Source organism: Hyperoodon ampullatus (genome assembly GCF_949752795.1).
Source record: "Hyperoodon ampullatus genome assembly, chromosome: 1".
Lineage (NCBI taxonomy): Eukaryota > Metazoa > Chordata > Mammalia > Artiodactyla > Ziphiidae > Hyperoodon > Hyperoodon ampullatus.
Window position 1 is genome coordinate 192,069,062 of NC_136914.1, and position 72,089 is coordinate 192,141,150.

At 40.6% G+C, this 72,089-nt stretch overlaps 2 protein-coding genes across 2 annotated transcripts; one reads left to right on the forward strand and one right to left on the reverse strand.

Moving 5' to 3' along the window:
* Window positions 1-202: 202 nt before the first annotated feature.
* On the forward strand, window positions 203-42,557 carry STAMBPL1 (STAM binding protein like 1; the record flags this gene model as incomplete). Its single annotated transcript, XM_079700121.1, has 11 exons — window positions 203-325; window positions 21,392-21,474; window positions 24,059-24,276; window positions 26,578-26,653; window positions 28,383-28,478; window positions 30,610-30,967; window positions 32,016-32,140; window positions 34,340-34,477; window positions 39,575-39,687; window positions 41,161-41,260; window positions 42,501-42,557. The coding sequence occupies exons 2-11, from the start codon at window positions 21,445-21,447 to the stop codon at window positions 42,555-42,557; spliced, it is 1,311 nt and encodes a 436-aa protein (XP_079556247.1). The 5' UTR covers window positions 203-325; window positions 21,392-21,444.
* An 8,081-nt stretch (window positions 42,558-50,638) lies between these two features.
* ACTA2 (actin alpha 2, smooth muscle) lies at window positions 50,639-68,467 on the reverse strand. The gene is made up of 9 exons (XM_079728576.1): window positions 68,437-68,467; window positions 64,115-64,269; window positions 62,593-62,721; window positions 59,447-59,557; window positions 57,320-57,404; window positions 56,781-56,942; window positions 54,902-55,093; window positions 53,553-53,734; window positions 50,639-50,927 (listed from the first exon to the last, which is right to left on the reverse strand). Exons 2-9 carry the CDS (start codon window positions 64,241-64,243, stop codon window positions 50,784-50,786), a joined length of 1,134 nt encoding a protein of 377 aa, XP_079584702.1. The 5' UTR covers window positions 64,244-64,269; window positions 68,437-68,467; the 3' UTR covers window positions 50,639-50,783.
* Between the last annotated feature and the right edge of the window lie 3,622 nt (window positions 68,468-72,089).

Below are 72,089 nucleotides of genomic sequence, written 5' to 3' on the forward strand. Positions count from 1 at the left end.
GTTTTCGAGGGAGCTCTCTGCGCTGGGCGCTGGGGAGCTACGGCAGCGAAGGGGAGGAGGAGGAGAGGAACGCACAGAAGCCAAACGAGTGAAGGTAGCAAAGCTCCATCAGTCCGCAGAGGAGCGGACGAGGGTCGGCAGAGTGAAGGGAGCGGGCGCCTGCTCCCTGGGTGCCCTATCGCCCTACTGCAGTGCCTTCTAGCAAAAGCCACCGCGGCCCGGTGGCTTTTGCAGCGGCCAGACGGATGCCAAGGCCACACGGCAGGCGCGGCGACAGCCGCTGCAGTCGCCATCCCACGCGGGCTCCGGACATCAGGGGCTGCTGGTGAGTAGGCGCGCTCGCGTGTGTGTGTGTGTGAGTGTGCGTGTGTGTGTGTGTCTGTGTGTGTGTGAGAGCGCGCACCGGCACAGGCGATTGTGCACGCCGGGCGCGTGTGCCCGGTGGCCTGGCGCGCGCTGGCCCCTCTTCCGCTGGCGACGTCCTGTCCCGGGCTTGCTCCGTTGGAGGAAAATGCGCTTTGCGGCCGCTCACTTCCTTCCTGCCAGTCCTGCGGTCGGCTGCCTCCGCCTACGTTGCCTCTGTGTGCCCCGCAGCGGGCTCCGAGGGGTTAGTTTCACCTTGATGGGGAAAGCAGGAAGCCGTGGCTCCTGGGGGCAGGGTGGGACGCCGGCAGTGATCTACCTCCACGCGGGTGTTTCTGGTTTAGGCTTGGGGCGCGGCCTCGGAGACGGTGTCAGCGTTGAGAGAGACCCCCGCATTGTCTTTGCGGGTGCGTGGTGTGGGGAGAGAAGGGGCGGCGGTTGGAAAAACAGGCGTCCTTGCAGGACCGTGTGTCATGCCTTTCTAGATGATGCTTACTGTTACGCCGTTTATGAGCCACTCATAAGGCATTTTCCCTCACCTGAATAATTTATAAGCCTTAACGGAGAGCCTTTAATGAAATGCACAAAGAAGTGGAATGTCACTAAAACATAATTTTCCAGAACTCTCTGAAACAACCCATACCGCTGTTAGCCAAGAGCCTAAGGTGCTGTAATTACTGAAATTTAAAAATAAATAAATAAACAATAAGTAATTCAGGAAACAGAACCTGACCGAGAGGATTGAAGAAAATCTTAAGTGTCTAGGTGGCTTGGGGGTGGCCTTCTGGAAATCGGTGTTTGAATCTTTGAATCTTTAAAAGTAAGCTCCAGAGAGCACAGTGCTTTCCAAACATCCTGCTAATCGCTGAGAATAAAATGAAGTCTTAGGTTTTAAGGCATTTCTAAGTTTATAATGGATATCACCAGGATGCTCATTTATGATCTCATGATTCAAGGCCCTGTCAAGGTCAATATGGCAGATTTGTTCCAGCAGTTCAGTTACACGTGAATGTTTGATTTTCTGTTTCAAGTTTTGGGGAGTAGTTTTCTATGGTTGTTTTACACAGAGTTTAAGCCACTATCTTCTATGCTTTTCCAGACCTTGTTTCAGTTGGCAGTCTTATGTTTGTGGGATGGATGCTAAATTGAACTTCAAAAAGGTACTCTGTTTTAAAAATATATATGTATAAAAAATGTACTCTGTTACTCTATTATTGTAGACATTTTATAGCTACACTGTAAATATCTATGTTTCTTTTTAATACTGAGTCAATGCCTTTGGGAAGGCACTGGGAAGTAGGTACCTCTTGTTTACCGTTTGCTCCATTACATCTTCATTCAAAGGCATGAAATGTTATTAGAATCTCCCTGGAAAATGAACAGGCTGCTTGTTTTCTGTTCAAGCATATATACAGCAAATTGCTTGCCTCTTGGGAATCTGCTCTTGAATATACTACTTCACCTGTAATTTATGTATTAGCTGGTTCTTGGGAATTTTAAGAAGAAACTTGTTTTCTTACACTCTTTTGTAACATAAGCACCATTTAAATCAGCAGGCAGAGAATCCAAGTCCTTTACCCATATTGTGGTCTTCAGGGCCAGTTTCTTGCATACTTTTGCTCTGTTTTATAGGACTCTTTCCCATTGAAAGGCTTGGAGGGAGAAATGGGAGCATCATGGTCCCAAGGGTGTCCTCAGCAGAGAGATTATTTCCTGGAGAGGAGATTGTTTTGGGGATTAGCTTCTGAGAAGGACTGATAAAAAATAAAGAATTGTTAGTAATAGTTACCTCTGTTTACTTTTGGCACAAAGGTCTTAACACAGTTCCATCACATTCCTCCTTCAAGGACTCTTCCCAAGACTACTTACAGCTACAATCCAGAGAGCGAGGTTGCCTTTTATAGAGAAGCAAAACCTGGTAATTCTTGCTCAGGATCGGAGGGGTAGAAGAAATAGTAGATGCTGCCCAGAAAATGCCAGGTGCCTTCAGGGAGGATACATTTACCAATTAGACACACTTATAAACCACTGGATTTGTGATTCTGTCTAATCCTAGCATTTTTTTCTCCCCCCTGTGAAAGATTTAGGAGTAGCTTCAATTGAAACTATGAGAAATGACTCATGGTCATCCTTGAAAATATGAGAGTCAGTTCTCTACCCCTGAGGGCTAATGGATCTCAGCTGCCCATTAAATATTTGTTAAATGAATACCACTTCTAGAATCTTCCCAACCTTACTACATCACCTCTTCTAGTATTACTTATTTTTAGCCATAACTTTATATGAATCATCAAACGTTTCATTAAATTGGAGCCAATTGATATAGTCAACTAAGACCAACTTCCTCAACTGAAGGAACAATAACGATCCCGCTAAAACAAAACAAAACCAAACAAAGAAAAAAACACTGTATTGGTTCTTACTGACTTGCTTATTTCAGCTATCTGAACATGTGAATTGTCCAGTTGGATGTGTTGAGTGTACATTCAGAAATCCTGAGTTGACATCGTAATGTTCAACTCAGGAATGATCTAGATGTAGCTACATCTGGATATGCCTTTTGTCAGAAATTAGTTGCATTTCTAAGCAAATTAGATGAACTTCTAGTACAATCCTTCATCTCCTCATGTTGAGTAGAAAAGCCAGTTAAACTTTTGGCAAATTGCTAAGTCTTCAAAGTTCATATTTGATTTTCTTTCTAAATTTTAAATTAAATCCATGTTATGTTTGTCCATTGATGTGGTTGGCTTACAGACATTAATTCAGACCACTGGCTACTTAGTAACTTGTATTTATTAAAAGCAGCCCCTTGATATAAGCACCAGTAATTCGTATGTTTTGATTAGCTCTAGCTAGCCTTTCAAAATACTCTTGGAAATGAGTGCGCTGTATGATCTTGAATATGAAGTGTTATGCCTTCCTTTTTTTTTTTTTTTAAATAGTTCTGACTTTCTGTCCCCAGTCATTGGAGGTTTACCCTATGATTCATGATCTAATTTCAGGATGAACGATTAGAAAGCTGACTGAAATTTGTCTGGATATTAACATTATGGTGCATATAATAATGCAGATTTTTCTCTGATATTCTTCCCTTTTTGTCCTCCAATCAAGCTTGTTTCATCCTGAATAAAAATCAGACGAGATCCTTAAACATTTAAAAATGTTTCCTGTTGGGCTGTGTCCAAAATAAATAAATAAAATTTAAAAATTGCTTATTACTGTTGTGAAGTAACACAAACACTACTGCTATTCTCTGCATAATGAAACATGGCCATTCTTATCAAGTATTCATTTGATAAGTAGGCACCTGAGCACTTGAACTAGAGTTAAAGGCATGTTCCTTCCATGTCTTATTAAGGCCCTTGAGAGCAAGGGGGTGGAATTTTGATTTAGATAAAGTAGCCAATTCAAGGTAGGTTCCTTGAAAGGAGTATGTATGAAAGCATCTTTTCAGAAGAGCACTTTGGCAGTTGGATGGGGAGTGAGCGGGTTAACAGGAGAGAGTGGAGGTGAACTCTGATGTCAGATAATGACAGCCTGACATAAGATCCCAGAGACACTGAGATGAAGAAGGGAAAACTTCAGACAGCCAGACATCAGGATTCTTTGTTTTATGTGGAAGAGGAATCGTAAACCTGGGGCATAGTGTGATCACACACGTATTCCACATCCACGGAACACCTCACCAGTTGATCACAGCATTCTCTCCTGCCGAGCCCTGGTGTAACCTCAGAATCTTGCAAACGTCTGACAAATACTTATTCATAAATACTAGTTATTAAACATGTGCTATATGCCAGGCACCGTACTCAGCCTTTACATTTGTTATCTCAAGGATGATGGAGTGGTTGGGAACATGAATTCTTTTTGCCACTTACGAGTTGTGGGTCCTTGGGTAAGTTACTAACTTCTCTGAGCTACAGTTTCTTCATATTTCAATTGGGATATTAGTTTCTGTCTCATAAGGTTTGGGGAAGGATTAAATGAATAAATAAGTATAAATGAAAAGTACTGAGAAGTGTCTGGCACAAGGTTAACTGCTACATGTATTAGTTGTTACTATTGTTATTAATTCATAAAACAACCTTATGGAATAGGTGCCATTTTGCAGATTAAAAAATTGAGGCACAAAAAGGCTAGGTAAATCACTCAGGGTCATAGGCTGGGATAGAGTGATAGAACTGGGCATCAAACCCAGACAATCCGACTCCGGTGTTTGCTTTCCTAACTTGTGTGTATTCCTGATCACATGTCAGGTGCTGGGGACACTGACTGGGGAGAGAAAAGTGGGGGCTTGTCCTAATGAGATCTAGGGCTCCAGTCATTTCCACTGCAGAGTTTGTCATCTCCTGTATAGAATTAGTACCCAGATTATTGTACAAAACTTTTGCTCTTTTTCCTTGATGTTTGGGTATTTTGTAAATGTGTTTCATTAAATACTTTAAGAAGGGGTCCAATTTGTGTTTTCACATATGCTTTAAAAATAGGTTATTTTTTGTTTTTGCCTAACAGTTGACATATGCAATACATATTATATTCATTTGTAATATCTTTCCTTGTACCTAGTGATCCTTCGCTGGAGGCAGCAGGATATGTCTCCCTAATATAATGTATAATATATACATTATATGTTTTATATATATTGTGTGATATAATATTATTTAACTATATAATATATATTAGATGCATTTTATACAGTGTATGTCGTGTATACATAATATAATGTATACATTATATATAAGATATGTATTATAAAATATATACATTATACTACATATTATATGTAATATAATATATACTGTATAACACATTATATTAGGGAGACATTCACGTTAGATGTAAAGAGAAGAGAGATGTTGCGAATGAGTATGTGTACATTATATTATTGGAAAGGTATCAGTATTCTGAAAAACTTCTATGCCATCCACCTTTGTCCGCACTCTCAGAGTCTTATATATCTCCCATTCAGAAGCCATGGTGAAGTTATGATGACATTTCATAACCATTTTTATTCAGAATATTTTATAGAGTAGAAGCAGAGTAAATTTTAGCTGTTCTTTGACTTGACATAATTACGTCTAATTATAAAAGGCCAGACATTTTTATTATTGGACCTGCCATTAACATTATATTATACTTCGACTATACCTCAATTTAAAAAAAAAAAAAAAAGAGAGGCCAGATTTTAATTATAGGTGGGAAGACTGCTGTAGCAACAAAGAATCAAAAATTCTGAATTCCTCCAGAACTTCTTTAGCAAGGAGTATGTCATCACTGATTTCAATATTTTAACATTAGTCCTTATAATTCTTTATTCTCATAAATAAATTTCAGAAATCTGTAACTAGTATTGTTTTTTTCTAAGGAGGCAAAAACTTTTCTTGGTCTTGTGTAAAGTCCACAGATACTATTTAGTTGAGGAAAATTTTTTAAATCTCATTTTTAAAAATTCAGTCTGTATTGTTTGATTTTACCCTTTTGTGCAAATTACATAATTATTTAACTAAAGTCTTCTTTTAAAGGATCTATTTTAAAATTTTGTGAGTTTAAACTTGATTAAGTTTGAGTTTTGGTGAATTTGGTCTTTTGTTTTGTTTTTAAACTTTTGCTATACTTAGGTTCCAGTGCTTTCACAGTAAATGAACCAAAGATTCAGCCCAGGCTCATACAAGAGATAGCTGTTCAGGGACTCATCACAGATTATTCATTTTGATTGCTTGACTTGATTTGACTCTGGTTTATTGGAAACAGGAGGCCAGTGATGACTCATTTTTAACCCTTCCAGTCCCCAGTTAACGCTGCCTGCCTGTTTTGCCTTTGCAGGTACTCAGGGGGAAACTCCACTGTGGGTCTTTTTTGGGAGTGTTACTTCAAACTTGAGTGGCTAGGACAGTAATCGACTGTGCACCTTTTCATTAAAGGCATAAAGAAAACTGCAGTCAGTAATGGTGATCAAGTTTAAATTCAGCTCATCTAAGGACCCTATAATTTTATTTAACCTGTTGCTGGAGCCCTGTCTTTTAACACCGGAAGTATGCATTTCAACCACTGAGAAGAAATATGGAGAGGTCTTTATGCCTGTGGGTTCATGCTTCAATCTTCTGATAGATTGACTTCAGTTCTTTTTCCAATCTGTTTTGTCCTTGAGAGGTTGGTTTATAAACTGTTTCACAGGATAAATTTTCTTTAACAAGAGGAACAATTGGAAGTGGTAGATGGAATGAGATTAGAAAAGAGAAGCCTGGAATAAATCCTTCATACGTTCCTGTTTTTGTAAAAATGGGGCAGAGAAACTGCTTACTGAATCAATATAGTACTTTAAGGAAAAAAAGATGAAAATCACTTGCAATCATTGGTGTGTGGAACTTTTTGTGTCCAAGTATTGAAAAGTTCAAGAAATTCAAATGTGGCTTTTGAAAGAAATGTAAATGACCATCACATTCTTATGGCATCAAGGTTCTTTGTCTTTTGTCAAGTGTAATATTATTGACTTAGAAAGGTAACTAGGGCAGTGCATCTCAAACTAGTCTCAAAAAACCAGTATGACTTCCGTGCCACCCCCGTAGGTTATTATTCAGTAAGTTTGGGCGGGGCCTGGGAGCCTTCTTTTAACAACCTTTTCAGAGGATTCTGATGCAGGTGGTCAATAAACCATACTTAGAGAAAAACCTATTTAGGAGCTAAATCTAATTTTCTATGCAAATTTGTGCTTCTGTTTTTAAGCTTTATGCATTTATTCCTCTGATTTTCATATACATTTTTATGGAATAACATATCCATCAAGGCTGCCTTGGAGTTTTTATAATGGCACCCAACACTGTGTTTAACTTTCTTATTAATACCTGTTTTCAGGTGGAAGAAATCAGAAAACCACAGAGTTGGCAGGAAAGAATGTTGCACCTCCTTCTGAATGGCAGATGTTGGGATAGGGCAGAGAGGGTTTGATCAAAAAGAAAAGTAAGGGAAGACTTATATATTGGGAAGCAGTGGAAAGCAAAGTCTAATAATGCACATCACTGAGGGCCAGCAAGGGTGTTTAGACCTCTTCTGGTAGACACTAGGTTATCAGTTGCTTTTTTGAGCAGGGGACTAACCTGATGCAAACAAGCCTTACTCTTGTGCTAGGGACACATGGTACGTGGTCCAAAAGAGAGGATTAAGAGAAGGGAGCAGGGTGAGCGCTTGGGGCCTTGAATTTGGCAGGACTGACTGAGGGTTCATGCAGCAGGGTTCTCCCGCACTGTTTTCCTGTAGGTCTACAGCCAATAAACTGCTCTCTCCAGCAGCTGCATGTTATGGTGTGTAACACCAAGGCTGACCAGTCATCAGGCCAGATAGCCTCTCTGGGTTTAGAAAGCCCTTGAATAACTGTTTCAACTACCACTACCTTCATAACATTGTGAGGCAAGGCTCTCACGTTAGACAAGGGAAACAGACTCAGGGAGTCATTGATCAAAATCCACACATCTAGAAACTGGCAGGGCTAGGCTTCAAATCTGGAGCTACCTACTGAGAATTTATAGGCTTTAAAAAAAGTATAATTTGTCTGATAATGAAGTGATACATACTTGTAACACATTGTACTGAAATGAATAAGTTAAATATGAAATCCTTCATGATTTCATCCTTGAGAGAACAGCTCAGAAAAATCCAGTGCATGTTGTTCAGATAACTTTCTTGCAAATGCCAACATACATTAAATACATATGTATCAGAACTACAAGGTGGGAGTCATACGTTCTATGCTATTTTACAACTTGCTTTTTTTTTTCACTTAATGCTGTAACGCGGACAACTTCCTGGTTCAGCACATATAGATGTAAGTCTTTTCTAATGGCTTCATTTCCTGTAGAGATTCTTTATTTCAAATAACCTCCTTTTGATGGCTATGTATTTTAATTTCCAAAATTGTAATATTTTTAAGCCATGCTACAGTGGGAGCAAGTATGTGAGTGTGTGTGTGTGTGTGTGTGTCTGTGTGTGTATTAGTGTATTATTTGGGCAGGACAGTCTATGGGGGAAACTTAGAATCGCTTGGTCAACAGGAATGCGTATTATTTTTTTTAATTGCCAATTTCTCTTCCAGTCTTCATCAATATTAAGTATGACCAATCATGTAAATTTTGTCAATCAAATAAATGGAAATACCATTTCAAATCCATAGTTTCTTAATTAGTAGTGAAATTAATATTTTTCATGTGCTGCTTAGCCATTTATATTTCTCTCATGACGTGTTCATTCCATTTGATGATTTTTATTCAACTTTGTATCTCTTTCTTACTGTCCTGCAAATATGCTCTATAGTTTAGACATAATCAATATTATATATGTTGCATATGATACAAACTTTTTTCCTTTTGTTGTCATTTTACTTGTTGAAGGGATTGTTAAGGTACTAATTGAACATTTTAAAAATATTTAATTTTAAAATAATTTCAGAATTCCAGAAAATTGCAAACATAGTACACAGAATTTCTGTATACCCTTTTTACCCATTTCTCCAAATATTAACAGCTAATATAATCACGGTAGTTATCAAAATCAGGATACTAACATTGTTACAATACTATATTGTCTAATCTACAGATCTTATTCACATTTCACCAGTGTCCTTCTTCTGGTCCAGGATCCCATACAGGATCACACATGGCATTTTTTGTCATGTCTCCTGAGTCCCTTTTGATCTGAAACATTCCTTCAGTCTTTCAGTTTTTCATCGTCTTGACACTTTTTAAGCACACTGGCCAATTTTTTTTTTGTAGAAAATCCCTCAGTTTGGGTTTGTATGGTATTTCTTCATGAGTATATGACCAAGAGTGTGACTTAGTTTGGAAGTGATCAAAAATATCTGCCTGAGGAAGAGGTGCTTAAACTAACACTGGAAAGATACAGAGGAAGTAGAAGTGTGAAATGAGGGTGAATAGAAGGCTGGTGGGTTGGCAGCTGGATCAGACCCAGCTTTGTGGGACCTATTAAAGATGCATGATATTGACAGTGATGGAAAGCTATTAAAAGGTTTTAAGTGAAGAAATGACAATATCTGAATAGCATACCTGTTGTATATAGAATTAAACAAAGGGGAGCATCATGGAAACAAATAGACCAATTAGAAGGCTGTTCTAACGATGCAGACAGAGTAAAGGGTGACACAGATTGGGTACTGTAAGGAAAGATGGTGAGAAAATGCAGATTTGAGAGATATCTTGGAGGGTGACTCAGCAACTATAAGTGGTAGAATGGATGTGGAGTTGAGGGAGGGAGGAGATGCATGGTGAATGTTTCCAAGTTTTGCCAGGTTGTGTGTAATTGGGTGTTGATGCCATTCACTGAGATACAGGAGAAGTTTTCTCTGTTGAAGTCAGAAGCATCACCACCTCCACTTCCCTTAGATGCCAACATTTACAGTATCTTTGCCTACTTACTCTCCTATATCCCTGTCTGTCCACTTAATTTCCAGGTTCTATGTTTTTTTTCCCCTCAGAATCTCTCCCAATAGCTATTTATCCTTCTACATTCTTTTTACCACTCTCAGCCCAGTCCTGGGGTATCTCAAACACAGTTGCATACTTGCCTCCTCTCTGAATTGCCGATATCTCTTCTCTATGTAAGTTTATCCATCACTCCCAGACTTTTATTTTTCAGCTTCATTGAGGTATAATTAACAGAGACTACTTCAATTTAATAAATATGTACTTAGTTCCTAGTTTGGGCAGATCACCTTATTGAGCAGAGTTGAGAATAAAATAAATAAGAAGCTAAGCAAAATTGAAGAGATTCAGGGTCATTTTGCCTAATGATAAAAAGAATCTGTATCCTTGTCATACTCCTTACATAAAAATAAATTCCACACAGATCAACGGTATTTATTCAAAAATAACTAACCATAAAATTACTAGGAGATAAGATTGGTAGACTTTTTTTTTTTTTTGGCGGTACGCGGGCCTCTCACTGTTGTGGCCTCTCCCGTTGCGGAGCACAGGCTCCGGACGCGCAGGCTCAGCGGCCATGGCTCACGGGCCCAGCCGCTCTGCGGCATGTGGGATCTTCCCGGACCGGGGCACGAGCCCGTGTCCCCTGCATCGGCAGGCGGACTCTCAACCACTGCGCCACCAGGGAAGCCTGGTAGACATATTTAAAACATTTTTTTTTATCATCAGTCAGTTTGAAGACCTTTTAAAGAATGATGAAAAGCCAGATATGATAAAAGAAAAAAAATAGATCCATTTGACAGCCTAAAATTTTAAAATTTTGTACAAAAAATTAAACAACTTTCAACAAAAACTCCAACTAAACTAATAAATATAGAAAGAAGGAAAAAAATAGAAAATTCACCATTTTCAAACACCACAGTAATAATCACTTCAGAAAAGAATAATCTTTGGATGCTAAAATGAATGGGCAAAAGTATACTTGCATATTGGCAAAATAATTCCCTATAAGACAGTTTGTAATTACAAAAGGAAAAATAGTATCTTTACGGGGGAGAAACATGGCAGACGTAACTTAGGTGATCAAGGTAAACATTGCTGATACCAGGGCAAATCAGTGTCTCCTGATGTACTGAGAAGGACACACCACCACTTCTGAGATATTTTTGCCAAAAAATGCATAACCACCTCTGTTGTATTTTGTATTTGTAGGACTTACCGCAGTTTTAATGATATATTTGTGCAGTTAGTTGTTTAGTATCTTAGTACCTCTGTACTCAACCTCCTGCCTCTAGCAGAATGTAAATTTCATAAGATCAATGTCCTCTGTGTCTTTGCTCACTAGTTCCTAGCAGGAAGTAGGAGCTTCATAAATAATGTTGAATAAATGAATGAATGAATGAATTTACTTGGAGCTGATACTTGTGGGAAAGATATACAGTAGTTATTAGCCTTGCAACTAGTGAGTGAGAAATCACAGTCGGATACCCTGGTGAAAGTGGATGTAGTGAAGACACAGTGCTCAGATTAAGCCTTAAATGAAGCCTTGAAAGAAATGTGTCCCATGGAATAAAAGTATGTTAAAAGACAGAAAATTCATAGGTAAGATGCAAGGTGAAGGAAGTGGGAGGAAAAAGGAAATGCCTCTACTTCATTTAGAGCAAAGCAGGAGTTTGTTCTAAAGTGGGTACTGTTCAGCTGATCAAGGCAGGTATTTAGGGGGTTATTTGTAACTGTCTTAGAGCAGTTTTATCTGATGCAGTGAGTCTCAAGTTTCAATGTGCATAAAGATCTCCTAGGCTGCTTGATAAAAATAGAGCTCTGTGGGGCACCCTTTGCAGAAATTATGACTTGATGGGGCATAGAAATCTGTTTCTTATTAACAACCACCCTCCTCCTCCACTGAGTAATTATGGTGCAGGTGGCCCAGGAACCACACTCAGAGGAAACTTTACATCAGAGTAGAGGGGTATAAGCTGCAGTGAAGGAAAGTAAGAAGGAAGTGAGTGGGGTGAACAAAGAGAAACAGTGGATGGCCACTTGCTAATGACTTTGGCAGTGTAGGGAGGGGGCTCTTTAAACATTTAAAAGTAACCTGCCAGGGAAAGTTATGAAGGGACACAGCCTGTTTTGATTTTGTCCACCTCGTTGAAGAGATTGTCTAGTTCAAAACCAAAAATGTGACTGCAGCTGTCTATTGAAATATGTTGAACAGTTAGAATATTTCCTTTGGTTGAGGAACACTGAAGAAGCAGTGTATGAGAGGTATTCTGGGACAGCTTTTCCTTTTGAAAGTAGTGCTGCCCTTAGGAAATTTATGAAAATTAAATAAAATTGATTAATAATGCCCAAGGACTGACGTCATCTCTGGGCTTCAGGCATCTGGCAGGCAAGAAGATGATGTTATTTAAAAAATGTATTTCTGACTCATTATGCTTCATTGAATTAGATAACCTGTGTATAGTGTTTTCTTTTCTTTTTTAACATCTTTATTGGAGTATAATTGCTTTACAATGGTGTGTTAGTTTCTGCTTTATAACAAAGTGAATCAGCTATACATATACATATATCCCCACATCCCCTCCCTCTTGAGTCTCCCTCCCACCCTCCCTATCCCACCCCTCTAGGTAGTCACAAAGCACCCAGCAAGCTGATCTCCCTGTGCTATGTGGCTGCTTCCCACTAGCTATTTTACATTTGGTAGTGTATATATGTCCATGCCACTCTCTCACTTCGTCCCATCTTACCCTTCCCCCTCCGCATGTTCTAAAGTCCATTCTCTACATCTGCATCTTTATTCCTGTCCTGCCCCTAGGTTCTTCAGAACCTTTTTTTTTTTTTAGATGCCATATATATGTGTTAGCATACGGTATTTGTTTTTCTCTTTCTGACTTACTTCACTCTGTATGACAGACTCTAGGTCCATCCACCTCACTACAAATAACTCAATTTCATTTCTCTTTATGGCTGAGTAATATTCCATTGTATATATGTACCACATCTTCTTTATCTATTCATCTGTTGATGGACACTTAGGTTGCTTCCATGTCCTGGCTATTGTAAATAGTGCTGCAATGAACATTGTGATACATGACTCTTTTTGAATTATGGTTTTCTCAGGGTATATGCCCAGTAGTGGGATCGCTGGGTCATATGGTAGTTCTATTTTTAGTTTTTTAAGGAACCTCCATACTGTCCTCCATAGTGGCTGTATCAATTTACATTCCCACAAACAGTGCAAGAGTGTTCTCTTGGATAGTATTTTCTTAAAAGCAAATTGCAATAAAAAGGAAAGTATGTTCAAGTGGATATTTGAGTTTAGTGGCTTATATTTAGAATGCATAATTTCCAGGAAATTTTAGTATTTCAACAGCAAGATAACACAATTAAGCTCATATGAATCTATCTTGGCAAATTAACTGAATTTCTCCCCAACACTTCAAATTCATTTTCCAAATGTTTTATGAATTTTTAATTGTTTTATGAAGATATTAATTGAATCACCTCATTTAAAAAGTACAACAGAATCATAAATTAGTATATTTATGAGCTTATGAAATGCCTTTTGAATACCAGAATTTTATTTTTTTATTGAAGTATAGTTGATTTACAATATTGTGTTAGTTTCAGGTGTACAGCAAACTGATTCAGTTATACATATATATATATTTTTTCCAATTCTTTTCCATTATAGGTTATTACAAGACATTGACTATAGTTCCCTGTGCTATACAGTAAATACATGTTGTTTAGCTATTTTATATATAGTAGCGTATATCTGTTAAACCCGTACTCCTAATTTATCCCTCTCCCCCCTTCCCCCTTCAGTAACCATAACTTTGTTTTCTATGTCTGTGAGTCTGTTTCTGTTTGTTTGCTTGTTTTGCGGTACGCGGGCCTCTCACCGCTGTGGCCTCTCCCGTTGCAGAGCACAGGCTCAGTGGCCATGGGCCCAGCCGCTCCGTGGTATGTGGGATCTTCCCAGACCGGGGCACGAACCCGTGTCCCCTGCATTGGCAGGTGGACTCTCAACCACTGCGCCACCAGGGAAGCCCTGTTTCTGTTTTATAAATAAGTTCATTTGTATTATTTTTTAGATTCCACATAAGTGATATATATTATTTGTCTTTGTCTGGCTTACTTCACTCAGTATGATAATCTCTAGGTCCATCCATGTTGCTACAGAGGCAATTATTTCAGTCTTTTTTATGGCCAAGTAATTTGAGTACCACAATTTAGAATTTACATTAAAAACTGGCACATATTTTGAATTAAACTGTGTCTTGGTCGAATAATTATGCATTTGAATTTCTTAACTATATATTCCAGGTGGTCAGTCCACAGACATCGAATCACTCTGCCTAAGAAACAAGTGGAGGGAATGGATGCCCTTTTATTTCTTTGGAAGGAAGAAGGCTATGAAACAGATTTAATGCTGAACTGAAGTCTCATTTCTGCAATAAATCCTATCACTCTTGTCCAAAGCCCAAGAATTTGACCTTCCCCTGATTTCACCATCAGCTATTAAATATTAATTGCCAGTATCGCTGTGTGACTACGAGTATGAACTCTGGGATCTTACACACCTAATTTTGAGTCCTTGCTCCACCACTTACTTAAGTTGCTTGCCTAGTCTAGGCTCAAGTTTCCTCCCCTGTAAAATGGAGATAATGGTCATTATCATTTGCTGAGTGCTTCCTGACACCAAGCATCTTGCTGTTGGTTTCACAAGCATTTTCTCACTTCACCTTCTCAACAGGTCTTTCCTTAGTTGCTATTATCAACCCCACTTTGCAGTCTGGGTAGCTGTGATTCTGCAGTTATTGCTTGGAGTCAGACTTTGAACCCATGTGGTCTGACCCTGGAGGCTACATGTCTAATCTCTAGACTCAACTGCTTCCTATTTGATAAGGCACTTGTGGGGGCTGAGAATGAAGGTCAATGCATTACTTCAGATAACCAGGGAAGGAAAGCTTTTGGTTAGTATATAATTAGTAACCAATTACTATAATATAATTATGATATTATATTATCATAATAATATAATTATTATTGCGATAGCTCTTTTGCTGAATTAAAGGTGATATACATAGTCCTACCTCACCTGCCCAGAACTCAACTTGCTCTTATGTAGAAGACAGTAGAGGGAAAAAAAGGTAAGAAAAATGATTTTTGAGCAGCCAAATTAGAAATCATGTAGCAGGCACTGTAATCAGCATATAGTTTATTCACAGGAGATCCTTTCAGACCCATGTCCAGTTAAACTTTAATTTTACAAGTAAATTTAAATTATTTTATCAGTAATCAAGATAGACTAAAAGGAGAGAAAGACTGAAGTCAGAGAAGTTCAGTAGAGAAGTTGTTTTTTAAGTGATTTTCTAGATGAAAGCAAATTAGAAATGGAGGGAAGCATTGCTGTTGGCAGGTACATTGAAATAAAACTGAAGCATGAAGAAAGAGTTAAATAATATTTATATTTTAATCAAAGAAGAATGTAATATTATCATAGAAGTATTTCCTTCGAAAATTGTTAAATCTCACAAAATTCTTCCCCTTCTTCTTCTTCTTCTTCTTCTTAATATTAGTATTAGTATTAGTATTCAGAATTACCACTTTCACCATTGGAGTCACATAGGTAAACATTTCCTTATGTTGCCAGAGGAATCCTGAATCAATTAGGCAGCAGATTACAGAATCCTAAGAGTGCCTTAAACAATGGTACTTATGTCTTACACAATAACAGTTCAGAGGAGAATGGTTTCAAGATAAGCTCAGCAGCTCAACAGTGTCTGCAAGGAGCCAGGCTCCCTCTACCCACACCGCCGCCCCCCCACCTCTGCCATCCAGCTGGGTCTTAGGCTTGACCCGTCTGAGTTGCAAGATGGCTGCTGCATTTCAAGTCTTACATGAAGACACATGTCCAGCTGATGGAAAGGCACATATTCTCCAGACTATCTCTTTGTGTTAGAGATGAAAGTATCTCAGAGTCCTCCCAATAGATTTCTCCCTTCTGGTCCCATTGTCCAAGATTTGGTCACTTGCCAACTAGTCAAGTCCTGAGTGCCAGGGAGTCTGGAAAAGTGAATATCTCTAGTGAGGCTGGGCCCTGCTGGCAGGAAGAAGCGGGGGTGGGGGGAGTGGGCGGCTGTTGGATAGACAACTGACAGCGACTGTCAAAGACTAATTGCAATGAAGCAAGTAGTTAAACATTAGTCATCTCTGCTATGTGTAATAGAAGCCTACGTCATCTTACTTTTCTAACCATTTGATGTGAAAAGGGACTGATTTCCTTTGAGTTTTCTACTGCACGCCAGGAACTGTAATAGAATGTGTGTGTGTGTGTTTTAATGATCTTTATTTAATTTGGCCATGCTGCGTGGCATGCGGGATCTTAGTTCCCCAACTGGGGATGGAAGTGGACGCCCCCTGCAGTGGAAGCGTGGAGTCCTAACCACTGGACAGCCAAGAAATTCTCTTTTTTGTGGTTCTTTTTTTTAAACTCATGTAAGCTTCCACTGAGTTCTTCTGGAAGGGTGTTATTTCCCCCCATTTAATAGATGAAGATAAAGTACACAGAAGGGTTAAATAAGACACCATAGCACTCCCACCTCACAAGTGGTAAAAGCTGGTTTCTCCTACATGTATACAGCCCCAAACCCTGAGCTGCTGGGTTAAGGGCGCCCAACCATCTCATCCTGGTGTCAGAATAAAAATTGTACTGCACTATGAGAAAGAATTCTTTTATGGCCCAAAGTGCGACTTGATTGCCCTCAGGGTAGCCTAGACTTAACTCAGAGTAATTTAAAACATATATTGGGCATGGTGATTTATTTAATAATCTTTCCTGTAGCAACTGCATTCTTGCTAATTGATCTAATCTTAACTACACTGCTGAGGTATGTTTAACTTGGGATATCCTTCTAGGGATAAGAGACAAATACCTGACACCTAGCCGGTACTCACATGTAGTACTTACAAGTATATAAAAAAGACAATAAAAGCTATTTCTAATATTTGGATCAAGTTTCATATTTATCAATATTTTAGTACAAATAATGTTATCATCTGGGTCACAGCAGATGATAATTTCTGATTTACAAATATTATGTAAAAATAATCTCTTGAGTATAAACAAATAATCTTTGGTTTTCACGTCTGAATCCTTCCAAATGAACAGCAAGGATGGGCTTAGGTCATTTTTTTTTTCCTGAAGCAGGTCCCAATGTGTAAGCCTCCTGTTACCCAGGAGATGCTCCTTTCTGCCTCTGTCATTTAAGGCTTGGGAGTGACCCTTTAACCTCCTTTTATCTAAATCAGATTAGGTCACTGCAGCCCACAGTCTAGGTTATGATCATTTCCTTGATCTCCAACTAAGTAAATTGCACCATGTTCTTCCAGGAAAACCTGAACTCTAACCCAGTGGGGAGAAGAAAGGCTGCTTTTGGCCAATTAGAAATGAGACTACAGCATGTGGCATGAGGTGTTCTGGCCTCTCTCATCTGCCGCCCCTGCTTATCCAGTTCCCTACAGCACTCAGCCTGAAAGGAGTACCAGTGAGAAAATGACACATTTGGGCAATGGTCTCACTGGCTGTCCTGTGTGCCCGGTCTCTCAGGAGACTCTCTCCTGCCTGGTTAGTCTTTGTATTCTGGAAAATCTGGCTCTGTGTATGCAAGTAAGTCAGGATTCAGAGCTTAGCCCCCCCGCCCCCCAAAAAAAACTATTTAAGAAAAAAAAAAAAAGAAAGAGAAGGAAAATTAAGGGAATTAATAATTAAGGCTAAAAAGGTCACAAAAGAAACACTGTGTTAACAGGTTAGGTATTGTCCACTTTTGTTCTTGGCATTACTTGCTGCTGGTTTTAAAGGGCAGAATCATAGAGCTGCTTCCACATTTCCTTGGGGGAAGTTGAGACATAGAGACATCCAGGCTATGTATCAACTAACAAATTATATTTTTATATTAGAAAAAGAGATGGGTATTGCAGATTATATAGCAGTCTGCCACATTTTCTCTTGTGGGTCTTGGGTTCTGTGAGGTAAGATATCTCTTATTGTGCCCTCAGTTTTCTAATTATTTTAGTGAGACCTTAGTAGTACAAATGGAAGGTGATACTTGACCATTATTTTTTCATCTTTTAGATTCTCATGGTCCACTATATTTCTGGTTAGATTGAAGTAGCATGGTGAGGTTTTGTTTTGTTTGCGTAGTTGATCTAGAGCAGCGGGTTTTCAAATTTTTTGGTCATGAGACTACTTTACACTCTTAAAAATTACTAAGGGCGGGCTTCCCTGGTGGCGCAGTGGTTGAGGGTCCGCCTGCCGATGCAGGGCACACGGGTTCATGCCCCGGTCCGGGAAGATCCCACATGCCGCGGAGTGGCTGGGCCCGTGAACCATGGCCGCTGAGCCTGCGCGTCCGGAGCCTGTGCTCCGCAACGGAAGAGGCCACAGCAGTGAGAGGCCCGGGTACCGAAAAAAAAAAAAAAAATTACTAAGGGCACTAAAAAGCTTTGTTTCTGTGGGTTATATCTATTTATATTTACCATATTAAAAATTGTAGCAGACATTTACAAGAAGGTACAAGTGAGCATAGCCATTAACTTGTACCCTATGGAACTCTCCACTATACAGATGGATGGTAAAAAAAGCAAATAATGTTTTAGTAACATTACGAAAATAATATTGACCTTGCAGACCCCTTAGGGAATCTGTATCACTTTGACGTCTACTGGTCTTGAGAACATAACCTGTTTATGCTGACATTGGTAATTGTTTATATTGCAGGGGATAAGTGCTAGGACTGCAGATTGAAAAATAAAGGAATTAAGGCAGGACCACTGCCACTGAGTAGTTAGTGGTCCAAAAAGAAGCAGTTGACTGACCAATGTATAAACTTCTTTCTTATTAGATTTGAGGGGAGTTGGTTTCTGTTTCTGAATTATAAATAAATTTGTGTGTGGGAGTTAATAGAGTTAAAGAGAGATTTAACTATTGGTTTTCATCTATAGGAATTTAATAAATTCTAGTGTTCAAGATATATTGAATTAAGCATTTTATACATCTAGAAGCTTACTGCGGAAAAGTTGGATTTTTCTGCTCACTTACCATTGTTTTTGGCCGCCCAGCCCTGAATCTACCTTTTCTCACCTGGCACATCCCACTTTGCCTCCTATGGAAGTGTGAAGTGCTAGATATTTGCATTTTTAACCACCTTTGCAGCCTGGCTGCAGGCATGTGACCTAGGTTCTGCCAGTCAGGCACCTCCATATCATATTCTGAAGTAGAAACTAGTGACATGAAAAAAAATGTGGCACCTCCACAGGTGGTTTCCCAGACAGCAGCTGGTGTTGGTGATGGAAGCCGCTGGCTCCCCCGCCCATCAGTGACAGGCAGCAGACCAGTGCTGCTGTGTGATTTGGGGTCATGTTGCTGGGTATGTAGCCTCCAGGCCCAATTTCTCTGGCCTTCTTGGAGATTTGTGACTTTCCCTTATCATTCTGTGGATTCAAGAGTCGGTGCCTTTGCTTGCAACTAAGAATCCTGCTTGATACATTCTCAGATGCAGTGTCTTTCAAAGCGTTGCTTGGAAGTCTCATGTATCAAAATCACCTGCACCACATCCTAACAATGCTATTGGTGGGCTTAAAACTAGGGGATCCAGAATCCTTTTGAGTTCCAGGAGTTTGCATTTTAAACAAGTCTCAGGGTTATTTGATTTTAGAACTGCTGTTCCTATGTTTCCAACTTTTTAAATTATTTGTGCTCTGTTTAAGGATCTGAGTAACCCCTAAAAGAATTCATTCTTGGCGTTTAGGAGACCCTAATCAATGAGTAACTAGTATTTCCTTGGCCTCTTCTCTCCCCACCCAGCCTCAAATTCTCCATAAGCCTCCTTGTTCTGTCTCCTTAACTCTTTTACCATCTTTTTTTTCTGTTTTATTCTCATCAAGCAGTGGTAATTCCCCCAAAGGGATTGCCTACATTCAGTGGTCCCAGGATTAGTTTGGATTTTAAAACTACACTGTGACTGGGACTCTCTGTAGGTCCTTTCTTTCTTGGGCATTTCTGCAACCTGCAGGCCTACAGCTTGATGTAGGGATCACTGGAGAGGATGAAGGGGAAAGATCAGAACGCACTAAGTGAAGGATTTTCCAGCCATGGATTCAGGTCAGAAAATAGCACGGAAAGATTGAATAATCTACTTCTGAAGTTTTCGAGAATCACAGAATGTTGTAACTTGAAAGAGTGTAGCTTAACCCCCTCATTTCATGAATGAGGAACTGAGGAGAAAATACGTGTTCAGCGTCGCATAAGAGATTAGTGGAAGGTAAAAGCCCACATAAATTTAGAAGTGGGAAGTGATCATGCAGAGCTCGACCTAAACTAGCATACAAAGGAAGGAGACTAACATTTATTGAGTGATTATTTGAACTTGGGTACATTCACTTAACATCCCTGAGCCTCAGTTTCCTCAACTGCAAAATCAAGATTCTAGAAATAGCAGACATTGATATGATATTGACTATGTGCTGGGAACTGTTCTAAGCACTTTGTGTGCTAAATCATTTAATCCTTACCACAACGACATGACATAGGTACTATTATTTTCCCCCTTTATTCAGGTGCACAGAAAGGTTAGATATTTACCTGCAGTCACCCAGCTAGAGTATTCATTTTCTATTGCTGCACTGCAAATCACCCCAAGCTTCATGTGTTAAGACAACATACATTTATTATCTCACAGTTTGTGGGTCAGGAGTCCAGGCACAGCATAACTAGGTCCGCTGCTCGGGGTCTCACAAGGCAGCAATGGAGGCGTCAACCAGGCTAAGGATCTGATCTGAGGCTTGGAGTCCTCTTCCAAGAGCACGTCCTTCTTGGCAGAATTCATGTCCCTACTGCTGTGGAACTCAGGATGGCTGAGTCTTCCAGGTCAGCAGGAGAGGTCTCCCACTCAGGATAATCTCCCTTCTGATTAATTGAACCTCAAATGATTAGGGGCCTTAATATATCTGCAGAATCTCTTCATCTTTGCCATATGACAGAATATAATAAACATGGGAGTAATCTCCCATCACCTTTGCTATGTTCTGCTGAGATGAGAAGCCAGTTACAAGTCTTGGCCACACTCAAGGGGAGGGGATTACATAAACCTGTGGATCCCAAGGGGTGGGAATCATAGCACCATCTTAGAATTCTACCTACCACAGCCAGTAAGACTTAGTTTAAGCCCAGATGGGCTCCAGGTCTGAGTCCATGCTCTCAATCACAATGACCTTCTTTCTCCTTTTGAAGCAAGTAAATCCACTTTATAACCTTGCATAGTGTTCTAAGTAAGATAACACCCAGCAGATTCATACTGGGTACTAGGCAATAACTAATTCTCTTCACACTTCCTGTTTTAAAAGTCTACTTCAAGAAACCTTATAACCACCTGCAGTTTTGTATTTTCAGGAAGAGATTTCCAATAGTCTCAGATTATATAAGTTATTTCAATTTGTTCATAATTTTTCTGAGGCAGAAATAAGCCTGGCATTTGGGATTTGAGACTTGAGTTCTCAAGAAATAACCATAGCTCTGCTTTTTGTCTTTGAAACAGATGAAGTGATTGAGAAGAAACAATAAACACCATCATTTTGTAGACAGGACAACATGGATCAGCCGTTAACGGTGAATTCCCTGGTAGGTGGCACCAACCGATATTTTACATGTGGTCCGAAAACCCAAAAAGAAGAACAGAAACACACTGAATGTGAAATGAGTCACAATTACTTCAAGAAGTTGAGCACTTGCCGTTTTCATCCATCTACGTGGTCCTCTCCTTTGAGGAAGTGATTAATAAAACCATCTTTGCTAGAATTAAAAATAATGCTTTTTTTTCCATGAAAGTGTGAAATTTTAATTTATCTGGTTCGATTCCAGGAGTGTAGTCCTTTAGCACAACACCGGGGAGAAGAATTTCACAGATGACATTGGAGCAGGTACTTCAACTTCTTTGTGCCTCAGCTTCTTCCCAGATAAAAATTAGAGGCTTACCTTGTGTGGTAATGACCAAGGAAATAATTTTCTATTTAGTACCTAGATGCTGCTTTGGGATCTTTGTGTAAATGTGTGAATATTTGAAACTCTCATCCTTTTCATCTTTTCCCCTTACAGCCAACATAGTACACACCTTCCTGAGCTACATCTTAGAAGAAATAACGTGCTAGAGAGGAAATAACAGGGGCCTTGGGATCCCATGAGCTTATTGTGTGTCCCAGATCAGTCTCTGAATGTGAACATAGGAACGTTATATAATCTCCATGGCCCTGTTTTTGTACTTTGTGCCTTACAACTTCTGGAAACCGTAGTTTTAATGTTGCCAGCCTGTTCTTGGGGCTTGCTAACGAAAGCTGTCATTACCCTCCCCCTCCTCCTGATGACCATCCCAGACCCACTCACTACCCCTGTAGCCCTGGGAGCAGCGGTATACTGAATACCCTACACACACAAAGCTTAGCACCAGAACATAAAGAAATAGAGGGCCTGGTTCTTACTCTGAAATAGGTTAGTGTTCTCTCTCTGAGGAAAAAGTCCTTCACAGATGCTCAGTTGCTTTTGAGAGTATGTTTGAGGAGCAGAAAATTGTAGGAACTTTTCACTTTCTGACCCTATATTGTCAAGGCACTGTGGGATAATAAAGGCTGACCCATTTCTACCTCTGCAGAGGAAGGAGTCATCCTTATGGAGTGCCTTGTGTGTTTTTCTAGAACATTATGTAGGAATAATTAAAATTTTAGTGGACATGTCAATGTAAAAATGAACACTAAGGCTTTTTCCTCTGGAAAATTTATTTACATCTAAGAAGTTCATATGCAAATGAAACACTACAGATTGATGAAGAGTTTAGGCTATTTCCCAGTTTATCTCTGAAATCAATTTTAAACTTAGAAAGGGTAGCACCATTCCCGTAAAGGGAAAATAAATTTTATTTTTTTCCTTCAGATAAAAAGATAATCTAATTATAATCATGTTGCTCCCTGTCTCTCTTCCTCCTTTATTTGATACATTTATTGGTTGTCATCTGTGTTGCAGGGAATATACTACATTCCAGAGGACAGAGATGAGTGTAAAATGATTCCTTTCCCTCATGGAGTTCATAAGGAGTCAAAAATACTTGTATACAAATAATTATAATTCAGGGTAGACTGTATAGTAATAAAAAATGGACAAGTTACTTTTGTGCACACAGGAGGCTAGAAGTCTGCTTTAGAAAATGCCCTAATTTCCAAAGATTTTTTTTTTTCCATTAACTTTCTGATGTCACTGAAACATTTACCTGTGGTCAAATAACAATATTTTTGGAACACAGTCAGGATTATTTGTTTACGTGGGGTTTATGGCTGCTTTCACACCAGCGGAGCTGAGTAGCTGCCAGGGAGGCTATATGTCCCACTGAGCCTAAGAAACTTGCTATATGGCCTTTAACAGAAAAAATTTGGCTTTTTCACCTTTCAAAAGCACTGACTTTTTATTGAAGAATTGAATAATTATCCTGAATGTATATGTTCCATGTTTTTTCAGATGTGTATAGATGTTGTTTTTATTAATAAAATACAAATGTATTAATATCATAGACTTTTTTTTAGTAATTATTATTATTTTTCTCAGTCAGGGAATAATTAATGGTGTAGTTACTATTATGTTGAGCTCTGAGAGTGTCTTTATGTTAAAAAAGGGGTGGGGGAATGGCCATATGCTTGAAAAGGTTTTTCCTGGAATTATTTTTGGGGTTTTATTCACTTGGTAAAGATACAGGGAGGCCCTGAAAGCTACTTATAAAACCAGATGTGTTTTGGAATAGAATTGAATCCTGATAGTAACTTCGAATCCAAGCCATCTCTTGGAGACCCTTCAAGTATAATGACATGATCCCTACCCTGGTAGGAATCCATCTCTTGGCTTGCTTCCGTGAGGATATAAGGGTCAGTGATATTTTACCTAAAATGACCTAAAACATTTGCATACCCAGGAACTGCCACATAATTGTAGCTGAAACCTATGAGAGGTCTTAGTCCAAAAGAGTGTATGTTAACCCTGGAGATGTGTTGTCTTTTTGGTGTGTAGACCACACATTTAAGCAAAAAGACATTTTTATCGTATCATTAACTTTTATGAAAAACTTTCCTTAGGTATTGATGTCAGGTATTTAGTACAGAAAATACATGTATAATTTCAGTCATGTTCATTTCTTCTTATAACCAGAGATTCAAATTCGACTTTGCAGAAAAAGTTAGCTGCCATGCCGGACCACAGGGATGTTTCCCTCAGCCCAGAAGAGCGAGTCCGCGCCCTAAGCAAGCTGGGTTGTAATATCACCATCAATGAAGATATCACTCCGCGCTGCTATTTTAGATCTGGAGTAGAAATGGAGAGAATGGCGTCCGTGTATTTGGAAGAAGGAAACTTGGAAAATGCCTTTGTTCTTTATAATAAATTTATAACGTAAGTGTTTTATTTTGGAGGTCTTCGAAATGAGAAAACTGGGGAAAATACTTACATGGTATTTTGGTGAGATAGCTTAGATGCCAGCATGTTTTCATATTCAGACTGAATTTACAATCTCCCAAAGCATGAGATGTCCAGGTTTTTAAGTTACCAAGTAATGTACTCAAAGGCGGCCTTACACCATCTCTGAGGCTTAGGGATGAATGATCAGGGGTAGAGCGAAGCTCAGGGATGTCAGACACCTTTCAACAGGCCAGCACAGTAACCAGCACGCCCCTTCCTTCTCTTCACAAATAAAATTTCTTGTTTTGTGTCATTCTTCCTTCACAGGAATGCAAGCGTTATGAAAGCAGACATCATATTGTAGCTCCATCTACAACACCTGGAATGTGCCATTAACATTTTAAATATTTAATTTGATGGGTTGAGACTAGGGGATAAATTGACGACCCTAGGAAGGAACTGATTCCGGGACAGAGTGTAGTAGTTGGTTTCACATTGTAGTTAGTATTTTTTTAAGGCAATTATTTAGCTGTGTAAGAATTGTATGTATAAAAGAGCTTCCAAAATATTGAGTGAAAGTGGCTCCATCAAAACAGCCATGTAAAAATATCACACTTCACATTAGATAGATATTTGTTAGTAAGATATCCTAGTTTGAACTAAAAGAAATGGGATTTGGGTTTTCTATACCAATTTGCCAGCTTACTGATTGGGAGGATCTCCTGTTACCAAAAATTATTTCATCTGAGCTGAACCCCTTATTTTTGTTTTAACTGGAAATCACACATTGATTAATTGTATTAGTTTAGTTGGGGACTTAACCTGAGAACATTCGAGAAGCTGAAAAGATCAACTGTTTTAAATACTGCATCCATGATTCTACCATGGGCGAAATTAAAGGCAGTTACTATGGTGTGCAAAGTGGGCTCTGCACTTTATTCAAGCTAATTAACTTCTTGGAAATTTAGAGAATGGTTGGCAACACTCATCCTACCTGGGAAAAATCAAGTTTCTATAAAGTTAAGCAATAACCATGAAATTGGATGTTATAAACTGTCATTGATAGCACACATTTTCCATTTTAGTTTCTTAACTATAAGTTACTAATTGATAATATTTTTTTCACCTTCTGGGTTTTGCACACACACACATAAGTGTGGTAAAGGGCCACTACACTCTCTGAGTTACTGAGTAATCAGAATATTTGAATTCTCTCCTGTCATTAACGATATGACCATAGGTAATTCAGTTATCCTCTGTGAGTTCAGTTCCTCATCCACATAAATGAAAGACTTATGGGTGAAAATCTCTGAGGTCTCTTCAATTCTAAATGTCTATGACTTTATGATACTTACAAAAGCCTTAGGCAACTGACACACCTTATGTAGTTTCTTTAGGCTTTAATTTTCTTATTTGAGAGATAAGAGTTATAATACCATTCCTCTGTATCCTATAGATGAGATGATGAGTGTATGTGTGATTTGTAAACAATAGAACATCAGTAGTTATAAGGTATAACATATTAGTTGATCAAAAATAGTATTTGCTCTAAGAGCTTTTCATTCATTTAACAAATATTTATTGAACATTCATTACGAGAGGGACACCATTCTACAGGCTAAGAATACATCAATAAGGAAAAACCAAAAACGGAATTTCCTGCCCTTGTGGAAGCAATGTCTTCACTTTCCCTGGAAGCAATGTACCTGGTTTGCTGTACTGATTTCCCTTCATTTTATTGTCCCTTGTTCCTCAAAAGGTGATGAAAAATAATTAACTCTTAATTAGCACCTCCTAATGCATTAAGGATTCTGGCTGACATTTCTCTGAGTTATGAATTCTCATTTAAGAGTTTTTAATATAGACACCATGGCACTACTGATTCATCAGTGGCCCTTTGAGTCTTTCAATGGTGAGAAGGGGTTACATCCATCTTTCCAAACTCTTACATTTTCACGTGATCCTCAGTGTTGCCAGCACTACACATAAGTCAAATGATGTTCAAGTGAGATAGAGTGCTGAAGACCCGAGAAAAACCAGTGATGTGGTCTCATCAGGGAGCATCCCAAATTTAACCCTCTTAACCTCAGTGCTTAGTTTGCTGAGCTTAACTACCCTGTAATGCCAAAATCATACTTGGGCCAACCTTTGATGGAAAGGCAAATGGAAAGAATATAGGTTAAATAATGTTATTAACCATGTCCTGTTTGAAAAGGAGGCTCATTCTCAAATTAGAAGCCATCATTGAGCTTTTTCTGTCATATAATGCCAAGGATGTGTTTTCTTTTTCTGCAGTTTGTTTGTAGAAAAGCTTCCTAACCATCGAGATTACCAGCAATGTGCAGTACCCGAAAAGCAGGATATTATGAAGGTATTGTGGGATAGACTCTCCCCTGGGGGGTTCAAATGTTCCACAAGTATCCATTATTGATTCATCCCCTTCCTCTCCTCTGTCTCATCCTCTCAAGAGTTTAAGTACAAAAGATTCATTCCATTAGCTATGATGTTTCGATCTCTTCCTAGACCTTTAATCATCATTACTGTGGGATGTCTACTTGAAACGAGAAAAAAAAAAAAAAAAAGAAAAAGATCAAGAATATACTTAATCATATTAAGACGTGAAGAAGGAATTATTTTATGATTCCTCCCAGAGATTGAGAGAATGGTTGTCTATTTCCCCGTACTTATTTGAGACAGTCATTTTGACTGGTTTTGATTATTCCATACAATTCTGAACCCAAAACCTATTTGAATATCAGTGTTGATTATTAAGGCAGCCACAAAGTTCTAGTCATTTTCTTCTTATAGTACTAGCCTATGAGACAATAAAGTGTTTAGTGAGTGGTCTGAAATATTCCAAAGGAAAATGAAGGTTGTTGAAAAGTATTTGTTTACCATCAACATTTGCTGCATATATAGTTCCAAATATCTTTAGCTAAGAATATATCCTTTTAGATAACATTTTTAAATGTTTTCTATTTATTTGTCTTAAGTAGTTTGGATTGATTTTATATGACAGAAGATAAAACAATGTATACAAAGTCAATCACAGTATGAAATTTTAAATTACTCTCAAAAAATATTTTACCACATAACAGAATAAAAGCTTTCTTACCAGCTATGTCAGGCCTGGGGGTGCCTGTAAGCAGAACACAAATTTTTGTCAAATGGTCATCTACATTTAAAATTTTCTGTACACTATCTGAAGGGTCATTCATTATCAGGCCTTTGAGTAGCATTTCCCCTCAATACTCTTGTTCACGTAAACTCAGAAAATTCTGTATGGAAACCAAGGTCCTAGGCTGCCAAGGTGACTCTTTTACTCTAATTTAGGGTTATTCTTATTTTTACTTGTAGGGAAAGAATTCTCCAGAAGCATATACATTTTCTGTTTGTGCTTGAATAAATGGATGGATGGATGGATGGATGGATGGATGACAAAAGATTGGCTAGAGTTAGGAGTTTTAGTCCTAATGAGGCCATTAGCCAGTTGTATGACATTGGACAAGCCTTTCAATCTCTCTAGGCCTTTGTTTCCTCATCTCTACAAAGACGGGGCTGGTGGATGCTTGGACTGTATCAGATTTTCCCGCATTATGAATCACTGGGAAATTGTTTGAGATCCAGATCCCAATCCCTTCTCTAAACATGTTGTCTCAGTAGGTCTCGGGTTAGGCCTGGGAATCTATATTTTTATAAAAAGTGCCTCAGCTGCTTTTTACAGTCTGTTAAGCCTGGGGATCCCTACTTACGGTATTCTCTGAGGTCCCTTCTAACTATGATGCCATAAAATTTACCTACCATGGAATGTGCAGTTACAAACCCACTACCTAAAAATGAGGTACCTACTAAACAAAATGCTTATCTAACCAGTGAAGTCAATAAAGATCTTACAAAGGGGATAATCTTTTCTCTTCTCTACTGAAAAGTTATTATGTTGGAGCCCTAGAAAAGATTGATTTTTCCACGATCATCTTTGGTTACTTGTGTCTTGATTTCTAATGCACATACCAGCTGTTTTTCTTTCTCAGCTGATGATCTGAAAGCTGACTATACTGAAAATCCCACTAATCAATATGTGTATATATATTTTTTAAAAGAAACTGAAGGAGATTGCATTCCCAAGGACAGATGAATTGAAAAAGGACCTTTTAAAGAAATATAATGTAGAATACCAAGAATATTTGCAAAGTGAAGTAAGTTCAATTGGTACATTTATTGCATGACTGTTTTCTGTGCAAATATTTTTTGAATTTCATTTTAATGAGTTTTTCAAATGTCGTATGCATTCAAATTAAAAATTAAAAATACAGTGATGTAAAACCCATAAAAAATTCATGTTGATATCCTGGTTAAGCACTTGCACCAAGGATGTGGTATTTTTATTTCCTGACAACATCTAATAAAGTGAAGCATTAGAAAATAGACTTCTTACAGTGATTTCAGCAGAGCTTTTTGACCAACTCTTGCCAATGTAATCTTGAGCCAGATGGCTGCTCTTTAGCAATGAAAGGAGACAGTAAGAGAGGTAGGGAGAACAGTATATGGTTTCTGATGTGTCTAATTATGTATGCTTTGATATGTGAATTTGATTCTTAAATATTATAATCAGTATAACATCCAGATGGAATAATGGCTAACCATATGAGTGAAATGTAATCATATCACCAAGGGGTGATGGCTCCTGGATTCTTATTAAATAGAGAGTGAAAATGAAAATGATGTCTGAGACTGAAGGGCATTGAAAGAAGAAGCTGACCAGTCAGTCTATAAGATACTCCAGTTCAACACTTGAACCCTGAATGTTTACAGCATAATGATAAAGGTTGTTTTGCTTTTTTGTTTGGCTATGTGTTTATGTGCTTTGGAAATTGTCACTTTTACTGACTCTCAATTCAGTCCAATCTTGTTACCTCGGAGTGTGGTCACAGGCCTTCTCTACTTCCTTTGGTATGACTAGAAGGCAGGTTTGAGTGAGCTGTTTGCACTGAGTGACAGAAGGAATGTTGAAATGAGAAGATTTCCTCCAGTGTGGATACTGATGATTTGATTTTCAGTATAAAAGATACAAGTGATTTTGGCGGCTTGGACAGAATAGCAGGAAGGGATTTAACTTAACAGCCCAGTTAAGTTCCCTTCCCTACTCAGCAATATGCATGCTGGTCCTCTCAGGAGCTCTCTGGGAGGAGCGGCCTCAGCAGTTGTTACCTGGTCTGCCTTTGGTGACACCAGTTACTTCCTAGTCCACAGTAAGATCCCAAGTATATGACATGTAGAAATCTTTGGGGGATAGAATGGCAGGCTTTACGCCTTGGAGAGATGAACAAACACACTGATAAGCCTTTGCTACGGGCAACACTCACGTCGCCTGGGAGCCTGTTGGAATGCAGATTCTCAGGCCCCACCCCAGACCCGCTGACGGCCTGTCTGCTCTATAACAAGACCCGAGTGCATATCAAAGTGTAAGCTGATATGCTGTAAGCTTACACTGCTGTAAGCTCTGTCCCCCACCCCACCCCTGCCTTACAGTAGCTCCCAAAGTCTAGTTTTCATCAGAATTATCTGAGAAGCTTGTTAAAGATTTATTCTTTGACCTAATAATGCCTGGATATTTTTGTTAAGACTGGGGAGCTTGGGAATCTTCATTTTTAACAAAACTCCTAGTAGTTTGTTTTGATAGAGTTGATTGGACCACATTCTGAGAACCATTTGTTAGTGATTTCCCCTTCTCCATAAAGTTCCAGCAGTATGAGTTATAGAGTCAAATGCAAAAGGTTCTAGGGTGGCACTGTCCCATAGAACTTTGTATGATGATGGAAATGCTCTATTTGGCACTCTCTGATATGGGAGGCACTAGCCCGTGGTGCTTCACATGTGGCTAGTGAGAACTGAGGAGTTGAATTTCTAATTTCATTTCATTTTAATTAAACTTAAGTAGCCACATGTAGCTAGTGGCTACTATATTGGACAGTGCAGTCCAGGGTGATATAACTATTTCTGAGGTATGGTCTGATCAGTCAAGCTGTGCAGACAATCCTGACTTTGATTTACTAATATTTCAAAGCACAGGAGGGTGGAGGGAACTTGACTGTCCTGGCCCGTCTCTGGTAAAATATGAGTGGATTTAGAACTGCTCCCGTAATCAGATTAAGGAGCTTTTGCCACGATGTTATATATTTTCCTGGCAGTCTCAGGAGTGTCCCTGTGGGCATATCGCAGTATCTAGCTGTGTCTCTCCGTCTGCTAGAAGATTGAAACTGTCTAATCCCAGTTTGATGCTTTTGCCTTGGAAACTAACCTTTTCTTCTGGCAACCACATTTTTTTAGAACAAATATAAAGCTGAAATTCTCAAAAAACTGGAGCATCAGAGATTGATAGAGGCAGAAAGGAAGCGGATCGCTCAGATGCGCCAGCAGCAGCTAGAATCGAAGCAGTTCTTGTTTTTCGAAGATCAGCTCAAGAAGCAAGAATTAGCCCGGAGTCAGATGCGAAGCCAGGAAACTCCAGCACAGTCAGAGCAGATTGATGGGAGTGCTTTGTCCTGCCTTTCCACACACCAGAACAATTCCTTGCTGAATGTATTTGCAGATCAGCCTAATAAAAGTGATGCAACCAATTACGCTGGCCACTCGCCTCCCGTAAACAGGGCCTTAAAGCCAGCTGCAACTCTAAGTGCTGTTCAGAGTAAGTGAGGAAATGCACCCCACAAGACATGGAATCTCCTCTAATGGAACCATATTTCTGTGGCATCTGGGAGGGGTCTTCTCATTTTATTGTTAGTTGTGGTAGTTCCCTTACATGATGTGGTGTGAATGACAATATCACCTGACTTTTGCTATATGTAACCTCAGAATTCAGGAAACGTGATTTACCCCCTGGTAGAACAGAGACTCCATAAAAAACAGCACTGTATTTGATCGTGGTACAGAGATCTTAAGAGAGAAAAATTCTGAGCATTTTTTTTCCTTTCACGTATTTTGACCAAGAAGCCCTGAATCCTAAAGGTAAACACACTGGAGAGGAAAGAAGATGCTGGAAAACTTGTTTGTTCAGTCATTACATTTAAATATTTAGCATTTCCCTGGCCCGGGAGGATCTGTACACACGGGTGTTAACCTCCAAAGGGGTTATGTGTTTCTGCCAAAAGTTAGTGCTGCCTGGACTGCTACATCAGTGCTGGCAGCTTTCCAAAACCAAAAGGGAAAATTTCCCAGCAGACACTGTTAAGTGGAATTTATATTTCCATTTATTTTGAAAGACTTATGATAAGCAACCATTATATAAATGACTCTACTGCCAATTATTTCCAAAAACATGGTGCTTTTACCTAATGATCACCAACTTTCATAAGATGTAAGTAACACATGGCAAACACAAAAAGAGATTTATCCTACCACTTATAGAATATGAGATGTATTCTATGCAGCCTATGCACTTTGTGCCAAAAGAAAACACACACATACATGTAAATAGTTGATATAAGGCACAAAAATGTAAAAGTGCTTGCACCTTCCCACTTGTATATAAATAATTTATATGCAAGGGGTAATTTTACCTTCCTTCTAGTCAATGTTCACTTTTACAAGTTTTAAAATGAAATACAGAAAGTGGAGCACCTGATTATTTCATTTTTGAAATTTATATTTACCTGCAGTCACTTGCTAAAAACAGTTTTGAAGGATGGAATGTAAGGTTTGTTCTTTTTGTTTTTTCTCCCTTTTCTGTTTCTTAGATTTAGTGGTTGAAGGACTGAGATACGTCGTTTTATCAAGAGATCTTTGCCACAGATTTCTGCTCCTGGCAGAATCTAATACAGTAAGAGGAATAGAAACCTGTGGAATACTCTGTGGGAAACTGGTATGGTCTTTGTTTCATATCTTCCCTGCACAGGATACTTTCAGTAGAGCTGGCTTTCTTGTGATAAGCTGAGCAGAACAAAAGCATCCTAAGTTTTGTAAACATTATGAAATTAACTTAATATAGATTAATTTCATAAAACTACTGTCATTATTAATGGAATTATCCTTCTAGAAAATGGATTGTAAAATTTCAGAGATACTATAAAAGTTTATTGTAAAGAACTAACTAATCAAACTATAAGTTAAATCCTTGTTTAGAAAAAGGGTGGCTTTCAGATTTTCAGATTTCCAGAACCATCTAGTTTTCTGAATCAAATTTCCGTTGCAATTGTTAGTTTCACATATATTCCTATAATTAACTCAACCTGCTTTCATCTGTGGTAGATATAATCTTGCCACCCTTTTTCAGATACATGCAGACTAAAGCTAGGGTTTTGTTGTTTTCTTTAAGGCAGTAGTTTCAACAAACTGAAATCTTATAGCACAGGTCATATTTAAGTATGGAAGATTTTATCAGAAATAAGTGATGAAAGACAATATCAAACTAGAAGGAGATAAAAGAGAGAAGATACATTTAATTTCCTACTTCAAGAAAGAGGAGGGCCTCCCTGGTGGCGCAGTGGTTGAGAGTCCGCCTGCCGATGCAGGGGATACGGGTTCGTGCCCCGGTCTGGGAGGATCCCATATGCCGCGGAGCGGCTGGGCCCGTGAGCCATGGCTGCTGAGCCTGCGCATCCGGAGCCTGTGCTCCGCAACGGGAGAGGCCACAACAGTGAGAGGCCCGCGTACCACAAAAAAAAAAAAAAAAAAAAAAAAAGAAAGAGGAATAATGCTTCTTTGGAAGTGCCTTTGTACCCTCTGTGGGGTATCAGTTTATGTTTCTAAGTCCAGGCACATTTTCATCCCTAAACATTTACTTGGGAACTGTTATTTAACTGAATAAGATGTTTCATTCAACACACATTCTCCTACTGTATTCCAGTGTTGCATCATCACGTTTCCCCAGGGCAGAAGAAACACAGGAGACAAGCAAAGGAGAGTGACCTGCCATCTCCTCCCCACAGCCACTTTCTTTGCCCTGCAGGGGGCAGTATGCTATGGATGCTTCTTCCCCAAGACCACATGTTGTACTTAGTTTGATTCACTCATTCACTGATTCATTCTTCATTCATTCCTTCATCAGACAGGCATTCAGTCACCTACAACAGCCTCAGTCTTTGCCACATGATGCTTATAAAGAACCAGAGAGATGATTAATTATAAATGGAGCTGGGTGCTCTCAGTGGAAGTGCAGGGTATCATGGGAAGGTGTAACTGGGAAACCCTGCCTGGGAGGGTCAAGAAGGGGTTCCTTGAAAGCCGATGTTTATACTACGTACGTTTAGAATACATAAAGTTAGCCATGAAAGGAGGGGCTGGGATGGAGAGAAGTGGTGTAATCAAGGCCAAAGGAATAGGGCCCAGTTTGCAGAAGTGCCCTAAGACTAGAGACAAGATGGTGCTGTGCAAGGATGGACAGCTTCTCACCACACAAACTTCTTTTTTCTGAGGATCCCATCACTACCTTAAAACCCTCTTCCTTTCAACTCTTATCTTTTACCTAAGGGGGGCAATTTGTTTTTCTTTTCTCTTTATCTAATTGCCAATCCAAAACATTACCTTAATTATGGAAAATCCCAGTGAATTCCACGCCCCCCAACCCCCCCCATAGTAGAAGAAAGTCATAAATCTTCACACGAAATTAAATAACAATTAATAAACTAAAAACAAGACCTTCAACCTTCACAAACCTTAGAAATGTCCTTCAATAAAACCACAAAATTATTTAATTAGCATCTCCCCACCAAATAAACCTGCTGCTGTTTTTTTCTGATTTTTTCCATCGCAGGTGTAATATAACACACCATTATTTATTAGCTAAACTTCCAGGGACCAGCCCAGGATGCTAATTCCTATTTATGATACATTTTATATTGTGAAAATGGGTTTCAGGCTCCAAACAACTGACTCTCAAATTTTGGGCAGATGATCCGTGTTCAAGTATGGGGCTTTGTTTTTGAATTGTGATGGGTCGGTGTGGGAGGATGATGATGTAAGTGGTGGGCACTTTCTAGTCTTGCTAAAACATTATACTTCCTACTCAGCCTTTTTTTTTTCTGCCAGATGCTTATTATTCTCTTTGCTATTTGTTTTTCAGACGCATAATGAATTTACTATTACCCACTTAATCGTGCCAAAACAGTCTGCGGGACCAGACTATTGCGACGTGGAGAATGTAGAAGAATTATTCGGTGTTCAGGATCAACACAATCTTCTCACTCTGGGTTGGATCCATGTACGTTTCACCTTTTGGGTTTCAGTTTATTTATTTATTTTTTTTGGCGGGCTGTTTTCCTTCTGGAGGAAGTTTAGCTTAAGAAATAGTTTCTTTTTAAAATTTTCAAGTGTAATAAATGTCATCGTTTTAAAGCATTTTCTTCAATGTTAGGCTGTGTCTACATCTGTCAAATCCAGATTTGGAGAGGGCTATAGTATGCTTTTTCCTACCATCCCAAGTTGAAAGAGAGATAAACATTTGGAAATCAGCTGACTTGTTTTGATGGTTTTATGTGGTCTAATGGAGACCTAGGCAGATTTTTAACTAATATGATTAGGCAATTATTAACATTCTCTTTCCCATGGCTGTGGGTCTAAAGTAAATATTTTAAGAAAATTTCTGAAAAGGTCTCTTTTAAAAAGGTGTTTGTACATATCAAATAGGGACCTTACCCTCCACTTCACCTCCCCTACAGGCCAAGGATGTATGCGTCACTGTATAAACAGCCACGGAGTAGGGCCAAAAACATTGGGTTCCAACATCCACCAGGCCACCATAGGAGCAGGAAAGGGCTTACAAATCAAAAGACATGAGTTTAAATATCAGCTCTGCTAAGAATTCACTATAGGAATGTTGGCAAGTTATTTAAGCAATCTGAGCATCAGCTTTATCATCCATAAAATGGGGACCATAATAATGGACTTCATGTGATAGTGAGATAATGTCAGTGAATTTCTTAGCACATTTTTTCTAGGAACTCAGAATATTATAGCTGATGATATTTGGTGATGATATTGTACTTTTCCTATCCATGGTTTCATCTGTCTGGGGACATTTTTCCATTCAGTCTCACACATCTTGGCCTGGTGTAGGAACAAGTCATCTCATGGCATGAGATGCTAGTCAGGATTTCCAGGGCACATCCTAGGGACCTCCAAGGGCCTCTGAAGAGTGAGAAGGAGGCATTTTTTATTTTACTCGCTTTATAGAGAAGTATTGAGGAAGGGCAGGACACACATCCTCACCCACACCTCAACACACACACACACAATCACCAAGCTTTTGGTGTTTTGTAATTCAGGAGGGCAGAGGAGACTAGTCCTAGCTCCACCTGCAATTACTGTGTGCCTGTACAGTCCTTGGATCAGGACTCCTAGCGTCCTGTTTCCAGGTTCCCTCATTGATCCAGGAGGGCTAATGAATGCCTTCTCTCCCTCACCAATTTGTGTGAGCTGTAAGCAACATACTAGATGTGAAAGCCCTTTGAAAACTATAAACCACCTCTCAAATACAAGAAATTATTTATAATGAAGACTTTGCAAAAATTTTCTGTATGTCTGTTTGTTTTCCTTACCAGTATGTGCCTTACTGTTTGCTTAGAAATTGGGTCATTTTAAAGGCATTATTTAGTTTAATGTAGTTTTCTGTAACAAGAATGCATTTTAAAGGAAAACAAATTGTAGCAAAGCAATTGTAACATAAACTGAGAAAGAATGACAGTTAAGTTACACTTATGTTGAAAAGTCAGTGTTAGTTTATCTCATAAAACATTTCCCAGATCAGAAACAAAAGATTTTCCCTTCTGACATGTACATATAATGTATGCAATAATGAAGTTATTTAAATAATGAATTTAGCATAATTTTAGAATCCTAAGACTTTGCTTTTTTTAAATTTTACCATGTCAGATTGTTGTGGTTCAATGAAATCAGTAACATGCTGTATTTCTAAACTTCAGTGGTTGTAATGACTTTTTGTGATGGTTTTTATTGGCATAACAATAGCAACAAATTCCAGAGCTAACATTTTTTGGATATAAATTGGTCATAGGAAAGAAAGGTTGAATCAGAATCAGACGGATCCAGATTTCAATTTAGACGTCTCAGCTTAACTAGCTCTATGCCCTTCAGCATGTTATTTACTCTTCTGCTTAGCTCAGTTTCCTCATCTGGTAAAATGGGGATAATAACAGCACTCATCTCATCTTGTAAAATTAATTCATGAAAAGTGATTAGTTCAGCGCCTGGCATGTTATTCAGTTGTGATAAATGGCATCAGCTGCTGATGTTGTCATCATCGTCATTACCATCATCAGCATCATTTTTATCTCCATAGAATGGGGGCATGGGATTGGAGCACCATTCTCCCATGGGAGAGCTGTCCTTATTGGAGCTGGAGTGATTCCTCTTGGCAGAAATGAAGGACTCAGAATATCTTAAGGTGCAACACCAAGACACAAAACAGAAACAATGAAAACAAAACAAAAACAAACAACAGAATGTCTTAACAGTGTGCATTCAGTCTGGAAATAAGTTGAAGGGAGAGTGATTTGTCTGTTTGACAATCTGCTTGCTGCCTCCATAGCACTAGAGCTTCTTTGAACACTTCTTACTTTTTCATCAAGGCATAGAAGGCTCTATGTATGAATAGAAGTTTTCACTGAATCAGGTAACGGGCAGTCAGACCCTCCCACTCATGCCCTCACTAAAGACTTGGGCTTTAAAAGTTAATTTCTGTTCTTCAGTTGATCTAGGTCTTTGCAGACCAATAGTTATTTTTTCCCTGCCGGACATTTATCTTTCTATAAATAGGTATCAATGGATTTTACCTTCATTTTATTAAATAAAGTAGAAAGGGGTTTTGAAATCTTGCATTTCTTCAACAGATCATAGTTATGTGTAAAGGCATGAAGCGGTTTCTATGGGTCTATGCCCTCTAGTTAATAATGACAACATTAGACAGTCTCTTCAATAAGACGTGCTGGCAAAAGTGTAAAACAGCTACATGTAGAAGAATGAAATTAGAACACTCTGTAATGCCATACACAAAAATAAACTCAATATGGATTAAAGACCTAAATGTAAGATGGGATACTATAAAACTCTTAGAGGAAAACAAAGGCAGAACCCTCTCTGACATAAATTACAGCAAGATCTTTTTCGATCCACCACTTAAAGTAATGGAAATAAATAAATAAATAAATAAATAAATAATAAACAAATGGGACCTAATTAAACTTAAAAGCTTTTGCACAACAAAGGAAACCATAAACAAAAGGAAAGACAACCCACAGAATGGGAGAAAATATTTGCAAATGAAGCAACTGACAAGGGATTAATCTCTAAAATATACAAACAGCTCATGTAGCTCAATATCAAGAAATCAAGCAACCTAATCAAAAAATGTGCAGAAGATCTAAATAGACATTTCTCCAATGAAGACATACAGATGGCCAAAAGCACATGAAAAGATGTTTAACATCGCTAATTATTAGAGAAATTCAAATCAAAACTACAATGCAGTATCACCTCACACCAGTCAGAATGGGCATCATCAGAAAGTCTACAAACAGTAAATGCTAGAGAGGGTGTGGAGAAAGGGAGTCCTCCTGCACTATTGGTGGTAATGTAAATTGGTACAACCGCTATGGAGAACAGTATGGAGGCTCCTTAAAAAACTAAAAATAGAACTACCATATGATCTAGCAGTCCCACTCCTGGGCATATATCTGGAGAAAACCATAATTCAAAAAGATACATGCACCCCAGTGTTCATTGCAGCACTATTTACAATAGCCAGGACATGGAAGCAACCTAAATGTCCATCGACAGAGGAATAGATAAAGAAGATGTGGTTCATATATACAATGGAATATTACTCAGCCATAAAAAAAGAATGAAATAATGCCATTTACAGCAACATGGATGGACCTAGACATTATCATACTAAGTGAAGTAAGCCAGACAGAGAAAGACAAATATCATATGATATCACATACATGGAATCTAAAAGAAAATGATACAAATGAACTTATATACCAAATAGAAATAGACCCACAGACATAGAAAACAAACATGGTTACCAAAGGGGAAAGGGGGAGAGGGATAAATTTGGAGTTTGGATTAACATATACATACTACTATCTATAAAATAATCAACAAGGACCTACTGTATAGCACAGGGAACTCTCCTCAATATTCTGTAATGACCTATATAGGAAAAGAATTTGAAAAAGAATGGATATCTGTATATGTATAACCAAATCACTTTGTTGTACATCTGAAATTAACACATTGTAAATCAACTATATTCCGATATAAAATAAAAATTAAATTAAAAAGATGACAACATTACAATAAAAACAGCAATGACAACAGCAGTGATAAAAGCTAATGATTTTGATTCCTATCTCTGTGCTAGGCACTGTTTTAAGAATTTTACATGGATTGTCTCATTTAAGTTTCATAACAATCCCATGAAGAAAATGATTATTATCCTTATTTTACAATTGCTGAAATAGGCATGAGGAGGTTATGGAATCTTTGCAGTGTCATACAACTAGGGAGCGATGGAGCCAGGACCCAGCATGACGGGGATGTTGGATACATGATTTAAGTGGTCGCATCCCTTTTTCAAGGGTGGTTGGGGTTTGCTGTGAATTACAAATCATGTGGGTGCACGTGTTTGTCTCTCCTAAACACAGGTCTGTATATAGCCCCAAACCTGGGAGACAGCTCTTTTAATTTATAGTCTCCCCTTCCCTCCCGTCATGCGAGATGAGTCCTAAACATCTTCAACACCTCGGAGAGCTCTGTTCCCTCATCTATAGGGAATGGGGATCCATAAAGGGATACCAGCATAGTGTGGAATATTCAGCAAAACTTTTCCTTTTATGTCCACGGTGTTGTATATAAGTATCTCTGGGTTTCCAGTCACAGTTGTGCTCCTTGCGAGCAAGTTCCTTAAAGGAGTCTCAGGATCCTTGTACGTAAAACTGAGACACTAAGTATCTCCCAGATGAGTTGTGATGATTAAATGAAGATCTATGTAAAGGCTTTGGCAAATTTTCAGTTTTATGTTATCCCAATAAGCAGAAAGTACATAAACGCTCCCAAGAGCCTCTTCTCAAAGTCAGAGTTATTCCATAGATGCATAAAGGGAAGGATTATGTCAGCAAGACATTTTCAGAATCCTCTTGATTAATGATGGTAAAAAAGAAAAAGCAAATAACTAGAGTTTTTTCTTGGCCTGGGCTCTGACTTTGGCCAGCACTCAGCTATTGATTGTCCAATAGGATTGTCCAATAAGAGTGTCCTCTTTTCTTTTTTTTTATAGACACATCCAACCCAAACTGCGTTCTTATCCAGTGTTGATCTCCACACTCACTGTTCTTATCAGCTCATGTTGCCAGAGGCCATTGCCATTGTCTGTTCACCGAAGCATAAAGAGTAAGTGTGACTATTGAGAGGGTTCAAGTAAGGCTTTGTCTGGGTCTCCTAGGTTCAAGTGTGTCCACACACCAGGTTGTAGCACTTGGATACGTAGGCAAACCATGCCCTTGGGAAAAAGAGATTGGTGCCTGCTGGCTTCCAAAACTTGTAGGTCTGCCATCCTTTCCGTGGTAGAATTACTGGTTTTCCTTCTTTACATGACCTTGAAGTGGATAAAGCAGATGTTATTCCAGTGTGCCGTCTGAGATCTAAGTTCTGTTGTATGATTTCTGCTGTGAGAAAATTTCCAGCCTTGGGGAATTCCCTGGCGGTCCAGTGGTTAGGACTCTGAGCTTCCACTGCAGGGGGCACGGGTTCCATCCCTGGTCCGGGAACTGAGATCCCACATGCTGAATGGTGTGGCCAAAAACAAAAAAAGAAAAAAAAGAGAGAGAAGAAAATTCCCAGCCTTAGCTTAATTATCTCCAAAACCTCCCTAATTTGGAGGACAATGACTATCATGGCACGATTATGAGCAGAGGAATCAGACAAACTGATACTGGAATCCCGATTTGATACCTGACCACTGTGAGCCTCAGTCTCTTCATCCCTGATATTTATCCATCACAGATTGATGTGAAGGTGAAACTAGATGATAGTCTACATAAAGTGCTTAGCATAGTGCCTGGCACCACAGCCCGCACTCAGGAAATATTTACTGCAGCTATAAATACTATTTATTTCTCAGAAATATTGCAGGTTCAGTTCCGGATCACCACAATAAAGCAACTGACACAATAAAGTGAGTCACATGAATGTTTTGGTTCCCCAGTGCATATAAAAGTTATGTTTACATTGCAGACTATTAAGTGTGCAGTAGCATTATGTCTAAAAAAACAATGTACATACCTTAATTTAAAAATACTTTATTGCTCAGAAATGCGAATTATCATCTGAGTCTTCAGCGTGTCATAGATCACTGATCACACTTTACCATAACAAATATAATAATGGAAAAGTTTGAAATATTGTGAGAATTACCAAAATGTGACAAAGAGAGGTGAAGTGAGCAAATGCTGGAAAATGGCTCCAGTAGACTTGCTCAATGCAGAGTTGCCACAAACCTTCAATTTGTAAAAATGCAGTATCTTCGAAGGCAATAAAGTGAAGTACAATAAAATGAGATATGCTTGTATTAGAGAAATTAGAAATATCCATCAGCTGTAATTTCCTCCTAGGGGTCTCAGCTTTTCTCCCAAGGTCTCACACAGCAGTTCAGGCACTTGGCAGTAGCATTGGTCTCTTCAGTCTTCCTCTAGGCCGGTTTTAAAAACAGCACTGGTTTAAAAAAATCACTGTAAAATTTTTAGTTTGTCGTTTCTTTCTCCATTCCATTTGAAGAATATGTATGCTTGTGCCATTCAAATTAAAGCATCTGGAAAGCCCAAATGATCCTTAATTTTTGTACCTTTTTTTCACTCTGAAACTTAGCACCGGCATCTTCAGGCTCACAAATGCTGGCATGCTTGAGGTTTCCGCTTGTAAAAAGAAGGGCTTTCATCCACACACCAAGGACCCCAGGCTGTTCAGTGTGAGTAGACAACGTTGGTTATTTTTTGCACATAGTGTCTATTTTTCACCCCTTCCTTTTTTTTTTTTTGATTGAAATATAGTTGATGTAATATGTTACTTTCAGGTATACAATATAGTGACATTTTCATACCTTATGAAATGATCACCATGATAAGTCTAGTAACCATCTGTCCCCATACTAAGTTATTAAAATATTATTGACCATATTCCTTACGCTATATATTACACCCCTGTGGCTTAAAAAGATGTGATATATATATATATATATATATATATATATATACACATACATACACACACACAATGAAATATTAACCATAAAAAAATGAAATCTTGCCATTTGCAACAACGTGGATGAATCTAGAGGGTATTATGTTAAGTGAAATAAGTCAGACAGAGGAAGACAAATACCATATGATTTCACTTATATGTGGAATCTAAAAAACAAAACAAACAAAACAGTCATAAATAGAACAAATGCGTGGTTGCCAGAGGGAAGGGGGTTTGCAGGTGAAATAGGTGAAGGAGATTAAGAGGTAGAGACTTCCAGCTATAAAACACATAAGCCTCTTTTTTTTTTTAAGGAGAGAAATAGTAGCAATATAATATAGGATAAAACACTTTATTGCTTAGTTTGGAACTTTCTTATCTCATAAAATTAATCAATCTTTGTATTTTCTTCTGATTTCTTGTCATTACTATTTTACTTACAAAAGAATGACAGTATTTCTGTAGCAGAGTTGATTATACATAAAGTTTCCTTTCCATTTACGTATCTGTGTGATACTTAAACAATTAACAGTTTTCTCCAGGGTCCCAGCAAGCAAACGATTATTAAAGAAAATGATATTAAATGTGTCCTGAATTATTTCTGCTTGATATGGCCAAATTAGTTTTTCATAACAGTTCAATGAAAACTGTAATCCTATGTTTTTGATTAGCTTTGTATAGCCCCAAAGTAACATTATTTGAGTACATCCTTTTCTGTTTGCTTGGCTGTTCCCTGGCTATGACATCAGAGAAACAGTATTTTGAACTTAGAATTTATTTAAAATGAAAATTATTTGCACCTTTTGTAAACATTTTCTTGTTGTTGAAAATGAATACATATGATTGTATTTGTTCTGAGTGGAAATATTTTTAAAATTAGAAACATTTTAAATTAGGAAATTCATACTCCCTCCCTAAAGAGAATCATGTTAAACATCATGAGGTAAAGCCAATTTTTTCTTTCCTAGATATGCAAACATGTGTTGGTAAAAGACATAAAAATAATCGTACTGGATCTGAGGTGATATGTTCCGAAGATTAGCACCGTCCACGCCAGACACTTACCCATGGACCTGTGGTTGCTGGATTTTCTTAAGATGTTTCCAGAGAGGACTGACATTTTATATTTATACATTTTAGATCAGAAAGTTTGATATTTATTACTTTTGCACATTTTGAAGCTTTCTTTTTGGGTTGCTTTGTCTCAAGAGAGGTTACAATGGAGTTAAATCAATACCTATTAATGTGCCCAAATACTATGACCAGATAATAAATTGTGCCGCAAACAACAATATGTCTGGAATTTTTAAACTTTTTTTTTGATGTATAGTGGGTGTACAATATTATATAAGTTCTAAGTGTACAGTGTAGTGATTCACAATTTTTAAAAGTTGTACTGTCTGGTATTTTTAGAGGTCTCTGCATGTGTGTTCAGAGCTTTAGATGTTTTCCTATATTATTTTTATTCCTGTGAAATGTAGTTCCACATAAGAAATTCTGAGTACCAGGGGGTTTCCAAGACAGGCCATATGTTTCTGAGACTTTTCCCTGCGGTGGCTGAAGAAGGATGTGAGAAGAAACACGGCTGCAGACAGTTGAGCCCATCGTGTGTTTTCAGTGTCAGCGAATCCTGGCTCAGAGTCTGTAGTCAATCTTAGTGTAGGAGACCAGAGCCCTGAGCTTCTACTCAGGGATCAGGTGTCAGAGGGCCTGAGATAGCCGATGATTCATTAACTTGATTTAGAGGACTAAAAGCAGAGACACTTGAGAGAGGAATAAAAAAAGGCTCAGATGGAAATGTAAAGCCTATTTCTGTGGAAGCCAATAGGGATGACAGGGAGAAGAAATGAGGGTTAGGAAATACTGATAATTCTCAACCAAAAAGAATAAATAAAGTCATTTGGAAACAACATTCATAATTAAAAGTATCTATATAAGCCAAGGCACAGGGAATAGGAAGAAAAATATGTTTAAACTGAATAGGGTATCATGAATACAGAGTTATAATATGACCAAGGCTTGGAATGGAATTTGTGACTGGTACTCAGATAATAAAGGCATTTACCTGGATCAAAAGATAATAGATTAATAGAAGAAATGGGGGACTGATGGAGTATGTTGGCAAGTTGAATTGATAGGAAAATATTATGAAGAAAATGTAGCCCAAATAAAAGGAGAGAAGAATGGAAGTCAAGCTAATCCGATCTAACCATCTCTCTTCCCAATGTTTTGTGTGCCAACCTCAGCTTTCCCAGACTTTGCTTTCCCCCTGGCATTATATCTGAGTTGCCTAAATGATCTTGTTTTCATGTACTAACATCTACTTTTTAGTTCAAGGATTTCTGTATTCCTAGGAGGAATATTCCCTGCACTCTGTGCTTGGACAAGATAACATTCCTCCCCCACTTGTCTCTTCCCTAATACAGGTATCATGTCACCTAGCTTCTACTCTAGTTCTCATTCATAAAGAGCCCACTGTGGGCAGCTCAGTGACTTGTTTCTGCCTATGACAACTTGTAGGCTTGGAGAGTTCAGGTCCCAGACTCCAGAAGCAAGAGCTTTGCTTGCCCAATGCACGGGGACTTGAGTCTATAGTCTCCGACAGCTAAGGGCATATTAACTCTGCGAACCTGGCTCCACGGACAGCCCACTTTCCCCCGAGTGATGTTGTCCTCAACGTCTTAGCATTTAAGGACAGCATGATATTCTGAAATACTTGATCACCGGAAAAGATTATGTAATTTCAAGTAACAATGAAAGAGAGAGTTGAGAAATGAATCTTTCCACCTCAGGGTGGAAACCAAAGATACAGTAGTAGACCCAGAGGATGTCCAGTGAGAGGTATCTGATGAAAAAACTATGGCCATTGAATGGTACCTAGAGATAGAAAGGACTCAATTGAAAGCCAAGAACATTTGGCTTCTTAGATTTCTGGAGAGAATAGAAAGAGCTACTCTGAGCATTCAGAGCCAGTTATATTGCTTCTGAATAGCAAATTAGAAGGGAACTCATTTTTCATTAAAAAGATATATCATATTCCCTAAAGGAGTGGGGCATTCTTGGCATTTTTATTCCCTTGCAAGGGGACGCAAAATCTCAGGCCTGAGACGAAGTTTGAAAAGCTGCTCTTGAAGGGCGTTTGGTTTTCTTATGCCAGGTGCAAGCCCAACTAACCAGACTTCCCAGGAGGACCTTGTCACAGAGCTGAAGGACTCCTGGAGGCTGCAAAGCTATGACTCGCCCTGCGTGGAAGAATGAGTTCCTGATGTTCTGTGTCTGAAAGAGGAACCATCAGAGATGTGGACACGCCGCCGAGGGCTGGGCTGGCCGGGAGCAGAGCCCATGTGAGTCACCGTGGAGGCCCGTATGAGTGTGAGTGTGTGTGTGTGTGTGTGTGTGTGTGAGTGGGTGGGTGTGTGACCATAGACGTTCTCTGGAAGAGCTTCCCCTGGAAGATCTCATTCCCAGCAGGCAGTGCAGCTCCCTCATTTGAATATGAATCCATTCCAGAGCCCCATTTGCCACTTCCTTACCTTTGAAGGCAAAGATAGTTCATTTCTTTTCGGATTTGTGCTTCTGTAGAAAATGAACCAATTACGCCTGAGCTTCCTTTGTATTTTTTAAAAATTTTTATTGGACTATAGCTGATTTACGATGTGTTAGTTTCTTCTGTACAGCAAAGTGTATCCGTTATACATATATATATATCGCCACTCTTTTTTAGATTCTTTTCCCATATAGGTCATTACAGAGTATTGAGAATTTCCTTTGGTTTTGAATGCTAGTCTGTTTGTACTCAGTGCCTGGCACCTGGTATGTACTTGTTATGGGCTGAGTTATGTCCCCCCCAGAATTCACATGTTGAAGTCCCAACCCCCAGTACCTCAGAATGTGAATGTATTTGGAGAAAGAACCTTTAGAGAAGTAATTGAGTTAAAATTTGGCCACTAGAGGGGGCCCTAATCCAATGTGACTGGTGTCCTTACAAGAAGAAGAGATCAGGACACAGACACAGAGGGAAGACCCTGTGATGACACAGGGAGAAGATGGCCGTCTACGGGGAGAGAGGCCTCAGAAGAAACCAAATCTGCCAACGCCTTGATCTCTTACTTCCAGCCTCCAGAACTGTGAGAAAATAAATTTCTGTTGTTTAAGCCAACCAGTCTGTGGTATTTTGTTATGGCCACACTAGCAAACTAATATAATACTCAAAAAATATTTACTGAATTTGTTTTCTTTTTTTCTCAGAGATGGAATGGAAATGACTTTCTTTGTTTTCATGCAGAAATCATTATCTTCTCCATAGACCTTGGAGCAAAGCAGGATGTCTGTGGATTATTCTCAGCTACTGAAGTTATTCTTGGTTTCTTTTTAGTAGAATTTTACTTGTGGAAAAAGTGGCATTATATTTGAGATACAGTATCAGCTAAGGCCACATCCTAGAATTGGTTCAGTATTTTTCCCCCCAATTCATCCCCTGCTGCACCCACTTCGGTTGTGCTGGAAACTGCCTTATTATAATGGTTTGGACTTATTTCGAAATTTCTGTTGCAAAACCAGCTATAGTTGTCCCAAATGTGGAAAGCAGATGTTTCTCTTCCAGCATGTCTTGCAGAATTTTCTAGCAAGCGAATGTCTTCTGTGAAAAGGATGCTTGAGAAATGTCATGTATTTGGCAGAGATAAAGGAAGAAAGGTAAACTTTCAGCTCCTTATTCTTAGAAGACATTAGCTTGTTATTTATTGTGAAGACACCAATATGCAAAGAACTCTTCTCTGTTTTTTTAAGAAACTTGTTTCCTTTTCTAGCATCTTGGATTTTCACGAGGCAAGAATATATTTTTCTTGGGGGCAGCTGACAAAAACATTAGTTTAGTTAGTCTGGGGAGATGCAGAGGATGAGGGAGAGAAAACAGGAAAATGGAGAAGGACCCTGGGGGAGAGAGGGTAGAATTAGAATACTGTAGACCGCAGACCGGCTTTACTTAATTTGTTTGAAGTCAATGTCTTGGGCATTAGCTAGACCAAAAGACATTCTAAAACCAAATGGAGACAAATAGTTTAGTTTAGTGTTGTCTTGTTTTACCTCTATCAAGGAGGAGCCTGTGTCATCATCTGTTTTCCTTGAAGATACCATGTTACAAAACCAATCAGGCAAATGGTAATCATTTATATTCCTTTCCATCTTTAAGGGGCATGAAGTTGCCACATAAAGAACAGTCTGGAATAGCTGGAGCCATCAGGAACAAATTAGAGTGAGAGATGGTGGTTTTAGGGTGTTCGTTTCCCAGATACATTTCTGAAATTGAGATGAAGAATTGATTTAACCTGTAAGAGAAAATGCTCGGGAATGGCAAGTGAATCAGAGATAACGAAGTTCTCACTCAGCGTTGCCTTAATAGCTTGTAATCGGTGTCTGATTTCAAGACAGACACTTCACAGAGAAAATGTTATGAACTCTACTTTGGAAGATTATAGTCAAGTATAGTCGTACTTCTAAAGTCTATGTGTGGGTTCAATTCTTTGTGTTCTCTTTTCTGCACATGCAGCATCCTCTCCCATCTCTGGGCCTCTGCCTGGAACACATTCCCTATAAGCCCTACTTCCTCTTGTCCAGCCTCAACTCTCTCACTACCCCCACTTTTTTTCCTAGTAATCTCTTACTCTGTAAACCTCTGCTTAAGCATTACTTCCTCAGGGAGGCCTCCCCTGAGGTCATAAGAGCTCATAGCCCGTATATTTCCACTTTTGTAATCCTCACAATGCACCCTAGCTACTTGTTTAATGTCCATTTTCCCCACAGATTGTAAGTCCCATACAGACAGAACCTTGTTTTTTGTATCTCTAGTATGTGCCCTTCCAACACTACCTGAATTGACGTGGTTTTCCCAGGAATAAACATTACTTAAACATCTGGTTTTCATACTCTGATGCAGAAGAACCACGTCCCCAGCTGTCCCATCTCCTTCTCTCTTTTTTTTTGTCCGATCTTTTTGAATAAGCTTAGTTGCAGTCAGTGAGTGTGTTGGCCCAGACAGCCCCCTCCCTTGCGGGAACTGCAAATTCTTTTCCAGGCTGTTCTTTGTTTGAAATCCTGCTAAAAATACTCAAGCTCGGTCTGACGACACAAATGATGCCGCACAGACAACGGAGAATTATTCGTTTTTAAAAAATACTGCTTCCTTTTGCTCATATGCTCGCAGCAAAGGTTGCATGATGTGGTTCAATGTTATTAAAAACTCATGTCATCTTCAGGGGCTGTATGGGCCCGTTCTGGGAAAATTGGTGGTCATAGGAGAAGTGTTAGATAGAGTTTGGTTTGCTATTGTTAGGGGAGAGAAGAGGACTCATGAAGCAGCCAAACCTGTCTGTTGCTGGGTTTACCTCCTCTGGAGATTCATGTGAGGCTCATCAAGAGATGCTGCCACCTGTCCGGTCCTCCAAGTCATGGGCATCTGTGGCATGAAGGGGAGGAGTTTCTGACCTATAACTGGGAGAAGGTGCTTAGGCACTGCGGCTGGGTGCTCACACGGAAAGAACATTTCACTAATGCCTATTCGGTGGGTGGTTCAGGTTTTCCTGATTTTTGCCTCGGGCCACGCCAGTTTCCAGATGAGACTGTTCTAAACGTCCTTTTCTTTACCGGAGAGCTCGCGCCCTCTGGTGGTGAATGTGAAGTACAACACTACAGTCAACTTGGTTCGCTTTACCTAAACCCTGCAGTGACTACAACGGGAATGCTTGATCTTTGCCTCAATTATGAAAGTAACCTGTTTCCAAGTATTTGTACACTAATCCTTAAGTTTCAATTTAGTGGGTATGGAGTGCCTTGCCTGGTAAGCATAAATTTGCAACTGGAAAATTTCAATCATAGCACGTTAACAGTGGTCTCAAAAAAAAAAGTTTTTTAAGATGTTGGGGGTAGGAGTTTATTAATTAATTTATTTATTTTTTCTCTGTTGGGTCTTCGTTTCTGTGCGAGGGCTTTCTCTAGTTGTGGCAAGTGGGGGCCACTCTTCATCGCGGTGCGTGGGCCTCTCACTATCGCGGCCTCTCTTGTTGCAGAGCACAGGCTCCAGACGCGCAGGCTCAGTAGTTGTGGCTCATGGGCCTAGTTGCTCAGCAGCATGTGGGATCCTCCCAGACCAGGGCTCGAACCCGTGTCCCCTGCATTAGTAGGCAGATTCTAAACCACTGCGCCAGCAGGGAAGCCCCGGTTCTCAAATTTTGATATGCAGAAGAATCACCAGAGAAATCTGAATAAAGCTCAAGTTCCCAGCCACAGCTTCAGACCTCCTAGTTTGACAGGCTTTGGGTTTCCCAGAAATCTGTCCATTTAAAATGAGCTCCTGATGAGGTTGACCTCTGTGACCTGCTCTTTGAGAAATGCTGGCTTAAAGGCTAAGAGTATGGATTTGGAACCAAGCCCAAGTCCCACCTCTGCCAGTAGTATAACATTGGGTATGTTCCTTAACCACTCGTAGCCTCGGTTGCTCCATCCGTAAAAAGGCCGTGAGAATATCCAATCCATAGGGCTGTTGTAGGATAAAATGAGGTCCTAATATAAAAGGCTTGGCAGGATCTGGTCATGACAGTTACTCAGAACATGCCATCTCTTATTATTTGTAGTATTAATCTTAATTGGCTGAAGCTACAGGCAGAGGAGACCAGGGGAAGCTTGGTTTCTGGACCAAACAGGCATTAAATCTTTGACTCTGAGGTCTCTGCAGTGAGATGCTTCCATGGACGGAGATCCACCTCCTAACTCCCAAGGACAGACAGTGGCTGCTGACCGCACTCAGATGTTTATACCCAGGAAGACAAGTGGCACACAGCTGGGGAGCTGCGAGGATGCTAAACAGCCTGGGCAGAAAAGTGCTTTGAGACAAAGACGCTTTAGGGCAGAGAAAGTATTTTTATACATCTTTGTACCTCCTGGGCCAGTTGGGTAAAAGAGAAGTTGGCAGCTCTCCTATATAATGATATTAAGGGAAAACTTCTGTTTCTTCCTCTATAAAATGTTTGGGATTAACATATACACACTGTTATATAAAAAAATAGATAACCGGGACTTCTCTGGTGGTCCAGTGGTTAAGATTTCACACTTCCACTGCAGGGGCCACAGGTTCCATCCCTGGTCGGGGAACTAAGATACTGCATGCCGTGTGGTGCGGCCGGAAAAAAAAAAAAAAGATAACCCACAAGGACCTACTGTATAGCACTGGGAACTCTACTCAGTATTTTGTAATAACCTATAAGGGAAAAGAATCTGCAAAAGAATAAATATATATGTGTGTATAACTGAATCACTTTTCTGTACACATGAGACTAACACAGCATTGTAAATCAACTATACTTCAATAAAAAATTAATGTTAAAATAAAAGGGGCATGATAATAATATTTTCCCCAAAGAGTTCTGAAGAACAAATGAGTGAAGGTATGTGTGAATCCCTTAGTGGTGATGATTGACACCAGTGGTCCTTGGAAAGTATTGTTATTTTTCCCGTCCCTTCTGGTGTGAAAGTAACTGTAGTATCATTTTCAGAGACAGATATTGATTAGGAGAAGGGAAACATGATTTAGATGTGTAGTGAGATTTTAGAGCACTGTTTCTGTTTTTTAAAAATCTATGTTTCCCCTGGTAAACTTAAGTCATACTTTGTTTTAATTAAGTTTAATATGTTATATATAAAAAGTCATATATATGTGCATGTATATGTATGTATGTGTGTGTACAAGCACACACATACACACGCACACAGAGTTGTTGTTTTATTTTCACCCACTAGGCTACCAGTCAGGAAGTTATAGAGAGCAAAGTTATATAATGACTCAGCAAGTTGTGAGTCAGTGTGGATTATCCTGTTGATACATTTGAACCCATGTTTATGTTTATCTCCTGTGTGTTTTCAATTTCTTCCCACTTACGGCATTGGTTGGCACTTCCCGTGTTAATGTGATTCTACCCTTTCCGGGGAAACTTACACATCCTGGTTGTCATGTCCTCGGCCATACCACTAGAGGGAGCCACTCTGTAATGGGTGAGGTCAGCCTAACAGAAATAACGTGATCAGCCTGGTGCTGATCAGAGGCCAAGGCGACAGGTTACAGGTAACATATTTAAGATTTATTAAAAAACACATAGGTAACAAGTCAGAGCTTTGGCTAGGAATGATTTGGAAAAGAATAGAAGGCATTATTCCACAAAACATTCACAGTGTGTGCTAGAGACAGAGAGCAGGGAAGTGTTCTAGAAGCATTTGCGGTGGACGATGGATGGCCCGGCCTCGTCATACTCCTGTTTGCTGATCCACATCTGCTGGAAGGTGGACAGAGAGGCCAGGATGGAGCCGCCAATCCAGACAGAGTATTTGCGCTCGGGAGGGGCAATGATCTGTTGGTCAGGATGAGGAAGAAAGGCCATTAATGCACTAGAAAACGGGGCCTGGGCATTCCAGCATGGTCCGAATTTGGTGACCCCTGCTGAAGCTTCATGGACAACAGGGACAATCTTGGCTGTTAGATGCTGAACCCGAACCTGAACCCTAACCCATGGGGTGTGAATAAGTTGTGGATTTAGAGATTCTTCAATGAGCACATTTGGTTTCCCAGCTTCCTTTTACACAATCTATTCCAAAGCATCTATGACACACCTGCTGCATTCAGTCTACTATTGGGCAAACTGAAAGTTGGCCCCAAATCCTGCATGGCCTCCATTTAAGCCCTGACAATGTTCCTGACTTCCATAAGCTGTTCTTCAGAACTCAACACGACACATATGCTCTGTGGACACAAACACCAGCAACTTCGAGGAGAAGTTTTGATTGTGCCAGAACTTACCACACAGGAACTTACTATAGACCTGATTAAGTACACTGAGATGCACTGTTTAACACAGAGGCGCCCAAGCATCCCCCACTGGGATGAACATTCCCCTGGGATAGGTCTGGGTTAGGCTGCATTGGCTGGCCCTACCCACTGCATAGGCCTGGCATGTAAGGACATGTTGACGTTTCTTAAATCAATGGATGGTTTAGGCTCAGAGAGCAGTGAATCAGGCCGAGGGTATGTCTCCCTACAGCAACTCTACAAATAGGTATAGTTGAGTAATTCCAAATTCCACATCAGACTTGGATACTTGGGTAGAAATGAATATGGACACTTGGGCCAACAGATAAGGTATTTCTGAAACGGTGGTGAAAGGGTTTAATTTCTGTTTATGCCTTGAGCTCTGGTTGAACATTTATTTGCAATACAAGTAGCTGATATTTACCGAGCACTTACCATGTGCCGAGCACTGTGCTAAGCATTTTACATGTACTATCTCATTTAATCCTTATAACCACTTTGAAGAGTAAGTACTGAATTACTCCCATATTCCAAATGAGGAAACAGAGACTGAGAGAGGTTTAAGTAATTGACCTTGATCACACCGGTTGGTACCTATCAGACCCAGTATGCAAACCTGGACCTCTCCCAGGTATTTTTTTGTTTTGTTTTAGAAATAACTTTTCATTTTCGTATAATTTTAGTTTTACAGAAAAGTGGTAAAGACAGTACAGAGAGTTCCTATAGACCACCCCCCACCCCCATTCAGTGTCAGTTTCCCCTAAGGTCACCATCTTACTGTGCCAGGTTTTTAATGGTTTGCTCTCATCACACTGGAGCTCAAAGCTCTACATTCATTTCTATTCAACACTCCAAGTTTGAAGAATTAGAAACTACCTAACTCTAGCTGGGTGTGTGTCATATACCCCCAACCTAGGTTGGCTTTGTCAGCAACCCGAGCAGCTGGTTTCATGTCCCTCCCTCCAGGGTGGGAAGATGAGGAGGTAAGTGCCAATCGGAGGGGCATCCAAGAATCACAAATCCTCAGAAAACAGTCTCTCTCCTCTTAACCCGCAGAATTCCGAACCTCTAATGTGGAGAGACAGCATGCTTCAGTCTAGCCCTCCCTGTTAGGTTAGCTGCAGACCCTTTCAAAAAAGGAGTTCAAGGGGCTTCCCTGGTGTTGCAGCGGTTGAGACTCCGCCTGCCGATGCAGGGGACACGGGTTCGTGCCCTGGTCCGGGAGGATCCCACATGCTGCGGAGAGGCTGGGCCCATGAGCCATGGCCGCTGAGCCTGTGCGTCCGGAGCCTGTGCTCCGCAACGGGAGAGGCCACAGCAGTGAGAGGTCCACGTACCGCAAAAAAAAAAAAAAAAAAAAAAAGAGTGCAAATCACAGAGAACTTGTCTGGATACTTCTCGTGTGTGTGAACTGCCCCCAGAGGGCCCCTTCTCCTGCTCCCTGGGGCGTGGATCAGAAGGTCCCAGCCTGGCCTCCTGATTTCAGAGTGATAACAGCCTTTGAGAAGTCATCAGCCACATGTAAGTTTGCCTCCAAAGAATGATGGCCTTTTAATCTGAGTTTCTTTGACTGTGACTCAAAACTCACACAGTGTAGGGGTTCTGATGGCTCAAGCACTGAGCTTGGTCATCCTGGGGCCATGCTGCACTTTTGAGCACTTGTATCAAAGGGTATGTCAGACAGAGAGATGAAGATAAAATTCTAATTCCTGGCCACTGAGATGGAGTCACATTTAGTACTGGAAGAAGAGTATACACTATTGAATCTACAGGGTTACACCTCTTCAGAAATAAGTCTGGCTCATCTGTAATATTTGTAACACTCTATACATGACATGCACTATTTTTGTGATGAGGAAAAACAACAAAATGTGTATTTTAGTGAGATAGGGACACATGGGGGGCTCTATTGACCTTCACTGCAGCTGCTGAAAGTAGATGATTGACAAGGATAAGTACAGATTAAATTTTGTACAAGATAATTCAACTTCTTTATGAACTGAACTGACCTATATCATTTATAGTATGGGACTTGTGGACTTTTAACCACTGCCTAGCTCTAAAACCCATGAGTGCATGTGACCAAGATGTAGCCTCTGAAGAGTCCTTCACCTCTGGTTGTAGGGCTGGCATTGCCAGCAGCATACATGGGTCCGTCACTGAACTGTACCTTGATCTTCATGGTGCTGGGCGCCAGGGCCGTGATCTCCTTCTGCATGCGGTCGGCAATGCCAGGGTACATGGTGGTGCCCCCGGACAGGACGTTGTTAGCATAGAGGTCCTTCCTGATGTCAATATCGCATTTCATTATGCTGTTGTAGGTGGTTTCATGGATGCCAGCAGACTCCATCCCTGGAAAAGAGACACAGGCCATGGTCCTTGGGTGGTGAATAAAGGCCAGGTTGACGTGGAAGACGATGCGAGCAACTGGATGATCTTACACTGGACCAAAGTTAGGCAGGCATGATGCTCTGGGAACCAGCCATCTCAGGACCGAAAGGTCCTCGAATGCCCCGTGTCCTCCTACCTCTTGTCTAGGGAGGAAGCCCTGCCTCAGCATCTATGGGAGGGTGGGAGGCTACAACATCATATCCCTGATTTTTAATAGACTCACTACTATAAATGATTCAAATAAGAAGCAAAGTCTTCAGATTGCCAGCAGAAGGTTCCATTCTGAGCCAATGTTGCAGCTGTTGCTGAGAACTTTCCCAAGTCTCTCTTTGGCTGCTGCCTTGTTCTTACTCCTCAAAGCTTTATGATGCTGAATCATCCAAAAAAAAAAAAAGCTTCATTTTATTTGGACAAAGACTCGCTTTTCTTCAATCTTTGCAGTTTTGTGATGTAATACTAATAATGCTAGTGATTACTTACAGCCAATATCTAATAAGCATTGAATGCTCATTTTGGCCAAGTCCTGGGCTAAGTGCCCCCCCCCCCCAAAGCTCGTGTAATCCTCACAGCCAGCCTATGAAATAGGTACTATGATAATCCTCATTTTACAGATGAGGACCCTGAGACTTCAGCGTCCAAGGTCATGAATAGAGAATTAAGACTCAAACCCAGGCTCACCCCTCCCAGAGCCTGCCCTCTGTAAACAACTACGCTAACCCGTCTCCCAAGGTCAGTGCTAATGTAAGATTGGGCATTTCCACTTTTCTCTCCCCCTATTATTCCCAGACTCAGCATTCAACCTATCCTTCCCATCCATCCGTCCGGTGGCTCCACTGTGTCCTAAGCACAGAGAGTATCTGATTCTTTCACTGTAAACCACACAGCAAGAATGCTTTGGGCTTGACTACAACATAGACAATGTTTTCTTAAAAAGAAAACTCCTTTTCTGGCCTCCTTAACTCTTAAAAATGTGACCTTCTTTCCTTTGACCTGGTTTAGAAATGCACTTGGTTTTGTGGCCCCTGTCACATGTCCCCACACGCAGAAGGGTGCTGGGGGCTGAGGGTCGGCTGGGTGCAGGTGGAGAGGGTGGTCTCCCCAGAAGCAGGGGCAGGGCGTGCTGCCTACCGATGAACGAGGGCTGGAACAGGGTCTCTGGGCAGCGGAACCGCTCGTTCCCGATGGTGATCACCTGCCCGTCAGGCAGCTCATAGCTCTTCTCGAGGGAGGAGGAGGACGCAGCAGTGGCCATCTCGTTTTCAAAGTCCAGGGCTACATAGCACAGTTTCTCCTTGATGTCCCGGACAATCTCACGCTCAGCTGTCAGCGAGATACAAACAAGGTTTGCACAGGCGGTAAAAATCCACCTGCCCGGGCCTCCCTGGTGGCGAGTGGTTGAGAGTCTGCCTGCCGATGCAGGGGACATGGGTTCGTGCCCCGGTCCGGGAAGATCCCACATGCCGCGGAGTGGCTGGGCCCGTGAGCCATGGCCGCTGAGCCTGCGCGTCCGGAGCCTGTGCTCCGCAACAGGAGAGGTCACAGCAGTGAGAGGCCCGCGTACCGCAAAAAAAAAAAAAAAAAAAAAAAAAATCCACCTGCCCTACTGCAGGCTCTCCTACAATACAGGCTCCATCCACAAGGTGTATAAGTTCGACATTACATTCTGCACCCCCAAATCCATCAGGGCAATTAAATTATAAGTCCACTACGGAACCGCTTCTGTTCCCAGCAGAGTTCCCCACACAGAAGGTTCTTAGCAAATATTGTCTGGAAAGTTCAGGACAGGATGAAAATGAGCTGGCTAGAAACAGGCAAAGAGCAGGAAATCCTTTGTACATTAACTTTTTTGCACGATTAACTAATGAATCTCCATTATAAGTGCTTTATAACAGTTTGTTATATTGAATTTTCAGTTGACCAGGACGACACGTGCCGAAGCCGCCCCTTAGAGGCCCCTACAGTTTCAAAAAGCTCCAGAGACCCGTGTCATCTGGGCCAGGTAGGTTCTAGCTCAAACCCTTGGAAAATTCATCACCTTCCAGAAAGAGGCAGGCCCTGGCTCAGGACAAGTCCCAATTAAGAAGGCCCCAGTGGTGAATGGAAGAAGTGGGCAGGCAGACCGCTTTCAGACTCCTGCCCTCTGAAGTTCTAAGCTATTGGTTCCATCTGGGCCCCTGGGAACCTTCTGGAAGCATCTTGGAATTCTTCATAGGGAGTAGAGAAGGAACAGAATTCACTCAACGGCCTACTCCAAAAGGAGATTTTAACATCTTCAGGGCTCAAACTTGGAGTCCAGAATAAGCCTCAGGGCTGTCCAGAAACCTAACCATTTGGACAAGACCAAACTGGCCAAGGGAGGGCGGGCAGCCAGGGTCAAGGGCACTGAGGACGTCCCGACATCTCTAGTGTAGTCTCTGCCTCTGGGCAGCAGAACACCAGTTTATAATCTGAAGACAAATGTGTCGCTGCCTGCGGGTTGATATTTATAGCCACTAACAAGTGCTGCGTGCTTCCTCAGGGCCAGGAATTCGACGTGCAGGATCTCATTTTCTACTCACAGCATCCTGTGAGAAAGGGTCTATGATTACTCCCATTTTACAGATGAAGAGGCTATGGCTTAGTGAACTTGGGCATCTAGTCCGAGGTCACACAGCTAGTGAGTAGCAGAATTGGGACCCAAGTCCTACTGAGATATCTCCAAAGACTGCCCATCACCACACCATACCACCTTCAGTCTCTATGTGTGAATGCAAGGGATTAAAAAATGTTCAAATAGTGCAACTCTGACGAGCTCATAATACCAGATGGTTATCACTGTTCTTCTTGAAGAAATAGTGTAATCGTTTGGCAATTTCACATAGCAAAATATGCATTGCTTTGCCCTGGGCATTAGAATCAGGCCTTGATACCTGCAAGGCTGCCTCCCATTGTTTCCTTGGATAATCACCAAGTCCGCGAAGAACACCCCGCCCTTACACCCCCTCCCTTTATCTCCCGCAGGCCTCACCTGTGGTCACGAAGGAATAGCCTCGCTCGGTCAGGATCTTCATGAGGTAGTCGGTGAGATCCCGGCCAGCCAGGTCCAGACGCATGATGGCGTGGGGCAGGGCATAGCCCTCATAGATGGGCACATTGTGGGTAACACCGTCTCCAGAGTCCAGCACAATGCCTGGGGGACAGTTGTACACAATAAAAGTCACCAGGGCAGCTGGTATGTGATCACTTTCTGGTCTAGTAGAAGGGGAATTTCTAAGCCTCTTATTTGAAAGGAAGGAAGGCATTTGATAGGAGAAGTGGGGGCAGGGCTGGTTAAAGAAGAAAAAAAAGAAAAGAACAGGAAGAGGGAAACAATAGGAGAAGTCCTCCTGGAAATACAAGTTAAAGGGCTTAATTTTAAAGGTGAGAAGAAGACCTCTGAGGGCTGGAATTAACCCTGTCAATTTGAACTAAACCCCAATCCATCACAACCCGCATGTTTATGAACCATTAAATCCTGTAACTGATGGTGTATTCAACTGAGGCTCTCACCCCCTCCCAACCACCTACCAGTTGTACGTCCAGAGGCGTAGAGGGACAGCACTGCCTGAATAGCCACATACATGGCTGGGACATTGAAAGTCTCAAACATGATCTGCAAAGCAATTCAAAGAGCTGAGTTAGTGATGCTGCCAGTCTTACCAAGAATGCACAAGACAGCATCTTGTTGAGGAATGCAGGGGGCCCACGTCGTTCTGGGTAGAGGAAACTAAGGTAAAGGAGGGCCAGGGAAGCCTTGATTACTAGTCAAGGAGAAATGAAGGTGTAAATGAAGAAACCATTATACCAGAGGCCTGATGGCATGGAGAGGGGGATATATGACCAGCCAGGTATAAGGAGGCTCTAGCTTCTGGCCCTGGCCCTGACTTGAACATGACCTGGGAGAATTCACCAAACTAACAGCTGAATAATGTGGACTTCATTCCAGGTCTCTTGATTACAAATGGAGGAGGAGTTTGGATGAGAAGCGTTCTCAGGGTCCTCCAGTGTGAACAGTCCAGGACTTAATACTGTTATCAAAGCCAGAAGAAACAAAAGACAGCACTATACTTCTCTGGTGTATGAAAGAGCCCTTTTTTTTTTTTTTTTTTTTTTTTTTTTTTTGGCTGCGCGGCTTGCAGATCTTAGTTCCCTGACCAGGGATTGAACCCAGGCCCTCTGCAGTGATGAAAGCTCAAGAGTCCTAACCACTGGACTGCCAGGGAATTCCCGAAGGAGACCCTTTAAACCTGAAGCTCAGACTGGTTGAAATGAGCCCTGTTCTGTGCTCTGAGGTTCATTTAATCTGTTCCACTTTTTTATGTAGTTGCTGGGTCAATGCCAGCCCTAGAATCTGAGGCCACTCTGGCTGCAGTGAAGGAGCCCTGATTCCTGGAAGAAAAGAACCGCCTGCTGGTAACAGAGAACCAAGTATGAATGTCAATGTGGCAGCTCATGCAGTCTAAGGACACGATTAGAACCAGAGTCCCTCCCGGTCAAGCATTAGAAATCTGTGCCCGCAGAGATGCCCACAGACCACCATTTCTCCATCTGCAAAACCCTCCCTGGTCTATTCACCAGAGTGAATATCTAGCATCATTTGCTAGACGGCCATAATTCCCAACTATATATTTTACCATTCACAGGAAACATAGCCCCCATAAGAAACAACATCTCTTGCTACATGAGCACTTCCCAGGCACACAGATGTTCCCCTGTAGAGAACAGCTGCTAGTGTGTTGGTGTAGCGCCTAGAACTCTTCCGAGAAAAAGACCCTGCAGTATTTACATTTATTATTCTCTGAGGTCAAAAGATCATGGGCCAAGTCCAAGCTCTGCCACTTCTAGCTGTGTGACCTTGGGACAATCACCTAATGTACTTGAGCCTCGATTTCTTCATTTATATTATCAGCATACGAATAGCTCCTGCTTTACATTGTTAAGATTTAAAGAGACAATGCGTATAAAATGCTTAGCCCAGTGCCTAACCATAGCAAGCATGAAATTGACACTAGGCATATTTATTTAGCAGCTCATCCAAACTGGAAGTCTTGTCTGGCTGGCTGGTGGAATGGATGGTCTCCTGATCCAAAACCTTTGAGCTTCAGACAAGTGACAATAATGACAATAATAACTATTTGTTGAAGGTTATCAGACCAGGTACCATGAAACACATTTAGCATTTACCTCATTAATCTTCACATCAATCCTTTGAAAAATAATAGTACTAATATTATTCCCAACATATGGTCAAGGAAACTGAGGCTCTGAGAAATTAAGTGGATTCTTTAAAGTCACATAGCTGATTAAGTGACAGATCGAGTTTTCAAACCGGGATCTGTCGGACTCCAGAACCAAAATTCCCCATTTTATGTTATCCTGCACTTTGAAATGACTTCTCCTTAGAAGGTTTTAACCTAAACATGTCACCTTTTCACTTAAATCTTGGAATTTTCCTGTTGCTCTTGGAATCAAGGGGCCACTCCTGCAGTAAGGATGTCAGTGCCATCAGGATGCTCCTGGCCTTTGGAATCCTGGAAAGTTATCAGCCTGTGACTGGACTGTTGGATGGGCCTTCTCGCTGCTGTCCTGCACAGCCCCTTTAACACAGGACTTTCCCCAGACACCAAAGTGCTGGGCCCTGGAGTGCATATTTACCTGGGTCATTTTCTCCCGGTTGGCTTTGGGGTTCAGGGGTGCCTCGGTGAGCAGGGTTGGATGTTCTTCAGGGGCAACACGAAGCTCATTGTAGAAAGAGTGGTGCCAGATCTAGCAGGGGGACCAAGGAAAAGCACAATGATGTGATGCTGTAGGGACACTGCAGTCCTCAAAAAGGGATCAGAATGGGCTAATGAAACCAGGTCCAAATAAAATGCTAGAAGTACTCATTATGTGTCCCCATTTTTACAGATGCAGAGACTGAAACTCAAGGACTGTAAATAACTTACTGAGGACTCACAGCTAGTAGGTGAATGAGCAAAAACGCAAACCCCGGACTATGAGGCAGGATGGAGTAGTGGTTAAGGGTACAGGCTCTGGCATCAAACCTGGGTTCAAATCCTGGCTTAACCACTTCTTGGTTATGTGAGCTTAGGCAAATTTTAACCCTTCTCAGCCACAATCTGTCCATGGGTAATATAAAAATAATTTGTGGGCTTCCCTGGTGGCACAGTGGTTGAGAGTCCGCCTGCCGATGCAGGGGACACGGGTTCGTGCCCTGGTCCGGGAAGATCCCACATGCCGCGGAGCAGCTGGGCCCGTGAGCCATGGCCGCTGAGCCTGCGAGTTCGGAGCCTGTGCTCCGCAACGGGAGAGGCCACAACAGCGAGAGGCCCGCGTACCGCAAAAATAAATAAATAAATAAATAAATAAATAAATAAAAAATAATAATTTGTATGTCTTTGTGAGACTTAAGTCAGGGAACCCTAGAGTTGCTATTTAGCCCAGTGCCTAGCCCAGAGTAAATGTTACTATTATTCAACTATATCTTCTTTACCCCCTATTTCCACTGTAGTTAATATTCATAGGCAAATGACTTAGAGTAGCAAGTAAAAGGACAAATGAATGAATATATGAAAGGATGAATGAAGCTGACCTAATTGCCTAATTGCCCCTTTTAATATTTGAGGGAAATTTTCCTGCCCTCCATTCCCCTCTTTGCTCCCCAGGGCTGAGAGAAGCCTGCCTTGGTCAGCACACTCTGGACCTTTCGTTCATGGGCAGACATTTGGCCTTCAGGTGTTTCCAGAAAAAGCCAGTGTCTATTTCTAGCATGTCTGTGTGATGTACTTTGTACATACTTGTGTTTGCTTCATGGTTGAGCATCCTCTTTATTTTTGAGCTGTTTCTTTGTTTTTTTGTTGTTGTTGTTTGTTTGTTTGTTTTGTTTTTTGCAGTACACGGGTCTCTCACTGTTGTGGCCTCTCCCGTTGTGGAGCACAGGCTCCGGACGCGCAGGCCCAGCGGCCATGGCTCACGGGCCCAGCCGCTCCGCGGCATGTGGGATCTTCCCGGACCGGGGCACGAACCCGTGTCCCCTGCATCGGCAGGTGGACTCTCAACCACTGCGCCACCAGGGAAGCCCTGAGCTGTTTCTTTTGTTAATTTAATTTTTATTTTATGTTGGAGTATAGTTGTTTTACAATGTTGTGTTAGTTTCAGGTGTACAGCAAGGTGATTCAGTTATACATATACATATATCCATACTTTTTCAGATTCTTTTCCCATATAGGTTATTACAGAATATTAAGTAGAGTTCCCTGTGAGCATCCTCTTTAATCCCTGGATGCCATAAAGAACAAACCATTGTGAAAAAGTTTCAGTTAACTAGTTATTTTTAAAAGACTGAAAATTCTCCACTAGCACCAGAAATATTAAATTCATTCAGAATTAAAACAAAATAAAACAAGAACTGCTAGGGAAAGCTCATACATTAATAAAAGCTAGATCGACTTTAAAGAGTCTTTATCTTATTGCAGTTACTTTGGTTTTGAATTTGTTGTTTCTAGAAAGGAAATGAGACTCCTGAAAGTTCTATTCCTTTGATGGAGTAAAAGCAACACAGTGTTCAAGAAATCACACACCAAAAAAAAAAAAAAAAGTGAAGAAAAGAAATTCTACCAATCGTATTATATACTATGGATACTCTGAAGCATCATCTAAAAACCAACCAATCCCTCTCTCTCTCTCTTATTCTTCTCTCACTCTCTCTCTCTCGAAGACCCTTTGAATTTAAATTTTAAAAATTATGGAATGCTTTATTTGTTCCAAGGATCTTTCTCCAAGTGCATTCCTCTGAGACGCTGCCAACTCCATGGAGAAACTCTTAAAAGAGTATTTTCCTACTATGAATATCTTCTTCACAGTGAAAACTGCAGTCTTAACCAAATCCAGAATCTTAGACTCAGTAAACATAATGAAACACAATTTTTGTAGAGAAGCAGAAGTTTCAGCATTATTACTGATAAATCCTACAACACTATTTTCTTTTACACTAGTGGGAGAGAGAGAGAGAGAGAGAGAGAGAGAGAGAGAGAGAGAGAGAGAGAGTGTGTGTGGAGCTGACAGATATATAAAAGTCCAGATGTTCTGGTTCTAATATTTTTGCTGCATTTAAAAAATTTAAGTCACATTCTCATTATTTCTTCTGCTTTTTCTCTGATCACTTGTGTTTCCATAATGCCTAATAACAAACATCAAAATCCTAGGATTTAACTCTTCTCCCCATTAGCTCTTCTATATGGGTCTGGGAGATAAAGACTTCACTTAATGCAACACAGGGAGATACTTTTAAAAATATTTATTTAAAAATTTTTGTCATGCGCTTGGGCTTCAATATGTTGAGGAACATTCAGGAATGTATGAATGTATAGTTTTCTATAGTGAAAACAAATAAATATATATATTTTTTTAATGTTCAGGGTGAGTTAATGAAAAACTTTCAAGAATGGGTGGGTGAAGGCAACCCTTTGTTCTCCTGGCTGCTACTCATATAATGCTTGTCCTCGGAGGGCAAGCCAGTGGACTGAGCAATAGACTATTAATTCCCACCATTGTCTAAGGACTACTGTTCTCATCTGCAGAGCTAGCTCACTCTAATTGGTTTATAACCCCTGTTAGGCAAAGGATTTTTTTTTTTTAATTTAAAGAAACAGTTCAGGATTTTTTTTCCAGTTAGTAATAATCTAGAAAGAACATCAACAAGTAAAAGTACAATTGGGCAAAGTGAGCCAGTTCTTTTCCCCAGCAGTAGCAAGATGTTTGGAAACAGGAACCCCAGGAATCATGCATGAATCTCCCGGTACCTTTTCCATGTCATCCCAGTTGGTGATGATGCCGTGTTCTATCGGGTACTTCAGGGTCAGGATTCCTCTTTTGCTTTGTGCTTCATCACCCACGTAGCTGTCTTTTTGTCCCATTCCCACCATCACCCCCTAAAAAAGGTTCAACACGTCAGGAGCCAGCCTCTCTCAGAACTTGTGAACTGATTACAGTCCGAACACAAATGGTTAAATCATTGCAATCGAAAGTTCCTTCCGGTACCAACAATGATATGTTGAATCCTACTGTCACTAAGTTCTTAAGAAACAGCCTTAGTTGATTGGAAACAGGCCTGAATAGTTCTCTCAAATAGCAGAGAACCCTGAGGGTAAGGCAACTTTGTGTCATTTATCTTCTACATCACTTGATGAGCTCTCTTAGGGCAAAGATTGTATCTGTCTTGTTCGCCACTATGACAAATTGCTTGGCACGTATTCGGCACTCAGTCATTATTTGTTGAATGGATATGTAAATTTTTACATATTAGTTACATGGCATTTTGCCTCTTTTAATCCTTTAAACTGTACTTTTGAAGTTGTCACCTACCCAAGAGTATATCTAACCATTATAAGCAAAAACATTATTTCTACAAATGATCACTCTGTGCTTGATTTCTCATAGATAAATTCATACCTATCAACACTGACATCTGCCTAAAGTAGTGGGATGTATTTTTTAATCATTAAGGTGAAGCTTTAAAAAAGAGAGAATTCTCATTACTAAAATTTAAAATTGCACTGGAGTGACTTAAAATTAAAATTGCAAAACAGTCGTGGCTACTATAGTTCCATAAGTATTGATTTATGCAAGATATCTCCATCCCAAAAGTTCAACAAAGGGACAGAGTTCATTCATGGGGAGAGGCTTCTATTATTTGTTCTTGTGAATCTATGCCAAATTGAAAGCTTAAGTATCAATCAGTTAGGCTCAATGTGCAAAATACATTTCTGCTGTGAAGGAGAATTTCTGAGATGAAACTCTCAGTTTTTACCCCGTGGCTGCCATCAACATTTTGTTTCTACATAATGCTATGTAAAATTACCATGTGGCTGTCCACATGTATTTTGTTGACAGCTAACAGACGTAAAATTACATTTGGTAACAATGCTGATTTTCATCTAACATTAGGTTCCGTGAGAGTGAGTGACCTGGGCTTTTATTTTAGTTTCTTTCCAAAGAGTAGCTATGGAATACATCAGATAACCCATAAACTCATAAATATTTCTGATGCTGATGACAATGATTACATTTAGACAAAAAGGATTTATGAAAAAGAGTCAGTCTTTGTATCTGATAGACACCCAATAGATAATCTATCAACATTGTGTATTAAATTGGCACTTATTTCTAGACGTCAATCATCAGAGGTACATTTTTAACACGGTTACATAATTCCCGGGCAGAGAGCAACAGACAATCTATGAATACCCACAGCGGGTACCAGAGACATAGAGGGACCAAATCTATAGCTTTGTTTTTCTCTGTTCCAGAGAAAATTTTCCTCACCTGATGTCTGGGACGTCCCACAATGGACGGGAAAACAGCCCTGGGAGCATCGTCCCCAGCAAAGCCAGCCTTACAGAGCCCAGAGCCATTGTCACACACCAGGGCGGTGCTGTCCTCTTCTTCACACATCTTGGCTGGAGCTACGACACAGGGTCCTGCAGGGAACAGGGAGGAAGCCACCCCACTGTTATCCAACAGTCATGGCACTTAACCTGACCACTCCCACCTTCCAGGCTGGGTTGAGACCCCTCCTGTGTACTCCTAGAGCGCCCTCTGCTGATTCTTATCTAACACAGCATTTATCTCAAAGTATTTTCATTAGACTGAAAACTTTTTATAACTAAAACTCTGATTTCCACGTTCATACAACAGGTCTCTAGCACCGTGGCTGGCACGTCACATGTGCTCACAGGCACTTTAAAGACTGACTAAGTAAGTGAATGAATGAACTACTGCAGAGCACATATGGAATATCAGACCATGAGATCAGATATTCACAGGGACAAGTCATTTGTTAAAGAAGTATCTGGAATTTGCTGTCTGTATCCAACCATCTTCACATTTTTCTAGATATGTTATAACTTCAAATTTTTTTCAAAAACGTAGATTTTGAGGAATGGGCAGCATGTGAAAATTTGGAAATATTGCGACATTTAATGTAAAATGTTTAAAAGAAAATTCTCTTTTGGATCCTGAGGACTTTAAATTTTACCCTTGGAAAAACATTAGAACCAATCAAAACTTTTTAAGAAGGTGCTTTAAATTTTAGGGACCACAGTTATTCCATTAATAAAAACCACTGCTACCCTGTAAGTCCAACAAGCCAAGGTGAATCCAAAACTTTAGACATCATGCAGTAGAATGCTTTGTTGCCATTAAAAAAGATAAATAAAAGGATAAGTTACAGGTATATTCTTATGTAATACTAGGTTAGAGAAAGTAACATTGTATGATCCCATTAAAAATGTATTTTTATGCACTAGAAAAAGATTAACCATATTTACCATGATGTTGATGGGGGTTATTTTTGAAGTGGTGGGTTTTCTAGGTATTTTAAATGATCATCCCTGAGTTCTGTAATATTTTCTAAATAAATTGAGCGTGTATTCTTTTAGTAAGAAAACAATATTTTAAATATCCCATTGTTAAGCTTGGATCCTACGGCAAAATTTGGAAGGCTGGAGCAAAAGTAACAACGTAAAGATCTGGGAAATTGAAGGCTTATTAGAGAACATTTTCATTTAATTCCCTCGTTTCTCAAATGAGAAAAATCAGGGGAAGTGATTTGCTCAAGGGCACACAGGGCCTTACAGGCAAAGTTGAACAAGAGATCAGGTCCCCTTGGCTACCCTTCAGCTTTCAATCTAGACCCCTTCCATTTTCTAAGCAGAATTAGGTGAAAATAGTTTTTAAAGAGAAGGACACTCAGAGTTCTCTGCCTGACTTTGAGATGATAGGATTTCAGGTTCAGGAAGATTCTTCTAAGTTGGTGAACTCATTGCACCCCCAGGCCTAGATATAAAAGGCAACTCTTTTAAGGAAATTTCTGGGACCTAAGAAAAGAAAAAAAAGCTATTACACTGTGAGTTGTGCCAGACCATTCCCATGAAACCAATGCTCTGTCTTTCCAAATGCCTAGACCTTCCATGGCAGTGTCTCATGCAATGTAACGCTTTGCAAAGAGCATGAACCTCAACTGAGAGGACATATCTTAAAATCCAAGACATGTACTATTATCGCCAACTGACAAACCAGGAAGTCAAGACTCAGGTTGGAATGATTTGTCCAAGATCCCAAAACTGGTAGAGTTAGGACAATAAAAATTACAGCACATGATGATTATGGGCTTGGATTCTGGAGTCTCACTCTGGATTTGAGTGTGGCCTTCACCGCTTAGAAGCTATGTGACTTAGTAAGTTATGTAACATCTCTAAATCAGTTTCTTTATCTATGAAACAACAGTAAAATCTGTATGTAGCACATAGAGTTCTTATGGGGAGTAGATTTTCTAAAAGGCATTTAAAATAATTTATGGTGGCATATACATTATGAATTCTCAATAAATATTATTTTTAAAATATTAGCATCATTATGTGATTATTATCATTATCCAGATCTGTTTACTTCTAGTCTTTGCTTCCTCTCCACACTCCCTCTAGGCCTACCACAGAAACCTTCACCTTGTGGATTCTACTTGTAAGAATGGAAAATGAGGTTTATCAATGGCCGACTCTTTCTTTTCCCACCCTTCCCTTCCCTTTCCAGACGCTGAATTATGTTTGGCAGTCATGTGATTTGGCTTCCTTCCTAGAAGATTAAGAAGCAAAAAAGAGAGTTGAGAAATGTAAGAGAGAGAAGGCAGAAGAAGCAGTCGGAGTCTGAGGCATGTGTCAGAGGCTGTCAGCACTGGGTCAGCAGCCTCTCTGGATGTGCTAAGCAGACTTGCCAAAACAGAAGTAAGGGCTGAAAACAGGATAAAATACTTGGAATTAGGAGGCTCTAAAAATGTGATGGTGTGGTCACTATGAATACACATGTCCTTCGTAACCCTTTCCTTGGGCAGGAAGGGTTTGGGGGAGTGTTAAGATGCACTGCAGATAAAGTAGGCTTAACGCTCAGCATCAGCAAGCGTGCAGAAAATAAAAAAATCTCAAAATTTGGTAAATGTGTTTTTATTTGGCAAAAAGAAAGAAAGAAAGAAAGAAAATGTCCAGGAAGAATTTTAAAATCTCTAAAAGGAGCACTGCCGTTAGAGAAATCTGTGTCCCCAGAAAGGACCCAGCTCAGTGGTTTGCAACTCTTACCTAACCTGATGAGCAGCTGGGTTTGGAGCAAAGCATTTCCTAATTAGGTAAAACACACTTGAATGTCTGCTTTTGGAACAGCACCCGGGTCAGGGGGTTTGCTCTAACCGACTTCAGTGCATCTTGTGCCAAAAATGAGTAGTTAGTGGGAGGGGAACGCTCCAGGTCCCAGCTCGACAGTCTTGAAACACAAACCATATTTAGTCATGAATCACAAAATGGAAGGAAAATCTCAGTGTGAAAACTCCAGTCCGGGCTGAAGCTGCCAACCCCTGATTTACAGCAAAGAGCAGCCTGTGGTGGCAGGGCTGGCTCCCAGGTCCCGCCCGGCTGAGAAATGCAAACCAGACATCGCACAGGCTGAGACGCAAACAGCTGTCAGACGCACACTCGGCTCCCTCTCTCTTTATTCACAAAGATTCAGCGGGGCGCCTGCTGCGCTCTGCTGCAGACGACCAACCAACCGAGACGCATATATCTTTTTTTTTTAACATCTTTATTGGAGTATAATTGCTTTACAATGGTGTGTTAGTTTCTGCTTTATAACAAAGTGAATCAGTTATACATCTACATATGTTCCCATATCTCTTCCCTCTTGCGTCTCCCTCCCTCCCACCCTCCCTATCCCACCCCTCTAGGTGGTCACAAAGCACCGAGCTGATCTCCCTGTGCTATGCGGCTACTTCCCACTAGCTACCTATTGTACGTTTGGTAGTGTATATATGTCCATGCCACTCTCTCACTTTGTCCCAGCTTACCCTTCCCCCTCCCCGTGTCCTCAAGTCCATTCTCTAGTAGGTCTGTGTCTTTATTCCCGTCTTACCCCTAGGTTCTTCATGACCTTTTTTTTTTCCCTTAGATTCCATATATATGTGTTAGCATATGGTATTTGTCTTTCTCTTTCTGACTTACTTCACTGAGACACATATATCTTGAAGTGTAAGCTCACAGTTACACTCAAGAGACTTTCCCACAGAAAACACTACCAATGAGAGCCAGAGGAACCCAGATGCAAATACACAAAGAGCCAATATCAAAGGCTAGGCAACTGACCTCGGTTCAGTTCTAAAATCCACTTACAGACACCGTAGCTGCACCAAAAGTACAGTCCACTGAAAAATCCCCACACTAAATCTGAACCACAAGCAGATACTGGAGTTTCCAGTGCCTAAATATAAATCATCATGTAACTTACTGCAGACAGCTTGACTGCGTCTCTGAAATGCACTGCAAGACCCAGGCTGTTGGTTTAGTATAAACAGATGTTGCAGGTGACACACACAGATTTCATTCCATCTTGCTCTCCCCACCCTTTCCCACACCAGGCTGCGTCTTAGCTTGGATTTTAAGGTTAGATAATTAGAGCTAAAAGCTACAATCGTGTTAGTAGTACAATCTTTATTCAAAAATTTCAGAGTGTGTGAGCCTGGCCAAATCCCCAGAGATGACATCTGATTATGCTGGGGAATGTCAGAGCCGCTGGAATCTAAGTCACATCCCTGGGCCGGTGCCACTTACCCTGAAAGTGCTCGGCTGGGCTTCTCTCCTCTGGCTGGTGTTCGGGGAAGCTGAACGCTGAAGGGTTATATAGCCCCTTGGTCTGCTCCCCTCCCACTTGCTTCCCAAACAAGGAACAAAGACAGACTTCAGCCCTCCGTTCAGTCTAACACAACCATATAGGGACCTCAGCACAAAACTCTCTAATCTGGGTGGCCCGAGGTCTGGGTCTCTTCCACCGCATTCCACTGCTCTGCTCATGAAAAGGCAGGCAGCTCAGCTGCCTGTGGGAGATAAACACCCCAAGCCTTCAGAACAATTGCTGAAATGCCCAGAGATACTGAGTGAGCCTCATGGGGCAGATGCAGGCACGGTTCGCACATTCCTCAGGAGATGCCAGCCGGCTGTCTTGCTAGCGTTTCGGGTCATTTCCTCATGAACCGAGAACAGAAAGAAGCAGCCTCTGAGGAGCAGGAACTTTTAAAAATTCCCCTAAAAACGGGGTCTGCAATGAAGAAAGTGACGCTGCAATGGTCCATATGTTTAGAGAGGGAGTGAGAACTTTGTGGTCGTCAGTGCTGGGTTTATGAATCAAGTCTGGGGCGGGGGTGGTGGTGATGGAAGTAGGAATTGAAGTGGAGACAGGTTTGAAGGCCCGTGTTTTCACAGCGGCTCTTGGAAGTCAGCACGACCTTGACCATTTTGGTCCCCTGGTTCATTATCTGTGTCCGCTAATTTGTCCTGAGCGATGTAGCAGCATGATAGGGGCTGTCCTTCAAGCAGAGTCCATGCAGGCACCTGTCACAGAAGCAGTCTGAGAGCAAAGGGCGTGTTTAAGGGAAGCCTCTCTGAGCCTCCTCTTGCCCCGCTGCCGCACCTGACAGGTGACAGATAACAGGTGACCCAGGCATTTCTCAGAGGAAGATAGTGAGTAAACACCAGTCTGACCTTAAGCTCTCATTCCCAGGTGACAATAAATAACTTCAATGGTTTTACATTTGTCTGCTCCTCTTCGCCAAGCCAAGGTTCTAACTAAATTCGTGATAGAAATATTTTTGACGGCTACCATGAGCATTTCTGCTGACATATGAGAAAAATCCCGGGATGAATGTCTCTGTTTTACAGCTGTGGCCAGCCCTTCACTCATGTTACTGTGTCTGACCCATTTGATTTATGGTACACACACACATGCACACACACACACACATTTATCTTTGAGAAATTGCACCATTGATGCTTATATAATTTTATATGGCTTAAGACTAAATGATAACAGATTGCTCTGTATTTTTCAAGGATTTGTCAACCGTTTCTAGTTTTTATCAACCAGAAAACACAACTGCGTGAATGTTCAAACTTGAAGACTATGCAATATAACATAAAGTTGGGCATTTGGAATTAATCTAGTGGTTTTTATCACAGGGAACACGTGAAGCAAAAATTCCACATTTTCCTCATTGGGAGGGCAATTTGAGCAGAGGTAGGATCCTGCCTCCTCCCACTTCTGCCTCAAGCAGTGTCTGTGTAGTCTCTGACAGTTTATGTAGTGAATGTTTCTTTAAATACCAAAAATAAAAGGGTTTTTTTTTTGTTTTGTTTTGTTTTGTTTTTGTTTTTGTTTTGCAGTATGCAGGCCTCTCACTGTTGTGGCCTCTCCCGTTGCAGAGCACAGGCTCCAGACGTGCAGGCTCAGCGGCCATGACTAACGGGCCTAGCCGCTCCGCCGCATGTGGGATCCTCCTGGACCGGGGCATGAACCCGTGTCCCCTGCATCGGCAGGCCACTGCACCACCAGGGAAGCCCCAACCACTGTGCCACCAGGGAAACCCTGAAAATAAGAGTTTTGATGTTCACTGTTCTGATTCTTATGTCATTTTCTCCCTTGATTCTACTAGTGTGCATTCACAGCCCTGATAGCAATCAGACTATGATGACATGAACAGATATACAAGACAATGATTCAAGGTTTAGTTTTTCTTACAAGTTTTTTTCCTTTTTCCTTCCTTCCTTCCTTCCTTCCTTCCTTCCTTCCTTCCTTCCTTCCTTCCTTCCTTCTTTAAAAAAATTTATGACACTAACCAGGGAGGACCTCTAACTGAAAATAAATTTTTGAACCAGTGATTAAATGGTCTCATTGTCTGGGTATGAGATTTATACTTTCATACCCCATCCAAGTCTCCTCAGTGAGAGAAAGCAGCACTGGGTGAGTATGTGTGTGTGTACAGAGACATCTCCAGTCAAGTGGCCAGATATCTTCTGGGGTTCTCAGTCATGTATCCAAGAAGTTATGGAGCAATTAGAAAAACAGTAGTGTCTGATGGCTTGGTTGCCATTCAGGAAAACTATAAAATAAATTCCAGGCTATAAGCACGTTCAAGAATCATGCCCAGACATGTGGTTCTACAAACAGCACACACATCTTGGTAGCATTATCCAATGATATTTATTGTAAATTCCTTGAGATCTGGGACAATTTTAATCCTCAGTCCAGAGCTGAGTAAGCAGTGAGTGCTCAATAATCGCCTAATGATTTCTTGATTAATCTTTATCTCCAGTACCATGTGGATTTCACTTGGCTGTGTCAGTATTGGCAAACAGCCACATAATATGGATGTCTGGCAAGGAAAATGATTTTCTGCTGCAGTTGAAAATTTGGGCTGTAGAAATTGTTTTCTCTAGACTGATCACACTCATTAACTATTTTGTTCAGCTCATAGAATTCATTTTGCCTGAGGAGACTCAATGAGAGCAAGGCATCCTTTCTGTTTCTAACTCTCAGAATTCTCCAGGTTCTGGAATTGTCAGAATCAAAAGCTGAGTTCTCCTAAGACAGCTCCAGCAGACAAACTCACCCAGCCCATGCTGGCACAATGGCCATTCCAGCCACATCTGCAGGGATTTGCTGGACTCCGTTCTGTTCTTTGCTTGAGCAAATCAGAAATTTTTTTTGAAAATTTGATTTGACACCTCCTGGGGAAGGTAAATGCAGGTATTTTGGGGATATGCTAATACTCAGTAGATGGTGTTTATTTTCGCAGTGCTCTCATTTATTTCAAAATCTGAGAAGTTTGAAGGAATGTCCCATAAGAGAAGACACTTGGCACACTAAATGTGAGAGAAACAACCTGCAGCATAGGAGGAAATGCAGTGAAAATCAGCCTTCAGTCCTTGTCTTTGTACAAAGGCAAAAAATTGTAGAGCAATACACAAGGGATTTTGATTCAGAGTTCATGTTCTAGAGCTACCACTAGCTCTGTGTCCTCTCTCTCTCTCTCTCTCTCTCTCTCTCTCTCTTTTTTTTTTTTTTTTGAGAGTGGGCCTCTCTCTGTTGTGGCCTCTCCCATTGCGGAGCACAGGCTTCGGACGCGCAGGCTCAGTGGCCATGGCTCACGGGCCCAGCTGCTCTGCGGCACGTGGGATCCTCCCGGACCGGGGCACTAACCCGTGTCCCCTGCATCGGCAGGCGGACTCTCAACCACTGCGCCACCAGGGAAGCCCATGAAATCTATTTTTGATAGGACCCCCAATGATGCTTATCCAAACTGAAATTTGGGAATCCCTGGGCCGAAGGGCAGAATCACCTGATGTCCTGGGGTTCCTTCCAGCTTGATGACTCTCTGACTGTCTGAGTGTGGATGACATGGTGGACGGTTGGATTTGCTGGACTCCTGTGG

Excerpts from the sequence above, each read along its gene's own strand:
- ACTA2 (XM_079728576.1), bottom strand. The coding sequence starts at position 64,243 with ATGTGTGAAGAAGAGGACAGCACCGCCCTGGTGTGTGACAATGGCTCT. Across the intron at positions 55,094-56,780 it reads CTATTCCTTCGTGACCACAG|CTGAGCGTGAGATTGTCCGG; the intron begins GTGAGGCCTGCG and ends TCTCGCTGACAG. Across the intron at positions 53,735-54,901 it reads GTTCCAGCCCTCGTTCATCG|GGATGGAGTCTGCTGGCATC; the intron begins GTAGGCAGCACG and ends TCTCTTTTCCAG.